At 35.9% G+C, this 68963-nt stretch overlaps 11 protein-coding genes, 1 long non-coding RNA gene and 1 pseudogene across 16 annotated transcripts; 9 read left to right on the top strand and 4 right to left on the bottom strand.

Moving 5' to 3' along the window:
• Positions 1 to 1407: 1407 nt before the first annotated feature.
• Positions 1408 to 4380, bottom strand: LOC125578127. The gene is made up of 2 exons (XM_048740423.1): positions 3764 to 4380; positions 1408 to 3680 (listed from the first exon to the last, which is right to left on the bottom strand). Exon 2 carries the CDS (start codon positions 3076 to 3078, stop codon positions 1408 to 1410), a length of 1671 nt encoding a protein of 556 aa, XP_048596380.1. The 5' UTR covers positions 3079 to 3680; positions 3764 to 4380.
• A 1236-nt stretch (positions 4381 to 5616) lies between these two features.
• On the top strand, positions 5617 to 7172 carry LOC111198388. Its single transcript, XM_022691936.2, has 2 exons — positions 5617 to 6477; positions 6566 to 7172. Exons 1-2 carry the CDS (start codon positions 5626 to 5628, stop codon positions 7058 to 7060), a joined length of 1347 nt encoding a protein of 448 aa, XP_022547657.2. The 5' UTR covers positions 5617 to 5625; the 3' UTR covers positions 7061 to 7172.
• Positions 7095 to 7665, top strand: LOC106393192. The gene is made up of 4 exons (XM_048740898.1): positions 7095 to 7208; positions 7294 to 7341; positions 7419 to 7487; positions 7576 to 7665. Exons 1-4 carry the CDS (start codon positions 7095 to 7097, stop codon positions 7663 to 7665), a joined length of 321 nt encoding a protein of 106 aa, XP_048596855.1.
• Positions 7666 to 7820: 155 nt separating this feature from the next.
• Positions 7821 to 13269, top strand: LOC125578374. The gene is made up of 10 exons (XM_048740896.1): positions 7821 to 8137; positions 8204 to 8338; positions 8437 to 8505; positions 8599 to 8685; positions 8763 to 9122; positions 9206 to 9634; positions 9770 to 10023; positions 10111 to 10192; positions 10316 to 10700; positions 10797 to 13269. The coding sequence occupies exons 2-10, from the start codon at positions 8261 to 8263 to the stop codon at positions 11060 to 11062; spliced, it is 2010 nt and encodes a 669-aa protein (XP_048596853.1). The 5' UTR covers positions 7821 to 8137; positions 8204 to 8260; the 3' UTR covers positions 11063 to 13269.
• LOC111200680 lies at positions 12122 to 13634 on the top strand. Its single transcript, XM_022691938.2, has 3 exons — positions 12122 to 12997; positions 13081 to 13494; positions 13596 to 13634. Exons 1-3 carry the CDS (start codon positions 12122 to 12124, stop codon positions 13632 to 13634), a joined length of 1329 nt encoding a protein of 442 aa, XP_022547659.2.
• On the top strand, positions 13504 to 17050 carry LOC106393190. The gene is made up of 10 exons (XM_048740897.1): positions 13504 to 13929; positions 14011 to 14109; positions 14191 to 14640; positions 14715 to 14771; positions 14842 to 14922; positions 14997 to 15053; positions 15145 to 15362; positions 15449 to 15530; positions 15663 to 16050; positions 16292 to 17050. The coding sequence occupies exons 1-10, from the start codon at positions 13840 to 13842 to the stop codon at positions 16567 to 16569; spliced, it is 1800 nt and encodes a 599-aa protein (XP_048596854.1). The 5' UTR covers positions 13504 to 13839; the 3' UTR covers positions 16570 to 17050.
• Positions 17051 to 19391: 2341 nt separating this feature from the next.
• Positions 19392 to 20885, bottom strand: LOC125578126. The gene has a single exon (XM_048740422.1). It carries the CDS (start codon positions 20883 to 20885, stop codon positions 19392 to 19394), a length of 1494 nt encoding a protein of 497 aa, XP_048596379.1.
• A 2247-nt stretch (positions 20886 to 23132) lies between these two features.
• Positions 23133 to 24506, top strand: LOC106422084 (serine/threonine-protein phosphatase 2A activator). Its single transcript, XM_013862911.3, is given in 5 exon segments — positions 23133 to 23377; positions 23379 to 23486; positions 23488 to 23767; positions 23769 to 23842; positions 23844 to 24506. Coding segments are annotated over 5 exon segments (1260 nt in total). The 5' UTR covers positions 23133 to 23147; the 3' UTR covers positions 24412 to 24506.
• A 5979-nt stretch (positions 24507 to 30485) lies between these two features.
• LOC106430504 (F-box protein FBW2) lies at positions 30486 to 35525 on the top strand. 4 transcript variants are annotated; one of them, XM_013871294.3, is made up of 5 exons: positions 30491 to 30751; positions 30936 to 31028; positions 31095 to 31133; positions 31386 to 31697; positions 31958 to 33968. In XM_013871294.3, exons 4-5 carry the CDS (start codon positions 31387 to 31389, stop codon positions 32598 to 32600), a joined length of 954 nt encoding a protein of 317 aa, XP_013726748.1. In that variant the 5' UTR covers positions 30491 to 30751; positions 30936 to 31028; positions 31095 to 31133; position 31386; the 3' UTR covers positions 32601 to 33968. The 4 variants fall into 4 exon arrangements, 3 of the variants coding, with proteins under 3 accessions (XP_022548329.1, XP_013726748.1, XP_022548330.1); XR_007316461.1 differs by lacking the exons at positions 30936 to 31028; positions 31095 to 31133 and adding an exon at positions 35389 to 35525 and having other exon boundaries at positions 30486 to 30751; positions 31958 to 32742; XM_022692609.2 differs by lacking the exon at positions 30491 to 30751 and having other exon boundaries at positions 30821 to 31028.
• A 3980-nt stretch (positions 35526 to 39505) lies between these two features.
• Positions 39506 to 41107, bottom strand: LOC125578373. The gene is made up of 2 exons (XR_007316462.1): positions 40116 to 41107; positions 39506 to 39988 (listed from the first exon to the last, which is right to left on the bottom strand). It is a non-coding gene; the product is annotated as an uncharacterized LOC125578373 (long non-coding RNA).
• A 251-nt stretch (positions 41108 to 41358) lies between these two features.
• On the top strand, positions 41359 to 43962 carry LOC125578372. Its single transcript, XM_048740895.1, is given in 2 exon segments — positions 41359 to 42542; positions 42630 to 43962. Coding segments are annotated over 2 exon segments (933 nt in total). The 5' UTR covers positions 41359 to 42346; the 3' UTR covers positions 43367 to 43962.
• LOC111208354 lies at positions 43890 to 45711 on the top strand (annotated as a pseudogene).
• A 15185-nt stretch (positions 45712 to 60896) lies between these two features.
• LOC111212569 (39S ribosomal protein L41-A, mitochondrial) lies at positions 60897 to 62079 on the bottom strand. Of its 2 annotated transcripts, none has more exons than XM_022714127.2 (4): positions 61954 to 62079; positions 61707 to 61872; positions 61340 to 61404; positions 60897 to 61129 (listed from the first exon to the last, which is right to left on the bottom strand). In XM_022714127.2, the coding sequence occupies exons 2-4, from the start codon at positions 61849 to 61851 to the stop codon at positions 61058 to 61060; spliced, it is 282 nt and encodes a 93-aa protein (XP_022569848.1). In that variant the 5' UTR covers positions 61852 to 61872; positions 61954 to 62079; the 3' UTR covers positions 60897 to 61057. The 2 variants fall into 2 exon arrangements, with proteins under 2 accessions (XP_022569848.1, XP_048596851.1); XM_048740894.1 differs by having other exon boundaries at positions 61707 to 61877; positions 61954 to 62068.
• Positions 62080 to 68963: the final 6884 nt, after the last annotated feature.

Below are 68963 nucleotides of genomic sequence, written 5' to 3'. Positions count from 1 at the left end.
ATGATGGAGCCAACTTTCGCCAAGTTTATCCCAATCAGGGACTTTGACCTTCACATCAGCAAGCATTCCTTCCGCTTCCGAGTGCTCTTCTTTGAGTTTCTCCAACTCAGCAGTTAAATCAAATTTTCCATCAGCTTTGATAATATCTTCAAGCAACTCGATTTGGACAGCAATTGAATTTGCTTTGCTGGATGCAAGATTCCAATCATTCTCAGATAGCCTGTATTCGTTGGACAAACGAAGAAGAGCCCTGTAATGTTCCACAGTTTCCTTCTTCCCCTTCTTGAAACCTTCGGCGGCATCACATCCGTAAACCTCCTCTATGGGACGCTTCATCATCTTCTTTGAACTTCCTTCCATTGAAACTTTGTCCTGCAACAAAATCGAAACTAAGATGTTACGATAAAATAGAAATAGAAAAAAGTTCATGAATTGAATGGAAAATGAGAAAAATCGAAAACTAACTTGTATTGCAAAAGGATATATCAAGCGAAATGAAGTGAGTGAATAAAAGGTCTGATATCGTCCCTTATATTTATAGAACAAAAAGGAACTCTTCGATTATTGAAGTCAGTTAAAATAAACTCTTGATTATTGTGGAACTCTTCGATTATTGAAGTCAGTTACTGAAATAACCAATCATATAACACCCAATCTTGACGAAAAGAAACTCTTCGGTTACTGAGTTACATGATGTCGTTTGGAAGAGACTCTTCGATTCCTGAGATATATGTTTGAACAAAAAAAAAAAATCACCCATTACTCGTAGGAGAGTCGAACCCGGGTCGAACAAATGTTTCGGTATCATAGGTTTCGTGGTTTAGCCGCTAGGCTGAGGAGAATCATCTGTTAGTTGCTTCCACATAATTGAATTTACCCATACAATTTATAGTATAATACATTGGAAAGATCTTTGATAGTTCAGGATGGGCTTCCGATTGCGACAAATGTGATTCCTGAGATATATGTTTGAACAAAAAAAAAAAATCACCCATTACTCGTAGGAGAGTCGAACCCGGGTCGATCAAATGTTTCGGTATCATAGGTTTCGTGGTTTAGCCGCTAGGCTGAGGAGAATCATCTGTTAGTTGCTTCCACATAATTGAATTTACCCATACAATTTATAGTATAATACATTGTATATTACAAAAGTTGGATGTTACAAAAGTTGGATGGGATTCCAGAATAGTTGAATATTACTGTGTTTTTTTCTAGCAAAGAAGTTTAAACTAAAAATTGAAATGAGATCAAAAGATAATGTTGTATATTACAAAAGTTGTAAGAAATCATACTTATTCAGGATAGGGTTCCAAAAGAAAAAATGTATATGGTCTTGTGCATATCATGTAACCATCAAATAGCCAAACATCCAAATAATAATCGATAAAAATGTAAAAATGTAGAACTTCATCCTATAGGCCTCTGGCATGTGATCTTGTTGTGCCCTCCTGTGCCACATCTGCTGCACTTGTGGGACTGAGATTTAGATCCAGGAACCCCAAACTCGCCAACGGATCTCTTTCTCTTTGTAGGAGGGCGTCCACTTTTCTTTTTGGTAGCTGGAGGTGGGCAAGACAGTTCATCAATATTCTCTGGATAGGTGGACGTTGACAACTCTCCACCAGGATGTATGCTTTCAGCATAAGCTTTAGCCCACGTTTCTGTCAAGTGAGAAGCATCAACAAAACGGTTTTCATCTCTCTTGATATGCTTAGCAGCAGCGATGGCATGGATGCAGGGGATCTTGTCAATGTCGAAAACATTACATGTGCAATGCCGCTTCTCCAAGTCAACAACAAACTTCATTGTTTCATTCTTCACCTCAAACTCGCTTCGATCAACTTGATACACATTCAACAACATTGCGGCCCCTAACCTAGATACCAATTTCTGAACAACTTTTGGAGTAACCAGGTGCTTATGTTTCGCAGCCGCTTCGCGTCGCTCAAAAAACCAAGTGGTCATCGTCAATCTGATAGTTTCAAGGAGAGAGATAATGGGCAACTCACGAGGCATCTTCAACATAGAATTGAGAGACTCTGCAATGTTGGTAGTCATGATATTATACCTGTTCGCAGGCGCATAGCTTCGTGCCCACTTCCTAAAATCAGACTCTTCCAGATACTTAGCCAATTCAGGACATTTATCCTTTATGTCCTTGAAGATTAACCAGAACTCGTGACACGTATAGGCATCAGCAGCGCTTTCCACCAGAGGTAGCAACCCAGTCTTCGCATATGTAGGAGTGATGTTGCGGAGCAGATGGATCCTGCAAATTCCATGGTGAGATAAGGGATATACATCCTCCAACGCTGAAGAAATGGAGTTAGCCCTGTCTGATACAAAAACAAGATCCGAAGCGTCCGGGATCTTCTGGCTCAAACCTCTAAAGAACCATTTCCAAGAGGCGCCGTTTTCTGCGTCAACCACTGCAAAGGCGAGAGGATATAGATGATAATTCCCATCTTGAGCACAAGCTGCCAATAAAGTCCCATTGAATTTTCCCTTCAGAAATGTACCATCTACTGCAATAACTCTCCTCATCAATGAAAATCCCCTTATCGATGGACCAAAAGCCACAAATGCATACTTGAACTTTCCTGCAGCATCAACATGTTGATAAGTCAAGGAACCAGGGTTTGTTTCTGTGATTTTATACAACCACCTAGACAAATTGTAATAGCTGTCTTCAGGAGTCCCTCTAACCAAAATCTGAGCTTCTTCTCTCACTCTCCAAGCTTGTTTGTAATTGATGTGAACACCATGCAGCATCCTGACCTGTTCAATGATCTGTTTCGGTTTGAGACCTTCCTTTTTTTCTCCATAATTGCTGGAAATCAAAGAACCCAACAACTTTGCAGATGCTTGTCTGTGGTTGGCTTTCCTGTGTGTTGTATCGCATGTATGCTCATGAACATACTTTTTAACAACGAAAAAATCTGAAACAGGTAGCTTGATAGCACGCATCCTCCACGTGCAATTTTCATCAACACAACTCAAAAGCACTCTTGACTTGTTAGAAGAGACAGTCTTGTACTCAAACTTCCACTCTAAAGCCCATTTCTTCATCCTCAACATCAACTCTCTCTTTGTCTTAAAATAGCTATTCACCTTAATATCGCCAGCTACTCTCGTGTTTGGTGAAAGTCCAATATGGACAGGGCTAAAATCCGGAAGAGCATTCAGAGGAACTGTAGAAACACCTTCATATAGAAAACTCTGCAAAAGTCAAGTAGTTCTGTAAGGCATAATACTTGATTATGAAGCATATCATGCAAACACAAACAGAAAAAGGGAATTAGGGACAATGTACCTGTTTTTCACTCTGCACAGTAGGAAGAATCACTGGATTGGCATTCAATGGAACAGTAGAAGCAAATGTATCAGAAGCTTGAATGTTACAGCTAGCTGAATCAGTACTAAAATCCGGAAGAGCATTCAGAGGAACTGTAGAAACACCTTCATATAGAAGACTCTGCAAAAGTCAAGTAGTTCTGTAAGGCATAGTACTTGATTATGAAGCATATCATGCAAACACAAACAGAAAAAGGGAATTAAGGACAATGTACCTGTTTTTCACTCTGCACAGTAGAAAGAATCGCTGGATTGGCATTCAATGGAACAGTAGAAGCAAATGTATCAGAAGCTTGAGTGTTACAGCTAACTGGATCAGTACTAACCTGCATAAGTCAAGTAGTTCTGTAAGGCATAATACTTGGTTATGAAGCATATCCTGAAAAGTCTAAGAAAAAATCATACAAACCTTAACACACAAACGACAGGTTCCATCAAATGCTCTAGTCTTGGAAATGAAAGTTCTGAGCTGACGAGTATTACCTATCGAGAGTGGGGGGAAACTTTCAATAATACATTTCATATCCAATGAAAAACCATAACTCAAACTGATTTCTTCCTCTTTAACACTAAAATCTTCAGAGACAATCTTCATCAAATCTTCATACAGTAGATCTTCTTCTATGGAAATGATTGATGCATTCCTCTTCAAATCAACAAGAAACTCCCACTGGAGAGATTCTTTTGAGATCCATTGTCCACAGATGCACAAAACTTCCATTGTTCTACAAAATCAACTTCAAATCATCAACAAATGAATAATATATAACAAAACCTAGATAATGTATAACAAAATGAAATGATTCAAACCTTAATCAAATCAGACACACGAGAGAGAGAATGAGATGAATAGACGTAGAAACGACAGATCAATTGAGAAACGACGACGACGATAAATAAACGGAGAGACGACGACGACGGATCAACGGAGAGGCGAAGACGACGACGGAGAGACGACGACGACGACGACGACGGAGAGACGACGACGACAAGGACGGGGAGACGACGACGGAGAGACGACGACGACGACGACGGAGAGACGAGAAGAAGAAGCGATGAAACGAGGACGGCGACAAATTGATTTCAAATTTGTTTTTTAAATTAGTTAAAGAAGGGGCATAAGGGTAAATTGCCCCTTTAATGAAACCTATTTTTGTGAATTCTGATCCTGAGTGCTAGTTTGGGGAGGAAAACTTCATTTAGTGTTCTTTGTGTCATTTTCTCTAAATACATACATAACTCCATTACAGGAAAACTAAAATAATCCATAAGATATCAAAAATAACAACAAAATTATTTAAATACATAAATAATCCATAATACATAATTTCAAGAATAAGTATGAAAATTCATAAGAACAACAAATAGAAGAATTCATTTATGATATTGCTATTACGTTGTATATCAAACCAAGTTAACAGAAAATTAAAAAGAAAAATAATGTATCAGAATAAGATAAGGGCAATTGTCAATAATAGCACCTTTTGAAGTTTATGTCCCAAAAATAGCACTCAGGATGAGAAGTCACAAAAATAGGTTTCATTAAAGGGGTAATTTACCCTTATACCCTTTGTTATAAGAATAAAAAAAAACATTTCATTTCCTTCGATCGCGAATCGTGTCGTCTCCTCTCGGGAATCTTCAAACCCTCACCGGCACTGTCGTCTCCGACTCGGGAATCGTCGTCTCCGGCTCGGGAATCATCTTCTCCGACTCGGGAATCGTCGTCTCCGGCTCGGGAATCATCTTCTCCGGATCGCTAGTCATCTTCTTCGGCTCGCTAATCATCTTCTCCGGCTCGCTAATCATCTTCTCCGGCTCGCTAATCATCTTCTCCGGCTCGCTAATCATCTTCTCCGGCTATCTAATCATCAGCGTCACACTCTCTACTCTCAAAATCGGTAACTTTTTAAAATTAGGGTTTTTGAATTAAAATTTGGGAAGCTTGCGTTTTGATTTTGATTTGTTTGTTACTCTTTCTTATTAACCAGCGAAGCAAATGAAAGACTTTTGAATTGTGGGAACACAAAGTTGTTGGAGCGTAATTCATCTCTTTGAGGTATGTTGCAGATTCAACCTTATGTGTGTTTTCTTTCTGAGAGATTGGTCTCCTGGTTTTTGCTTGTGTATAGACTTGCTCGTTTTAACGTAATATGATTGGTAGACTTCAGGAAGGATTTGTATAGACTTCAGGAAGGATTTGTATTGTTTCAGGAAACCCTTCCAGAAAATTGGATTTTTTTTTTCTTGTTTACGCAGGATAGAAACAAGATGGGAGATTCAGTACCTCTAAAACTAGCACTGCCAGAGCTGAAGTATCCTATTGGTTCACAGCCAAAGGAAAAGTCAGCAATCAACCAATACTCTGGTTCAGATTATATCTCTATTGTCAAAAGCATCCTAAAACCAGATGAGATGATAAGAGTCCGAGGATCATTTCTGGGACCTGTAATGAAGCTCAGTGAGAGAGGATTGAAGTTATCAGCAAAGATAGTCTACGCCATTCTCACTAGAAGCATCGTTTCTGTCAAGGAGAATGAAGCCTGGTTCCATTTCGGTGCGCAGCCAATGAGGTTCTCTATAAGAGAATTTCATATGATGACAGGCTTGAAATGTAGTGGTGCATTAGAAGGACCACGAAGGGAAACCGAGAGATTTAATTGGGAATTGCTAAAGGGGCGTAGTCATAAGTTAAGTGACGTGGTGGACCAGCTCAGAAACACAAGAGAAGATGCTTCTGAGGAGAGAGTATGCCTCGCAATGCTCATCCTGGTAGAGAGCATATTATTGCGGAAGAGCAAAGGAGGGAGTTTTCCTTTGGAATATGCGAAAAATGCACAGGATATGACATATCCATGGGGAAAAGAGGCTTACATTGTGCTCCTGAAGTCAATTCAAAACGCTGTCGCGAATCATTTGGAGAATAAATCCAAATTTGAGTTGCAAGGTTATCCTCTAGTATTCCTTCTTTGGATACTAGAGTCGATTCCTTTGCTAAGGAATAAGTTCAGTAAGTGTGTACCAACAGTTGAGGTTCCTGGGCCGACTTACTTGTGTGAAAAATACACTGAGGTAGAGAATCCATCACTTGATAGGGTTTTACAGGTTGAAGCTGATACAAAGGTAAGCTTTTCCAAGTATATGTTTCTCAGTTTATTTGGCTTCTTCTTTTTAATATGTTTCTCATTGGTCTTTTTTTAAATACTCTCAGCTGAAGGTCCATTGCATACTACCTTCTATTCCTCATGATCCAGAAGATGATATCTCCATTGAAGACAAATATAGTGACGAGCTGGAAACAGTGAAAGATGTAACAAAGAAAGGGTACAAGATTACAGCCGATGACTGGGAAAATAGGTGTGTAGACACATTTGACACATTGGATGCTCTTATTCAAATGATGGCAAATAAGGAGACTGGCCAAGCTTCTACTCCGATTGATGAGGATTCAGTAAATGAAAAAGTGAACAGGATCATCACGGTAATGGAGGAGAATCTGAAGAGCATGAAGGATCGAATGTCATTACTGGAAGAAGAAAACATACATCTTAGAGCTCGTGTGTCAGAGTTGGAAGGAAACAACAATGTTTTTCCCACTAACGTGACACAAAAGGTAAATTCTCAAAACATCTTCTTTTACATTTGCATTTTCAAGTATTTTTTGGAAGATCTTGTACATATTCTTGAATGCCTTCCTAATATTTGACAAACAGCGATCCAGTGGGACACCTTTATCTCCAATGTCTCACACGCAACCATCGAGTGAGACACCTTTATCTCCAATGTCTCACACGCAACCATCGAGTGAGACACCTTTATCTCCAATGTCTCAACAGCCTAATTTGACACATGAGGTATGTAACCAATAAATATTGTTGAGTTTTGAAGTAATATTTGGAAAGCTTTTGTACTTCTTGAATGCATTCCTGATTTTTGCAGGAGACAATGATTGAATCAGCTGCATCTCCAAAGTCTCAACAAAATGAGGTATATGCTCAAAAATTTTTAAGAAAATATTTGGAAATTCTTGTACAAAATCCTGAATGCCTTCCTGATTTTTGCAGGATTACACGCAACCATCGAGTGAGACGCCTTTATCTCCAATGTCTCAACAGCCTAATTTGACACATGAGGTATGTAACCAATAAAATATTGTTGAGTTTTGAAGTAATATTTGGAAGCTTTTGTACATATTCTTGAATGCATTCTTGATTTTTGCAGGAGACAATGAATGAATCAGATGATGAAACTCCTGCCCTTGATACTCAAGTATTCTCTCCTAATCTGACAAAAGAGGTATATGCTCAATGATATTGTTTTCACAGTTGGAGTTTACAAATTAGTTTTGGGTGATTTTTTTTTACATATAAAGGCTTTTCTGATTTTTGACAGAAAGAAACAGAAACGTCTACTCCAATAGCTCCAAAGAGTATTGAAACTCCCGTTTATACTCCAAGTCAGACTCAACAGGTACATGGTCAAAAAAAAATCTTGGATTTTTAAGTTAATGTTTGGAAGCTTTAGAACGTACTCTGGATTGACTTCGTGATAATTTTTACAGATTGAGAGAGAGCCATCGGATGACACGCCTGCCCTTGATACTCAAGTTTTTACTCCTAATCTGACAAAAGAGGTATATGCTCAATGACAGTTGGAGTTTACAATTAGTTTTGGGTGATTTACATATATAGACCTTTCTAATTTTTGGCAGAGGGAAACACAAACCTCTACTGATGAAACGCCACCCAAAACTAATCAAGAAGAAGGAAAACCAGATGATGAGGTAATATTTACTCTAGAAATTATAATTGAATGTATTCATGATGGCCTTTCCTGATATTTTTTGCAGATTGTGATTGAGTCACCTGCTGCTCAGACTCAAGTTTTGCAAAAAGAAACACTGGAAATGAATGAGACACCTTCTTCTCCAATATCTCCAAAGAGTATTGAGGCTCAAGTTTTTACTCCAATTCAGAAACAGCAGGTAAATGTTCAAAAAATCTTGGAGATTTCAAGTAATGTTTGAAAGCTTTTGTACGTGTTTTTGATCCCCTACCTGACTTTTTTTTGTTTTTTTTGCAGACGGTAACAGAGGAAACGTATGAGGCTACACAGCCATTGACTGAGATCATTTCAGCAAACAATAAAAAGGTAAGCATAGAAATGTCTTTCATAAGTACAACTTGAATTTTAAATTGTAGAAACTTCTTCATAACTACCTCTTTTATTTTACTGTTATTACAGGAGGATACACATGCTGTGCATCACACACCTTCCTCTCCATTGTCTTCACTAATTGCACTAGTTATTGAAGAAAATAAGAATGCTTTGGTAAGAAGAAATATTTAAAATGTTTATGTAATATTTTTCTATTCAACTAACTCTTACCATTTACTTTTGTCTTATAGAGTGAGACAGAAACTGCGACCCAATATTTTTCTACAAGTGAAGGAGAGCATACACAATCAAGCAGAAAGAATCAAGCAGAAGAATATCTCAAGGATACTACAGAACCTACTACTGAGCTAGTTTCCACAGATGTTTCGAAGACACAGCCTCTTACTCCGCAAACACAGCACCTTCAGACAAGTGAGGGAGATCAATCCGATGAGACACCATCAGAGCAGAATCAAGCAGAAGAAAATCTCAAGGATACTACAGAACCTACTACTGAGCTAGTTTCCACATATGTTTCGAAGATGCCGCCTATTACTCAGCAAACAGAGCATCTTCAGACAAGTGCTATAGATTTTTCAGAAACAAACGAGGTATGCATCGAGTATATTTGATCTTTAATTATTATTCTAACAATTTAAAACCGCTGATGTTACTGAATCTTCATTTTTAATAGGTTGAAGTAAGCAGGCTTCTAGCTCACTTTCAAATAGGCGCAGAGGTTGAGATTTTGTCTACTGATGACGAAATATGGTATCCAGGAAAGGTTGTTGATCTTAAACTGTGTGAAGGACTAGAGGAGCTGACAGTTGAGTACACGACACTCTTCACAGACCAACATAGACTTCAGAAACTTCAGGATACTATCACGGCTGACAAAATACGTCCTGCAACACCAACTAGTGACCAAAAATCCTTTGAGATGATGGATAAGGTAGAAGCCTTTTACAACAATGGCTGGAGCAGCGGACAAATTAGCATGGTACTTGGTGATAACACATACTCGGTGTGTCTCTATACTTCTATGGAAACTATTCTATTCAAACATTCAGATTTGCGAATTCATAGAGAATGGAAAGATGGAGTCTGGAAGATGGCAGATAAGGTAAATCATAACTAGAATTATACTTCACGTGAATTGTTTGATATACATACATTTTAGTTTCAGGAATGGTTTCCAGAAATTCCGATTGCAACAAATTTGATAATATTTTGCTTGGTGTCTATTGTTTGATTAAAGGTGAAGCCTGATAAGAAAAGGAAAGCTGCTGCCTCATCACAAAATTCAGGAATGGATAATGTTTTCCTAAGAAGGAGCGAGAGGGTGCCTAAACGATCTAGAGACACAAAAACTCCATTCAAGTCTGACAGAAATCCGGCTTTAACTGTAATACCTGAGATTATACCTGCAGTTGATCCGTTTTCAACTCCTGCGGAACATAAGCTTTCAAGGCTTCAAAATTGGATGACATTAAAGCCCGGCATGCATGAAACGTAAGCATGTTTCTGTCCTTGTCTATATATTCTTATATTTATGTATAAGAGGTTTGGTAATTCCTTTGAATCTTTAATCGACTGCAGGTCCCTATCAATCAATGATAATAAGATAAGGAAATCTTTCTTTCAAAGCATGGAAAATGCAAAAAAGGACCTTAAGAAAGAGGTAATTTGTTTACATATGTTCTTGCCTTGAGCTTTTTTTTTAAAAAAAAATTCAGGAAGGATTTGTTTAGTTTCAGGAATTATATAGTAACAAATTAGATAATGTTTGCCTTTTTTTTTGCAGCACATTGATGGAGCCTTTGCAATGCTAAATTGCAGAAGAAATGAGAATGCTGCTTGGTTCCACAACTACAAGATTCCAAAGGCGTGCTTCCTACCTATGGAGTTCTTGCATTGCTTGCTCTCTGATGATTTGGCTTACAAGAAAGAAAAGGTCAAAGGTAAAAAGATTTTCAACGATTTATTTAAAGATACTGTGAGAGGGAAGGTATATCCAGAGAAGACATGGGGAGAAGATGTTGATGTTGTGTATGGGATTACTCTTGGAAAAAAAAGCAATGTCTGGATTGGGATGGAAATTCATTTGAAGAAGAAAAGAATCACAGTATATGATTGTTTTCAAAAGGAAAGCAACAGCATTGATATTCCTCAAGTGAAAAAGTTGGCAGGTATGTATAAACAATTTGTATTTGATGTATTCAACTGTTTCTTGGTTTGAAATATTCAACTGATTCTATCTTGATATTGATTTTTAAATATGACAGTGTTGATTTCTAATCTGCTGGTGGAATCTTCTGGTGATGAGGTAGATAAAGTGAAGATGATTCCATTTGAGATTGAGCAGGCACAAGGTTTACCCAAGACAAAACATCCTTTCAACTGTGGGATATTTCTTGTCAAGATTCTGGAGTGCCAGTCATTGAAGATAGGAGACATGACAAAGATTAATGATGACAATGCATTGGAGCTAAGGAGAACCTTGTCTTGTGAGATCTTCAACCAATTTGTGGATGAGAGCTTTGGGAAATGAGAATGATGCATGAAAACATTTTTTGTTTTAGTTAAGACTCGGTTTTAGTTATGACTGTTTATTTTGTTATGTTGTTGGCGTCTGGTTACATAAGAAAGATTGGAAGGATATCAAGTATTTTTTTTGGGTATCATATATCTTGGAAGGTTAAAATAATGTTTCTGGATGGGTTTCCAGAAAAAAAGTTAAGTGTTTCAAATGTAAAAAAGAATGAAATGAGATTATATACTAAGGATTGGACATGTATATGGTAAGCTTAAAATTGTGATGTTTACAGACAACAAAAATTTAGAACCACAAAGGATCGAACCCAGAGGGAGAGAGTTTGCGTATTTGGATAGTGTGGGAGTTTAGCCACTAGGCCAAGAAGAATCATCTGTTAATGGATTACATTTAATTTTATTTAACTCCAAACTGTAACACAAAAAAAAATTAAAATTGATTTTGAATCCACCACATATCGAACCCGGGGATAGAGAGACTTTTGAGTTATGAAATGCCTTGGTTTAACCGCTGGTCTGAGGAGAATCATCTGTTAAAGAATATTACATAAGCATACTTAAACCAATTAATATAGGATAGGTTTCCAAAACAATACATTTCGATTGAAAAAAGACAAAACTCTTGCCGTCTCAACACTCTCGCCGTTTCAAACTTCTCGAATCTCACTCGTCTCCGCCTCTCGAATCTCTCTCTCATCTCCATATCTCTCGATCTCCGACGAAAACCCATCTCCAGAACTCTCTCTCTCTCGATCTTTTACGCGAGCTCTCTCTATTCTCCGAGAAAAACCATTTCTAGAGCTCTATCTCTTTAAGGTATGTTGCAGATTCAACCTTATGTGTGTTTTCTTTCTGAGAGATTGGTCTCCTGGTTTTTGCTTGTGTATAGACTTGCTCGTTTTAACCTAATATGATTGGTAGAATTCTAGTTCATGTGAAAGCATGTGTATAGACTTCAGGAAGGATTTGTATTGTTTCAGGAAACCCTTCCTGAAAATTGGATTTTAATTAATTTAGACAAATAAAATTTTTCTTGTTTACGCAGGATAGAAACAAGATGGGAGATCCATTACCATTAAGACTAGCACTGCCTGAGCTGAGGTATCCGATTGGATCAGAGCCAGAGAAGACGATATCGATAAACCAACACTCGATAGTTGCTTATATCAAAACTGTTAAGGAAATTCTAGGAAATGATGAGTTCAACAGAATAAGAGGGACGTTTTTGGGACCGGTGATCAAGCTTGGAGAGAGGTCTTTGAAATTATCAGCTAAGATAGTGCACGCAGTTCTCACCAAAAGCATCAAGACAGTGAAGAGACACGAAGCATGGTTCCATTTTGGTGCTCAGCCAATGAGGTTCTCTATAAGAGAATTCCACATGGTGACTGGTTTGAAATGTAGTGGTGAAGCAAGAGAACCACGAGAGGAAACCGAGAAATTTAAGTGGGACTTCCTAAAAGGGCGTACTCATACAGTAAAGGACGTGGAGAAGCAGCTCAGAAACACAAGAGAAGATGCTTCTGATGAGAGATTCTGCCTTGCAATGCTCCTCCTGATTGAGAGCATACTACTACAGAAGAGCCTTCTCGACGGTGGCACAACTTTTACTTTGGATTATGTGAAAATAGCGCAGGATATGGATGTCTTGATGACATACCCATGGGGGAGAACAGCTTATAATTTGCTGTTAAAATCACTTCAGAGAGCTGTCGACAAAAGCCTCGACAAAAACAATTATGATTTGCAAGGATTCCCTATGGCATTTCTTATATGGATACTTGAGTCAGTACCTTTGCTACAGTATGCATTCAGTCAAGTTGTTCCTATTCTGAGCGTTCAACCGTCTACCCCAATATTTTTGTGTGAGAAGTACCTTCAAATAGCTTCTCCACAGCTGATAGATGTTCTCCTAATTGAAATCAAAGATCATGTAAGTTTTTACATTATTTTTTTCTTGTTTCTGTTTTGCCTTATGATTCTCCATTTAAAAGCTAATTATTTTTATGGTTTCAGCTTAAGGTCACATGCATCCTACCTCCTATTTCTAATGATCCAGAAGCTGATGTTTGCATGGAAGACGAAGCTAATAAAGATCTGGATGACATGGCCGATTTATCCAAGAGAGGTTATAAGTTTAAAATTAGAGATTGGCGAAACATGTCAGTAGACCTATACGGTGCTAATGAACAAATAAGAAGAGCATCTTTACTGTTTGGGAATGGAGGGATGAGTCAAGCTTCTTCTTCGTATCAGGAGGAGTCTTTGGAATCAAAGATCAACAGAATCAGCGAGATGGTGGGAGATAATTTAAGGATCATGAACGATCGTTTGTGTTTGATTGAAAAAGACAGGAAACAGATTAAAGAACGTGTGACAAAACTAGAGAAACTACAAAGAGTTACTTCATATGAAACTCCAAACAATGAGGTAACTTTTTTTCGGAAATTAAAATTAATGTTTATCTAGTTCTTGATTCAGTTTTTTTTTTGAGTTGTCAAGTAATTTTGGAAGATGTTATACATATTTAGGATTGCCTTCCTAATTTTTGTTGTACTTGCACAGACTGACACAACTCCATTTCATGAGACGGCTTCCAGACAAGGTGAAGCCAATGCAGATCAAGCAGATGAACAACTTAACAATGAGGCAAGTATAATTTTGAAAACTGTTGGTATTTATAAAATTATGAATTTGGTTGTACTTAAATTAATTTTTGGAAGTTCTTGTACGTGTTCATAATCCCATTCCTGACTTCAGGATACACGAGAGCCTATGAATGAGATCACGAAAGAGACACCTGGTTCTCCAATAGCTCAACAGAATATTGAGACTCCAGTCCTTACTCCAATTCAGACGCAGCAGGTACCTTCTTTAAAAAATTGGACTTTTCAAGTAATTTTTGGAAGCCCTTGTACGTGTTCATTCAACCATTCCTGAATTCAGGAGACTCACGAGCTTATGAATGAGATCATTTCACCAAACATTTCCGACACACAGCCAAATACCCGAGCTCGCAGAAATCTTTTAACAGAGCAAAATAAGGTATTACTTTCATTAAAACCTTTAATAAATATACAGCAACTATCAAAATGACTGGATATCCTTGAATCTAAACCATCACAGGATGTAGAAAGCAGAGTTCAAAATCCCTTTGAGATCGGAGCAAATGTGGAGATTTCATCACAAGATGACAATACTTGTCATAAATGGTATCCAGGAAATGTGTTGGCAACATATTTGGTTGATGGGGTTGAGATGGTGAAAGTTGAGTACTCCGTCCCGTCTCTGGACGAAAAGAAGAGGAAAAGGAGTGTTGAGACACGTGTATCAATTGACAGAATACGTCCTCAACCACCACCTGAGAGATCTGGAGCGAAGAAAAGTTATGAGCTAATGCAGGACGTGGAGGCGTTCGACAATGGTGCCTGGTGCGCTGGAAAAGTTAAAGTCATTTTGTTTGATGGCTCGTGTTTTGTCTCTTTGAACAATTCTAAAGAACAAATTTACTTCCACCATTCTGAGATGCGAAAACCAAGAAAATGGGTAGATGGTGTTTGGGAGATGACAAAAAAGGTAAAACAAATGCCTTGGATCACTTGAATTGAAAAATAATGTCATTTGTTTAATATCTCGGTATTGATTTTCAGATGGAAGAAGAGCAGACGCAGAGTGTGAATCCAAGTGAAGGAGATGGTGATAAAAAGGTATGAAATATTTATACATCATACTAGGAATTAAGATATAAATGTATCTGAATTTTTGTCATTCAAAAAGGGGAAGGCGAAGGCTGTCGCTTGTAAGAAAAATGAAGCAGCTGGTCCATCAGAAGATGGTGTTGGGAAAATGGCAAAAGAGGTAATAAAAATGAATAAGATCCACTTGAATTGAAGTTCAGGTCAATAGTTTGATATATCGGTTTTGTTTCACAGATGGAAGTAAAGCAGGGTAAGAGTGTGAAACCAAGTCAAGACGATCATGCAAAAAAGGTATAAAAAATATTTTTACTTCATATTAGGAAGGCATTCAAGTATAAAGATAAAAACGATCCTGAATTTTTGTCTTTATTTTTAATTAAAGGGGAAGCCTGATGTTGGTAAGAAGAAGAAAGCAAATGCTCAGCCAGTAGATTTGCTTCCTTTTCTACAGCGAGAAGAGAAGAGGCCAATACGACCTAGAAACCCTCCTATACCTGTAACACCTGAGGTAATCCTTCCAATTGATCCATTTGTGACACCTGAATTTCCTCGGTTTTCAAGGCTTGCACACTGGATGGATCTACGGGGCATATATCGTGTGTAAGCAACTTTTTGTCCTCGCATAAATATTCCTAATTTATTTTGTAAAAGTTTCGATTGATACTAGTTAATTTTATCAACTACAGACCGTTTTATATCAATGGAAAAGAAATTGAAAAAGAGTTCTTTCAAAAAATGGACGATGCAGAAAACAATCTCAACAAAGAGGTAATCAACACTCTGTTCTGTCTTCTATTTGATTGTGTCATATGTTTAGGAAGAGGTTGAGTTGAGCTATGCTAGATGTCCATGTTATAGCAGTTCTATATGAAGTTTCTAACTATATTGTTACATTGGCAGCACATAAATGTTGCATTTGAAATGCTAAATTGTAAGAGGGTTGAGCAAGGTGCTTGGTTCCGCAACAACAATCTTCCAGCAGCATGCTTTGTACCAGTCAAATTCTTAGAAGTGGTTGGGTACGCTTATGAATCTGTCAGGAAGCCACATAAGAAAAAACAAACGTTATTGGAGGGCTGTGTAGGCGAACTTGTGAAAGGTTTAATACATCCAAAGAAGGTATGGCTGGAAGATGTTGATGTTATATATGGTGTCATTGAAGATAAGTTGAGCTATCACTATATTGGGGTGGAGATACAATTGATGGACAACACAATCACACTCTTCCATTGTGGTCTTCCAAAAGCAAATATCAAACGTGCTCTTAATCAAATCCAAGAACTGGCAGGTAAAAACTCTTGTGATTTATTAATTTTATCATTCAGTGTAGAAAAATCAGTTTAATTTATATTGTTACATTGATAATGGATAGGATTGTGAAAGTATGCGTATCCTGAAAAAAGAATTTTAGCTAATTTAGAAAATAAAAGTTTGTCACTTGCTGCTTGTGCTTGTGATGCATTTTTACATATTCATTTTGTTGTCTGTTGGTGATTGATTTATTGTATAATTTTGGGTATTTATGACAGTGTTGATTAGTGCCATAAAGATGGAACTTCTTGGTGAAGAGGTTAATTTCGAAGATATCAGTCCATTTGAAGTTAAGTTTGCAGAAGGGCTTCCAAAGACAAAATTTCCATACAACTGTGGTATTTTTGTTGTGAAGATGCTGGAATGCAGGTCACTGGGATTGAAGAGCATGGCTAATATAAATGATGAAACTGCGATGGACTTACGAAGCAAGCTATGTTGTGAGATCTTCGACCAGTTTATGGATAAAGATTTCCAGGAAGGTCAAAGGAAGTGAAAATGTCATATTTGTTCTGTTTTCTACTCTGTTTTTCTACTTTGATATTAATTATCCCTAACGTTTAAGTTTAAGTTTGTAATGAATTGTCCCTAACGTTTTTTTCATTTAGATTGTTATTGAAAATTTTTTAGGATGTATTGATGAATTGTCAAATGCTTATGGTACTTTTAGGATGAGTTTCCAGAAAAAGAGTGAGAAAGCAAAATGCACCAAAGCCTAGCAAATCCCTTTAAAGTTTACAAAAAAAAATGAAAAAGAATGTGATCCGAAGATTGAACTCGTGAACTCTCGAAAGATGAATCAAAGTGTGCAGCCGCTGTGCCAAGGGTGTTATACTTGCCAAAAGCTATAATAAAACGAAAATAACTTTTGAATATTTAATTAAAAACAGAAAAAAGTGTAAGTATACACAACGGGGATCGAACACGGCTTATTGTGTGATAAGGGTACACTAAGAGTAGAAGGGCTTGCCACTAGGCTACGGTGGATATTCTATAACAGAGTAAATGTGAACTTATTTATTCACAGACGATAGATTTATATAATCTGGATATCATTTTAGTATTCAGGATAGCTTTCCAAAAACAAATTCCTTTAAAGTTTACAAAAAAAAAATTAAAAAGAATGTGATCTGATGTTGATTGAACTCGTGAACTCTCGAAAGATGAATCAAAGTGTGCAGCCGTTGTACCAAGGGTGTTATACTTGCCAAAAGCTATAATAAAACGAAAATAACTTTTGAATATTTAATTAAAAACAGAAAAAAATGTGAGTATACACAACGGGGATCGAACACGGCTTATTGTGTGATAAGGGTACACTAAGAGTAGAAGGGCTTGCCACTAGGCTACGGTGGATATTCGATAACAGAGTAAATGTGAACTTATTTATTCACAGACGATAGATTTATATAATCTGGATATCATTTTATGTATTCAGGATGGCTTTCCAAAAACAAATAAGCAAATCAGATAACCAAGTTACAAGAACACTAGGCCAAACCATTACAAAATAGTGAAAAACATTGAACAAGTTTTTTATTTAGGTTGTTAATTGAAGAAACAACACAAGAGAAACAAAAGTACTTATTCATTTAAAATAAAAACTGAAAATCAAACATAATGTGGTCCTTAAAAACATAAAAAGAGAAGATGATAACATGAAATTACTCATGACACAGCCAACTTTCGCCAAGTTTATCCCAATCAGGGACTTTGACCTTCACATCAGCAAGCATTCCTTCCGCTTCCGAGTGCTCTTCTTTGAGTTTCTCCAACTCAGCAGTTAAATCAAATTTTCCATCAGCTTTGATAATATCTTCAAGCAACTCGATTTGGACAGCAATTGAATTTGCTTTGCTGGATGCCAGATTCCAATCATTCTCAGATAGCCTGTATTCGTTGGACAAACGAAGAAGAGCCCTGTAATGTACCACAGTTTCCTTCTTCCCCTTATTGAAACCTTCGGCGGCATCACATCCGTAAACCTCCTCTATGGGACGCTTCATCATCTTCTTTGAACTTCCTTCCATTGAAACTTTGTCCTGCAACAAAATCGAAACTAAGATGTTACGATAAAATAGAAATAGAAAAAAGTTCATGAATTGAATGGAAAATGAGAAAAATCGAAAACTAACTTGTATTGCAAAAGGATAAATCAGACGAAATGAAGTGAGTGAATAAAAGGTCTGATATCGTCCCTTATATTTATAGAACTAAAAGGAACTCTTCGATTATTGAAGTCAGTTAAAATAAACTCTTGATTATTGTGGAACTCTTTGATTATTGAAGTCAGTTACTGAAATAACCAATCATATAACAGCCAATCTTGACGAAAAGAAACTCTTCGGTTACTGAGTTACATGATGTCGTTTGGAAGAGACTCTTCGATTCCTGAGATATATGTTTGAACAAAAAAAAAAAATCAACCATTACTCGTAGGAGAGTCGAACTAGGGTCGAACAAATGTTTCGGTATCATAGGTTTCGTGGTTTAGCCGCTAGGCTGAGGAGAATCATCTGTTAGTTGCTTCCACATAATTGAATTTAGCCATACAATTTATAGTATAATACATTGGAAAGATCTTTGATAGTTCAGGATGGGCTTCCAGAGTATGCATGAATAATATACATGAATATTAGTGTGCTTCTTTCTTAAACTAGAAAAAAATGAAATGAGATCAAAACTAAGGATTAATATCTACACATTTGGAAAATTTGATAATGTGATTTGCAAATTTTGGAGGAAAAAAAAATATATATACACATCTCATAGGATTCGAACCTGAAGATGACTAGGAGGAAAGAGGGAGTTAAGGTGTAGTAGCCACTAGGCCAAGTTAATTTCAGTCATTACATGTTGTAAGTAAAGTAATATATTTCTTTTATTTTTATTCAACTTAAATTTTTTTTAAAAACTCTGATTAGTAGGGAAATCGAACCCGGGTCGAGTCAAGCGTTACAATTTCGACAGATAGGTGTTTTAGCCGCTAGACCGAGGAGAATCATCTGTGCCACTTTTCCACATAATTATTCTTAACAGAAAATGTTGTATTATAAACCTTGGAAAGGAACTCGGTATTTCTGGATGGGATTCCAGAATAGTTGAATATTACTGTGTTTTTTTCTAGCAAAGAAGTTTAAACTAAAAATTGAAATGAGATCAAAAGATAATGTTGTATATTACAAAAGTTGGAAGAAATCATACTTATTCAGGATAGGGTTCCAAAAGAAAAAATGTATATGGTCTTGTGCATATCATGTAACCATCAAATAGCCAACATCCAAATAATAATCGATAAAAATGTAAAAATGTAGAACTTCATCCTATAGGCCTCTGGCATGTGATCTTGTTGTGCCCTCCTGTGCCACATCTGCTGCACTTGTGGGACTGAGATTTAGATCCAGGAACCCCAAACTCGCCAACGGATCTCTTTCTCTTTGTAGGAGGGCGTCCACTTTTCTTTTTGGTAGCTGGAGGTGGGCAAGACAGTTCATCAATATTCTCTGGATAGGTGGACGTTGACAACTCTCCACCAGGATGTATGCTTTCAGCATAAGCTTTAGCCCACGTTTCTGTCAAGTGAGAAGCATCAACAAAACGGTTTTCATCTCTCTTGATATGCTTAGCAGCAGCGATGGCATGGATGCAGGGGATCTTGTCAATGTCGAAAACATTACATGTGCAATGCCGCTTCTCCAAGTCAACAACAAACTTCATTGTTTCATCCTTCACCTCAAACTCGCTTCGATCAACTTGATACACATTCAACAACATTGCGGCCCCTAACCTAGATACCAATTTCTGCACAACTTTTGGAGTAACCAGGTGCTTATGTTTCGCAGCCGCTTCGCGTCGCTCAAAAAACCAAGTGGTCATCGTCAATCTGATAGTTTCAAGGAGAGAGATAATGGGCAACTCACGAGGCATCTTCAACATAGAATTGAGAGACTCTGCAATGTTGGTAGTCATGATATTATACCTGTTCGCAGGCGCATAGCTTCGTGCCCACTTCCTAAAATCAGACTCTTCCAGATACTTAGCCAATTCAGGACATTTATCCTTTATGTCCTTGAAGATTAACCAGAACTCGTGACACGTATAGGCATCAGCAGCGCTTTCCACCAGAGGTAGCAACCCAGTCTTCGCATATGTAGGAGTGATGTTGCGGAGCAGATGGATCCTGCAAATTCCATGGTGAGATAAGGGATATACATCCTCCAACGCTGAAGAAATGGAGTTAGCCCTGTCTGATACAAAAACAAGATCCGAAGCGTCCGGGATCTTCTGGCTCAAACCTCTAAAGAACCATTTCCAAGAGGCGCCGTTTTCTGCGTCAACCACTGCAAAGGCGAGAGGATATAGATGATAATTCCCATCTTGAGCACAAGCTGCCAATAAAGTCCCATTGAATTTTCCCTTCAGAAATGTACCATCTACTGCAATAACTCTCCTCATCAATGAGAATCCCCTTATCGATGGACCAAAAGCCACAAATGCATACTTGAACTTTCCTGCAGCATCAACATGTTGATAAGTCAAGGAACCAGGGTTTGTTTCTGTGATTTTATACAACCACCTAGACAAATTGTAATAGCTGTCTTCAGGAGTCCCTCTAACCAAAATCTGAGCTTCTTCTCTCACTCTCCAAGCTTGTTTGTAATTGATGTGAACACCATGCAGCATCCTGACCTGTTCAATGATCTGTTTCGGTTTGAGACCTTCCTTTTTTCTCCATAATTGCTGGAAATCAAAGAACCCAACAACTTTGCAGATGCTTGTCTGTGGTTGGCTTTCCTGTGTGTTGTATCGCATGTATGCTCATGAACATACTTTTTAACAACGAAAAAATCTGAAACAGGTAGCTTGATAGCACGCATCCTCCACGTGCAATTTTCATCAACACAACTCAAAAGCACTCTTGACTTGTTAGAAGAGACAGTCTTGTACTCAAACTTCCACTCTAAAGCCTATTTCTTCATCCTCAACATCAACTCTCTCTTTGTCTTAAAATAGCTATTCACCTTAATATCGCCAGCTACTCTCGTGTTTGGTGAAAGTCCAATATGGACAGGGCTAAAATCCGGAAGAGCATTCAGAGGAACTGTAGAAACACCTTCATATAAAAGACTCTGCAAAAGTCAAGTAGTTCTGTAAGGCATAATACTTGATTATGAAGCATATCATGCAAACACAAACAGAAAAAGAGAATTAAGGACAATGTACCTGTTTTTCACTCTGCACAGTAGAAAGAATCACTGGATTGGCATTCAATGGAACAGTAGAAACAAATGTATCAGAAGCTTGAATGTTACAGCTAGCTGAATCAGTACTAAAATCCGGAAGAGCATTCAGAGGAACTGTAGAAACACCTTCATATAGAAGACTCTGCAAAAGTCAAGTAGTTCTGTAAGGCATAATACTTGATTATGAAGCATATCATGCAAACACAAACAGAAAAAAGGAATTAAGGACAATGTACCTGTTTTTCACTCTGCACAGTAGAAAGAAGCGCTGGATTGGCATTCAATGGAACAGTAGAAGCAAATGTATCAGAAGCTTGAGTGTTACAGCTAGCTGGATCAGTACTAACCTGCAAAAGTCAAGTAGTTCTGTAAGGCATAATACTTGGTTACGAAGCATATCCTGAAAAGTCTAAGTAAGAAAAAAATCATACAAACCTTAACACACAAACGACAGGTTCCATCAAATGCTCTAGTCTTGGAAATGAAAGTTCTGAGCTGACGAGTATTACCTATCGAGAGTGGGGGGAAACTTTCAATAATACATTTCATATCCAATGAAAAACCATAACTCAAACTGATTTCTTCCTCTTTAACACTAAAATCTTCAGAGACAATCTTCATCAAATCTTCATACAGTAGATCTTCTTCTATGGAAATGATTGATGCATTCCTCTTCAAATCAACAAGAAACTCCCACTGGAGAGATTCTTTTGAGATCCATTGTCCACAGATGCACAAAACTTCCATTGTTCTACAAAATCAACTTCAATTTATCAACAAATGAATAATATATAACAAAACCTAGATAATGTATAACAAAATGAAATGATTCAAACCTTAATCAAATCAGACACACGAGAGAGAGAATGAGATGAATAGACGTAGAAACGACAGATCAATTGAGAAACGACGACGACGACGATAAATAAACGGAGAGACGACGACGACGGATCAATGGAGAGGCGAAGACGACGACGGAGAGACGACGACGACGACGACGGAGAGACGACGACGACAACGACGGAGAGACGACGACGGAGAGACGACGACGGAGAGACGACGACGACAACGACGGAGAGACGACGACGAAAGACAGCGATGAGGAGAAGAAGAAGCGATGAAACGAGGACGGCGACAATTAATTTCAAATTTGTTTTTTAAATTAGTTAAAGAAGAGGGCATAAGGGTAAATTGCCCCTTTAATGAAACCTATTTTTGTGACTTCTGATCCTGAGTGCTAATTTGGGGAGGAAAACTTGGTTTAGTATTCTTTGTGTCATTTTCTCATAAGATAACGAGGTTGTATTTTTGTTAATCAAATAAACACAATTAATACTAATAAATTAGACCAAGTAAAATGAGAAAATATGAAAACATTTGGTTGGTAGAAATTTAAACAAACCACATTAATATAAAAACAATTGTTAAGCTGTAAAATTAAAAAAAAAGAAATAGATTATTGCATCCAAAGATATCACTAATACTAGATATAAAACTAGATAATGTAAATAAAATAAACATATCAAAATATCCACATTACCAAAATAAAAATAGCCCATTAAATTTTAACATTATGTTATGAAATATAGTTAATCGCGGCATAATGTAAGGTTGAATATTATACATCAAACAATTTTAACCATAATAATTGATATACATAAAATAATAATTTCTAAAATGAATTTTAAAATATATAGATAAAATAGTTGTAAAACAATTATGAACATGATATTTTCTATTAAAATAAATTAAAGATTTTAAATAAATTTGTATTATTATTTTGTTTATTCGCATGGTCGTAGGGGGGATTTGCCCTAGTCTTTCCATATTTATGGTGCAAATCGCTCCAAAACAGATATTTAGAGGTATTCCAGCCTATTCATTGTCTAGAGAAATCTCTTTATATTTATGGAAACACAATAGCTTTGCCTTTCTGACCAAATTTTCTCTCACCTTTGAGCCACCGAAGGACCAACACACGCCGGGAAAATCTCCCTCCGAACCACGGTCCTCCGCTTATCCTCACCCTGGTTCTTGTAATAACTGCGGCGGACCAACAATTACCCGATATGTCACCGCCACCAAACTACCGCCCGATCCGAGCTCCGACTATCAATCTCCCCCACAACTCTCAGGCGATCATCCTCTCTCCCATTCCTCAGGCCGAGCAAGTCTCCGCCGTATCAATTCCAATGTCCCGTCAAGAGAATCCACTCCCCAGATGATATTCGCCGCTTCCAGGAATCAGCCTCTTTCAAGAACTTGTTAGGATTCGTAGTCTCTCTATCGGAATCGATCCACGGACACAAAATCTCAGATCCTTGCCATGTTTCACCCACCGTCGCCACCACCATAGTCTCAATTCTCGAGACCTTGTTGCGATGGATCGACGAGATCCCTCCTGTTCAAATGTCCTCTTGATACAGTAACATCTCGTTTAGGTCATGGCACGTATCGCCTCGCTGAGAAAGGCGAATCACTTATCCATGAGTTTCTCCCCAATGAGTTCAAAGAATCCACGATCGAGCTTCGGAAACGCAAGCAGAATCGATTACGGAACAGGGCACGAGACGAACTTCGCTGCGTGGCTGTATTGCTTAGCGGAGATGGGGATCATCAAGGAAGAAGATTACCATGCTGTTGTGGCTAGGGTTTTTGTGAAGTATCTTGAATGGATGCGAAATTTGCAGATGGTTTATTGCTCAGAGCCTGCTGGTTCTCTTGGAGTATGGGGACTTGATGATTACCATTTCTTGCCCTTTATATTTGGGAGCTCTCAGTTGATTGATCATAAGTATATGAAGCCCAAATCCATTCATAACGATGATGATATCTTGGACAATTTCTCTAGTGAGTATATGTACTTGTCTTGTATTGGGTTTGTGAAGACGGTGAAGAAAGGGTTGTTTCCTGAGCACTCCCCGTTGCTTGATGATCTAAGCGGTGTACCCAACTGGAAGAAAGTGAATAGCGGCTTGCTTAAGATGTACAAAGTTGATGTGCTCGAGAAGGTTCCCATTATGCAGCATTTCCTCTTTGGCTGGCTTATCAAATGGTATGACTCTTCTTTCGTTTTATCTCGTCTTAAAGCATAGTAACCTCTGGCTGTGTAATGTGGTTTGTAGATTGGGTTTTGTATCACGGAACTGATTGATATATCTTGAACTAAAGGAGAGATAGTTTGGCCGTCTTTTGTATCAATATGTTTGATGGGAAGCAGTAAATTCTTGACAGTTACAAACCTGTTAGTTAGAGAAACTTGTAGTTTACAGATTATTAAGTTACATTATCTATTGACGCTTGACATTATCAGACATGAACTTAACTGAGACGGCTTGTTCTTTGCCACTCAGAGTCATACCTAACTTCTCTAATTGAGTCATTAGGTTCTTGGAATGTAATTAATTTAATTGATTAAAACAGGGAGGAGTGAATTACTTTAGCATAATACATTGGAGCAGGGACGTCGATTTCTACTTGGAGAGATAGCTTATAATGTAATAAAGAAACGTTTTTGCTTTTGCATGTATCGGATAGCTAGATGAGATAGATAGGAACCTTTAATAGCTTATACTATCTTTCGTATTGTGTATCCTTTGGGTTTGATACTTCAACTTGTTTTTTATTTGTTTTTTGGTGATTCCAGTCCCATCTGACTTTTACTTTGAAAGTCTCAGTAGCAGAGTAAATGACAAATACAAAATCCGTGACACAAGGTAGAGATTCTTCTTAAGCCTATTCACCGAAACCAAAGGACCTTAAACACACACAAATCACCGAGCTGAAGAAACATTAGTTTTAAACTTTAAAATTTTCTCCGCAGAATGCTCAATCTTTCAACAGCTACCATATTTGTGTGTTTTCCATTTATAAAAAGGAAAGTTCCAACTACCGCTAACAAACATTATACAGTGAAATATGCATGGGTTGCTACTTGGTAGCAGTTCTAGTCTCCTCAAAACGAGTGAGAAGTCGTATTCCCCTAAATTTGAATGATGTTTGTGGTTGCCAAATAAAAAAAGCTGTTTCACATTAAATCTTTGCCTGTCTTTTGTACAATCAATTTAACAAAACAAATATGATATGACTAATGAAATTGATAACATGACTTTCAAAAAAAACTGTAATTAACATAATTTCAGTGTATGAATAATAAGGCTACAAAAATTTTCAAATATCATCAATGAAATTTAACAAAACAAATATGACATGGATAATTTGAAAGTTTAATTTGAAATTATCCATGTCATAAATGAAATTAAATTAAATCAACATTAAATGACATGGCTTCAAAATCGATAACTGTATTTTTTAAATACTGTTACGTTCAACATACAAGTGTATACCATATATATTATTCATACGATAATGTTAATTAAATAATTAGTACTATGCCTTGACCCGCCCGACCGGACGGGTATTTTATTTTATGTTTTTAGTTTTTTTAGTTTATATTAATTGATGTATTTGTAGTATTTAAACATAAATTTATATTGAAAATTAATCTTTGCAGTTTTAATAAAAATTAAAACTAAAAATTTAACAAAATATTATGATATAAATTTTATCCTAATTAAAATAATATTGAGGTGGGTCATAATTTTTTCCATTTTCAAAATTTTAGCATCCCATAAAAACAAAGAAAATAAATTTATAAATACATAAAATATATAAACATATTTGAAACTATAATATCTACTAAAATAAATTTGTTAAATAAAAATAATCTTGCGCTGTTGTTGTTTATTTCTAGAGCTTGACCCGTGACCCTATAAATATTTGCTTTCACTTTAATTATTTTCTTTGTACTAATGGTATAATATATATATTTGTAAATTAAAATGTATTACATAATTGTTAATATAAAATTTTAAAGCATAATAATTTTATTTATTACTTTGAATAATTATATTTTGTAATTTTAATTGTCTATTATATCACAATGTGTCATATAAAAAACAAAATTAATAACTAATTGGACTTATATTATGAAAGCACTATACTAATAATATATGAATAAGTATTTTATATTTTACTTATATGTTATATAAATTGATTATGATGTGTAATTTTTTATTTTATTATTTATTACTAACAAATATTAAAAATATTTAATATGTTAATATAAAATATATTAGTAAATCTATTTTGGTTAACATTTGATTAAAGAAATATATTCTTTAAATTAGGAAAAAAACATTAAATGCTTAAATTTATTATTTAAATTAGAAAAATACAAGCATACTTAAATATATGTTCAATAAATAATTTAATGGCATTCTAATGTAAATAAATGGTAAAAGTAAGGGAAATTTTTATTTTGTACTTCTCTTTTAATAATATCGATAGTTTTATTAACAAGTGGACTATGAGCATGAGGATTGAGTGAGTTACCGTCACTGAAAAGTGAAAACCCATGAGAGGCTAAAGTACGACACCAACACGTCAATGGCGTTTTGTTGATTCACAAAGGTAGCGTTAATAATTGTTTATTTAAAATCATATTTAATTTTGACCCCCAAAAATTAATATTAACCATTATAATCCCACCATATATTTGGTCCAAAAACCACCTTATATATGCCAAGGTATTTAATCTATATTATTAAAAGAGAAGCAGTTTTTAAAAATCTAATTATAAAATGTTATTGAACCCTTTCATTAGAATATTTATATAACCTTAATTAATCAACTCCACATAATATGTTTAATATTTGTGCCAAACTAAAAAATTCTGCCACCAGATTTTGTGCTTATTAACAGAAAATAATTATAATAGCATTTATTTTCAAATACAAGAAAAATAATGTTTAGATATAGTTTATATTGTGAGCTATGATGATCATTTTCCACTCCACATAAAAGCTGATTTACAATATTTATTAACATATTATATGAACCAAATTTTTTTATATACAGAATGTAAAACTTTTATGTAAAACATAATGTATAGAAACATGACAATACTTTAAAGTTTTTTTATTATATTCAAAATTTTATGCGTATAGACAAAATATGTTTCTAAAAATCTAACATTTTATTTGAAATCTGAAACATTGACCGAAAACCGAATCTGAAACACAAAAGAATAATCGTGACACTGAAGACATATTTGAAACAGAAAAATATATTTAATATACACAATACATTTTAGATACTCAGGATACCGGTTCAGATCTCTGTAGAATCCAAACCTAAACCGACACAGCGAGTCTGAAATATACCCAATAGATACTTTGCCGTAGACTTGGATCTGAACCGATTCGGATCGGTTTTTATTCCAACCAAACAAAATGTTTGGACCTAAAAAAGAGTTACATAACAATATACATACAAAATTTTAAATAAATTAATTCATAAATCATATAATTTTATAAAATTCTATGTTTTGATATAATTCAATATTGCAACATAATAACATACAAAAATCATTAACATTATTAAACTTTTTATTGTAAGAAAACCCGCGCTTTTGAAGCGCGGATCAAGATCTAGTATCTACTTTATAAATATATAAGTATATGTATGGTTCTTGGTCTTTATAAATCTACATTTTTTGTTAACCATAAACACGTAGTTAACCAATATTGTTTAAAAGCATTTTTTCTTTAAAAAGAACACGTAGACTACGTGTTTAGGAAATCACACAATTTAAGCTAAGTGGTTATTCCATGCTCCCTGTCACACATATCACCGCTCACCTATCACTCACTTACCATATCTCACTTATATATAGATCATAATATTATTTACATCTTGCATATCCCTTCATATACAATTCTACATCTTGCAAAGTAAAATCAAAATGCTCTTGAAAGACGAACTATGGTAAACTTACGGCCGGATGTTATATCCTTAAAAAAACACGTCACAGTCTATATGTTTGACATACATCTTTTGTTTGGGTATGTCAATTCCAATGTTGTGTCCCTGAAATGCAGTAATCCTAAATAAGTTTGCTTTGTCTGCTAGTCTTTCCTTTATGTTCAGACATAAGACGTAGGGGAGAACCCAGACAGTAGCGGCCCTCAGCTCTGAGTCCCCCACGTCTTATGTCTAAACGTAAAGGAAACACTAGCAGACGGAACACACTTATTTGGGATTGCCGCATTTCAGGGACACAACATTGGAATTAACATACCCAAACAAAAGATGTATGTCAAATCTATAGACTCTGACGTGCTTTTGAAGGATATAAGGACAAGCTAAGCCATCCAAATCCATAAATTTGATGTTCTTGTTTCTACGAAGGCTAATTTCTTATGCTTTTCTTCATCGTATCATCTTATTGTAATCGTTCCTTGAGTGAAATACAACCAATGTCGTTTCTATGAAGGCTAATTTCTACGAAGGCTAATTTCTTATGTAAATTTGATGTTCTTGTTTCTACGAAGGCTAATTTCTTATGCTTTCCTTCTTTTTAGTATCATGTCATTTAATGTTGATTTAATTTAATTTCATTTATGATATGGATCATTTAATGTCGTATAAATCAACATTAAATAAAACAAAAAAATTCAAATATCATCAATGGAATTTAACAAAACAAAATTTAATGTCTTTTATGACATGGCTACTGAATTAATGGTTGATTTAATTCAATTTAACAGAACAAATATGACATGGATAATTTAATTTAATGTTGATTTATATTTTGGGTAAACTTATTAGAATATGGTAATAATTCATATATTACAGTCAATACTGATATTTCTTTTTGGTAATTGTTTTTTAAATATGGTAATAGTTCATACATCATCTACAAAATAAATATATTCATAATAACATTTCAAATTTCGTAATATTATTATTTTTGTATAATTGTACAATTTGTATTACTAAAGCTTTCAAAAAATTTCTTCAATTTTTTTTTAAAAAATAATATCTAATCGTAAGATCATTAGTTTCTTATATATCTATAAATTTTATAAATATTATTTAAGCTAAATTTTTGATAAGTATACAATTTTATATCATTTTTGTTAGTTTTATACAAATTGATTTAATATATATAAGTTAGATTAAAATAATTCTTACTGCACATGGCGCAAGAAAACACCTAGTAATTGTATTCATAGCCTAATGGTGATTGTTTTCCACATGAGTCCATTTATGTTCTCATAACTAATCAATTAGCCAGTTTACCCAACATTCAGTTCTTTAGGCTTTCTGAAAGTTCTCTATAGGCCCGTTTAAGACCGGTGTCATTGGTTCCATAGCCATTTGCTGATTCAAAAAGATCAGCAATAGAAGATTTATGGTTAGAAGGATTTAGGGATTGGGTTTATAATATTTTATCTCTTAAATTTATTATTTTAGTTATTAGATTTTAAAAATAAACATTTTGCTGCAATATTTTGGAGATTTTATTTTATTTACATAGATTAAATTGTTATTCAGATAAAAAATACTTCTTCCGTTTCAATTTAATTGTCGTTGTAGATAAAAAATTCCGTTTCAAAATAAGTATCGTATTAACTATTCTATTCATATTTTTCCTTATCTATTTAGAATTCATCATATTTTTGATATTCTAGAACATAATATAGCTCAAATAAATAGTGACTATTATTAAATAAATAATTTTAATGCAAAATTTATTAATAAAATTTTCAATTTTAGTTTTCTATTAGTTGAAATATGGTTAGGTGTATGTATAATTGTGTTTTTATTTTAAAAATATATAAAATCATATGTTTTCTTAATCTATGTACCTAGAACAACAACTAAAATGAAACAGAAAGAATATAAAATTTTCTAGATATCAAAACACTGAGTATCTGAATTGCTACGGATAAAATGATTTAAGTGATTAAATCAAATAGAACGGATCATGAATGCTTCCAAAAACTAGAACAATCAACTTTTTCCACCCTTTATCTAATAAAAACTTTGTTTTCATCTCTAGATGTTACATTCGCGGAAGCAGTCAACAAGTCAACATCGGCAGAGACCCAACGATAGCATCTATATACACGTGTCAGTATTTTTAACCGGAGTAACTCTCGGTTCGAGAAAGAAAAATAAGAGGATCGAACCATTTTTTCTGACTCCCGGTCAACTATACCGAATCTTTGATCTTTTTGTATCGATTTCTATTTGGGTGGATAGCGGGAATCGAACCCGCGTCTTCTCCTTGGCATTGCTGCCGTTTCTTTGATTCTTTTTTGTTCGTTATCCGGGGGTATACTCCTTCAGTAAACATAAACAAAAGTGTTCTCTGGATTGAAGTGCCACCCAATTTCCACGGCACCTATATACATCGTTATCAATTTTTTTAAAAAATCTTCTTTATTAGTTTAAATTAATAATTCTCTTGCGTTGTCCCCAGAGATGTAAGAATAAAAGCTTCTTTTCTTTTCTGTTGTTGGTTGGAGAGAATTACATAAAAGTTTTGGCAGATTCTCTGATCAGAGATTGGGTTCTAGTTATGAGGTACGGACTCATGTAAAAAGGTTTTCCCTTTTGCTTGCTTATTGAGGAGTTAAAAAGTGAAAAAGAAAAAACTGTTTCTTGAGGGACCCTTTTGTTGTCATAGAATTAACTCGCTGTTCTTTTACTGTTGTTGGTTTGTTCTTGTTGTTTGGTTGTAAAAATTGTCGATGCTTTCTTTGCTTAGGTGGGTCAGATCTCTCTCTCTCTCAACTTACCCAAGCTTCTGTGGCGGATAATCCAAACCTGGAAAAAATATTTGGAGCTATAGAGATTTGTGGTGAATAAAGTTTATATATATATGCTTCAGAATAACTGGTTTTTGAGCTCTTCTACTCTTTTTCAGATCTCTGTTATCTGATCTTTCTACAGTGGAAGCTACTGGGTAAGAGATGCTAGTAATGATTGTACACATGCTTATGCTCATAGACTCTTGTTGTCATTTTGTTGATTTGTTCAGTTCTTTATTCATCTTGGTTTGTTTGGGTCTTTGAGTGTTCTTTATTTATGTCTCATCTCTGCTGGATCTTGATAGAAAAGAAGAAATTTTGTGATTCTCAAATACAAGACTTTGAAGACTTGTGTTTATCTAAAGTATAAACGATCATTCATGTATTGTTTTTTTTTTTTTTTGTAGGATGGAAGAAGATTGCAAGTTGCGAAACTGGGATGAGCTTATCCCTGACGCTCTTGGCTTAATCTTTAGCCACTTACCTCTTCAAGAGGTCCTAACAGTTGTGCCTAGGGTTTGCAAAGCATGGAACAGAGCTGTAACTGGACCTTATTGCTGGCAAGAGATAGACATTGAGCTGTGGAGTAACCGTTGCCACCAGTCCGATCATCTCGATCGAATGCTTCAGATGTTGATCAATAGAAGCTCTGGCTCTTTGCGGAAACTCTCTGTCACTGGCCTTCAAAATGACTCTATCTTCTCCTTCATTGCACAACAGTGAGTTACAGTTTCCCATAAATCTCCGCTTTATTTTGCGTATTATGATCACAGTGGGAAGGCAGCTTGAAGCTGTTGTCATAAGAGATAATCTACATATGTGTTTATATATAGTCGGAAACTCTCTATCATCTGCCTTCAAAATGACTAGTTGGCATGTTAGAACCAGTCTGAGAAGCTTTCAAGTGGTTATAGCATAATACTCTAGTTCATTTCTCTCTGACTAATACTTTCCTTTGTTCCTTGTTTATTTTTGAAAGTGCTGGTTCACTTAAGACCTTGAAGGTGCCGAGAAGCTGTCTGAGCAATCCAGGGGTTGTAAACGTGGCCGAAAAGCTTTCATCTCTCACTTTCTTGGACTTGAGCTATTGCTGCAAAGTAGGCCCAGAGGCGATACAAGCCATAGGCAAACACTGTAAATCCCTCACAGAGTTCTCCAGAAACATGCATCCTTTGGACGTAGCGAGTGTCGTCTCTCACGACGATGAAGCTTATGCGATTGCCAGCACAATGCCGAAGCTGAAGCGGTTAGAAATTGCGTACCACCGAGTCAGCACAGAAGGAGTGCTCAAAATCTTATCCTCTTGCATTTTTCTTGAGTTCTTGGAACTTAGAGGCTGTTGGGACGTGCAACTCGACAACAAGTTCTTCAAAGAGAAATTTCCAGATATGAAGGTGTTGGGTCCACGCGTGATTGGATTCTATGATATGATAAACGATTGGGAGGATTGCTGTTCGGATTATTTCTCAGATGGATCTGATTACTTGGCATGGGAGTTTCTTGAGGATGGTGAAATGGGAGAGTTTTATGATGATGAGTTTGAGCATGGTTGGGACGATAACTTTTATGCGGATAGATTTAATATCGACTTGGAACCGCATATTTGGCCGCCATCTCCATGAACCTGGTCTTGTTATGGTCGAAGCTCTCTACCCAAAAGTTGCTTCTACCATTGGTTTTAGCCTCATATGCGTCTTTGCTCTCTGTATGGTGCAATCTTTAACCGGGCTGGTTCTTGGCTTTTATGTTTCTCTTTTACTTAGTGACTAGATAATAGTCTACGGGTGCGAAAGTGGCTTGGGTAGATATCTGTAAGTTGAGAAGTGAAGGAGGTCTGGAAATACGTAATCTTAAGGAGGTTAATCTGGTGTATGGTTTGAAATTAATCTGGAGAATGATCTCAGAGGATTCGCTTTGGGGTCGATGGATAAAAGATAATCTTTTGAAAGGGAAAAGCTTCTGGCAAGTGAAAGGAAATTCTCAGAATGGTTCTTGGATGTGGAGGAAAATGCTCAAATTAAGGGAGTTGGCAAAGACTTTTCACAGGAAAGATGTAGGGAATGGAAGGCATATCTCATACTGGTATGATCACTGGTCGAGTCATGGAGTCTTAATTGATAGACTGGGTGATAGAGGCATAATTGATATGGGAATTAGAAGAGAGGCTACATTGGAGGAAGCTGCAGTTACTACTCGTCGAAGGAGAAGGCATAGAAGTGTGGAGTTGAATGATATGGAGGTGGAGCTTGAGAATATAAAAGGAAAAATTAGTAGTAATAAGAAGGATGTGTCTCTTTGGAGAAGGAAGTCTGGGTTCAAACCGAAGTTCTCTACCCAGGAGACGTGGTTACTAACACGTGAATCCAAACCTGTTTGTGCTTGGGCTAAAGGTATTTGGTTCTCACATGCCAATCAAAAATTTGCTTTTATGAGCTGGCTTGCAATTCTGGATAGATTATCTACTCTGGACAGAGTCTCAAAATGGAGTCAAGGGATTGATACAACGTGTGTTCTGTGTAAAGGAGCTGCAGAAACTAGAAATCATTTGTTCTATGAGTGTTCATTCACAGAACAAATTTGGGAACATCTCACCAAAGGTATCTTGGGGATCTCTTACACAAGAGTCTGGTCTGAGATTGTCGCATTGATTTCAGAGGGTTCTCGAGAGAAGAATAGTTTGTTCTGTATTCGCTATGCTTTGCAGGCTAGTATTCATACTATATGGAGGGAAAGAAATAGGATCAGACATGGTGAGAAGCCACTACCATTATCGAAGTTGAAGAAGTTTATTGACAAAGGAGTGCGCAACAAGCTAAGTCTGATGAGATCTAAAGGAGTAAAGGGAAGAGAAACAATTCTTCAGTTTTGGTTTGAAACTAGAATGTAAATAACAATAGAAAGGATGGTGTAGTTTGTGTTATAGCAACTTAAGTTGTAACAAGGTTTTTTTTTATGAATAAAATTTAGCATTCATTCAAAAAAAAAAAAAAGTGACTAGATAATAACCCGCGCCTTGCGCGGGATGTGATTATTAGTTTTGTTATTTTTTAATAAAAAGATATTAAATCTGTTTAATCTGGATATTGGTTCGGTTTTAATTTTTTTTTGATGTTTAATGTTCTAAAATATAATTATTATTTTAAATTAATATTTATTTTAGTTTATTCGGTTAAAATGTTTGATTTTTTGGTTTTTTCCGGTAAAACCAAAAATTAATATTATTTATTTATTTTCATGTTATGAATTTTAAACAGTTGTCATGTCGAACCAATAGTTTCATATTATAGTTTCTAAACAGATAAATAGTTTAAAAAAAAATTATTAAGACAAATCATTTCACTACAATTTAGTCGGTAGTGAAAGAAGCATTAAAAAAAAATCAACTTTCAAAAAAATTAGATATTTCTACTTAGTTACAATATGCTCACATCAAGGTGCACATGTATGTGTATGTAAAAAGTATATAAAAATAGTTGACAAATATATATAAAAATATAGTTAATTAATATTAAATAACATTTTTGTCCAAAATAATACATGAAAGATAAAATTAAAATTAATTTAAAATAAAAAAGGCCTTGACATTAGTCAACGTTTTCATATAAATAAAATAAAATTGTATCTTTAAGTAGGGGTGTACACAGATCGAATATCTGGGTATTTGGAAGCATTCATGTCGATTCGATCTTTAGCCACCTAGATATTCGGTGACTCGGATATCCGAAATGTTTTAGAATTTTAAAGAATATCCGATTTGATCCGTAAATAAAATAAAATTTTAAAAATAATTGAAAAATTTAATAATAACAATTTATTACAAAAATAAAACATTATTTAAATTTTTAAATTCTAGTACCTAATATAATAAATTTAATTCAAAAAAAATATTGTAAAACTGATATAAAGTATAATATATATAATGTATATATATATATATAATTCTTTACATATATGTATATATATGCATATAACAGATCGAGTTAGATATATGTTCCTAAAAATATTGGTATTTGTGATTTACTTCTTTTTTGGATATTGTATTTTAGTATTTGATTTGTTTCGTAGAATTGTGGATATCCAGATTTTTTGGTTCAAATCAAAACGAATAACGAATCAAATCAAAATTTATGAATATTTTGCTCAACTTTATCCGTAAACAATAAAAATAATATATATATAGTTTGGTTTTTGATTCGTTATCTATTTTTATTTGAACCGAAAAATCCAGAGTTTTATTGGAACTATTATGTGAGTTTTATATTAAAAAAACACAAAATACATAGTGTGAACACATTTATGAATATAGTGTGAACGCGTTAGTATATTTATTATCAAATCATTGTGAAGCTGCCACGTGTCTATTATAGTGTGAATGCATTTATTACAATGCTTCTCTTTTAATATATAAGGGATGTTTAGATTCACATTATATATATAATATATAGATATTTATAGGTATGTTTGTATGTATATAATTGGAACGGGTCCTGCACATTAAAGCTTTTTTAGTTAGTCACCTCTTCGAAATGATGTTTCAGTTTACTTTATTTTGATTAGGTTCGTGTGTCTGCACTACGCGTGGATTGTATGGTTATATAATTTTTTTTTAAATTAGCACAAATATATGACACTCTATGATAACTTTATCCTAAAGATCTATAAATTTGAGTTCGAAAAGTAGCTAGATTGTATGGTTATATAATTTTTTTTTTAAATTAGCACAAATATATGACACTCTTTGGTAACTTTATCCTAAAGATCTATAAATTTGAGCTCGAAAAGTAGTTAGAGATTTTTTTTTAACCCACAACAGAATTCTACTTAATAAAGCAATTGTTGATGATTTTTTTTGGTCCTAATTGTTAGGGAATCTCTAATTCTACTTCATTTTATATTCCAAACATCAGTTTGGAGTAAAACTCTAATCCCATTTCATAAATGGAGTAACTTTAGTCATTACTCTACTTTGGAGTTGAACATGTTTTATTTATATAATAATACTTTAAATCTTAAATATTTTTTTTTCATACTTTGTCCTCATTTTTAAGTAATACTTAAATATTTAAATTTAAAAATAATACAATAACATGAAAATATGATTTCCATGAGAATATTTAATAATTTTAAAAAAAGATGCATAAACAAATAAAAATACCAAAAATAAACATAAAATATAAAATAAATAAAATAAGTAATTTAATAATCCGATAAATCATTTATAGAACTGACAAAATCAGCAAAGTATTGTCCAAATGATAAAATAATGACCGATTTTATAAAAAAGAATTCTTGATTTATTAAATTCAAAGATAAAAAAACTCATTATTCATTATAAAATACATTAGTTGAACCAAAATATGATATTTTATATATATTTTACGATTATTTACTTTTTAATAATAAATGTTTAATATAAATAAATTATATTTTTATGGAAATTTTGTAAACATAAAATAGTTGAGGTTAATTGGTAATTTTTTATAAGTTTAAAGTATTGTTAACAATTATTAATTAAATAAAATTAAAATTATTTTGGAATATTTTTTGGAATAAAAATCGAGAAATACATGGGAATAAAACACAACTCAATTTTGGTTTTGCACCATTTTGAACAAAAATTTAATGGCCAAATTATATTAAAATTTTAATTTATCTTTTATAATAATTAAGAATACTAAAATACAATTATTTATCATGAATTTTTTATCAGTATATATTTTAAATATGATGTATCATTTTCACACTTTTTATTAATAAAAGTAAACTCTTAAAATTAATTATTAGTAGCTATTTATTTAGTTGAGATTGTAAATGTATATAATATATTAATGCTGTTTACAAAATTATATTTTTAAATATTATATATTTATGCTTATAAGCTGGAGTACACAACTATAGTATTTTTATTACAACTATAGATAATAATAATTTGAATTTCGTTTTTGATTTTAAATCAGCTAATATTCATTTTGACTTTAAATGACATGGCAAGTTTGGAAGTTTTGATGCTATTTTTTACCAGATTGTTTTTTTTTGCTTCCGTGAGAACAAATAGTACCGTACAACTAAAGATCTAACTGAAAAGGAAAACAGCAATCGAAGAGAGGAAACATCCAAAAGTACAGAGAAGCGTACATCCTCATCTTCAACTCTTTTAACCTATTTCTTTGAGCTGACTTTGCTTATGTTCAACCTATTACATAAAATCACTGGGGAGGGTAGAGCCAAAGGAGATTTCAGTTGACACTCTTTGACTACCATCTTACTGTTATATGGTAATGGATGGTCATGAAAAATCCCATGTTCTTCTAGCCGACATGATTTGGGCTTTGTATGTCCATGTAAGACTGTATCAACTGGTCATGATTTTGCATAAATCCACTTTGCAGAAAATTTGAAACATGTCTTTTGTAGTTCAGACATCATACATAGTTTCACGTTGTGAAGTGTGGCCTCTACGACAGAAACATTAAAAAAATCTTGAGGAATGATGTAGCATCGCTTCCAATTGAGACCATTTCCGGATCAGAATAAATTCCAAGAAAGCTTTGGTCGCTCCTAGCAACACTTGACTCAGTAGCCTGTTCCCCCACTGTATTTCCCCAAATATCTTGCATAATCTAGTTTTAATATGTTTAATCGCCCTTGATCTCTTCTTACATCATATTTATCGTACCAACTTTTGATCTCAGAACACCTAGTACAATCTTCAGGAGTTTGCAGAAACTGTTCATATGATAAAGACTAAAGCTATGTGTTCTCACAGCAAGTAGCATCTTCGGGAAGCAATGCTGCCTGAAAAATGGAGTAGTGTGTCAGCTAGGGTTGAACTGTTTTGGTTAGCTGCATAGGGGAAAAATAGTCATCAAAATTGTGTTTTCGTAAACTATAGTATGCGCTTAGTTTGAGTAAGTAAATGTAATATAGACGCCAATTTTCTCTTTTAATTATGTGGTAAAATAGAGAAACCAATAAGAAATTAGAATATATCAGATATTGCCAACTCTAATTTTAAAAACATGTGTTCAAATTTAAAAACAACTTTATAAATATAGAGAGTGGCTTTTTTGCTAAACAAATAAATTATAAATTATATTAACAATTGGAATTAAAATGTAGCTAAATCATCTTGAGGTCCGGACAAAAATAATATAAATCCAACATAAGTATTAGGTACAAAACTAACAAACACCGAACCTAATTAAATACACTAAATATCTAATTAAAAGGTCCTTCAGAAACTGTGAGCTTCACTCTTCTCCCATGACTGAGATTTCATCTGATTTCAACTTCTTTCTCACATCTCCATTAACACAACCAATCAAAACCCATCTTGATTCACCTTTCAATTTCACAAAATCAACAATCCTTCTTTTTAATCCCTAAGAAAAATCAAACCCTTCGATGACTCTCGCAACTTCTACTTTCTAGGTTCTTTCCTTCTTCATCTTACCTCTCCTCTTCTCCTCGAAGCCGATGAACTGCTCCGACACTTCCCGTCTCTGCACTTCCTTCCTCACTTTCAAACCGAACAAAAACCAAACCTTCCCCATAATCCAAAGCATGTTCGATGCATTACCCTCTGACATAACCGCCGATATAACCTCCGGCGACGTCTACGTTCGAAAGAATTGTTCTTGTCTCACCACGACTCCTCATCAGTACGCAAGGAACACAACATTCACAATAAGACAGAACCGTAGATCCGTCTCCGAAGCTGTCGTCTCTGCTTACATATTTAAATAGGTTTCCAAGGTGAGGAGGAAGATAAAGGGTCGGCATGGTTTTTTTTTTAAATGAGATTTTTAATGCTTTCGTTGGGTTTTTGTAAATGGTTTTAATTTAGTCAGAACATAGCTTGTATTTTTGGAGAAGCAAAATAATCTATGAAATTTAAAATGACATGGTACATTGATTGGATGAGAATATTTATGCTGACGTGGCACCCCTTAGAAGCTCCAAAAATAGCTTCTTTTATATAGTAGTGATTATGTATCCCTCAGTCTACAGTTCTACTTATTTACTTGTATAAACTTGTGATCAGGATCAAAGCTCAGAAGTTCAGTGCTCAATCAGTAAAAATAGACCCTACCGTTCCTTTAACATAGTTTGCTAGGGTCTGAGGCCTTCTGTTAAAAACTCAATCCTACTTTTCTCGGATTGAGAATTCAAGTCACCCAAATTATTGGTGGTATACTTTGAATATGAAAACACTATTACATAGATATATTATCAAAGTATCTTATACAGTTTTTTTTAAAGGGGAGTAAGTATCTTATACAGTTGATGTAAGATCTATTTTACATCCTATATTTTATTACATGTCCAAATTAAGCCCTCGTGCTATATGTTTCTTAAATTAAAGTTTGAAGCCTAGATCTACTCAGAATGGAAAGTTCAAAATCTCCCTACAATTATAATTAGAAACCCAGTAACCCTTATCCTTTAGTTTATTGTTTACCAAACAACTATTGACCATCTAAATATAATACTAACTTCGATTAAACCAATTAACATACAATCAAAATTTCTAAGAAAAAGAAATATTTATTTTTGAGATCCAGATTCTTTTTTTTTTTTTTGACATCTGATATTATTAACAAAACTCAAAATAGAAAGTTTACAAGAAAACAAAGAAAGGCCCAAACAACTGGCCCACGATAAAAAAAGCCCAAAGGGAAAACTGTGAGAACCCTAACATGTTATCATCATGTGTAGCCGCTATAGAGATTATGGGCAAGTGGAAGATGAACAGGGACACACCAGTCTTCACCGGCATGCAAGTCGTCGCCGGAATTCTAACCGGAGTCTACCGGAACACACCGGAAACAGGACATAAGGAAAGTCACCGCCGCCAACAACTTGAGCAGAATTAAAGTATTGGGATTTCAACAGACCAATGCTTCAGCGAAGAAATCAGTCGCAAGCTTACCGGATAAATCATCAGATACTCCATTTTCACAACGAATCATCTTTAAAGATATAAGTAAGATCAAAGATGAAAACAACCCTAACAAATGGAAAGGAGAAGACAATCCGATGAGAAGGATAATAAGCAGACTGAAACTAAAAACTGAACAGGAAGGCAAATCAGAGAAGATACAAAACAAAAAATTTCTGAGAAACCCAGAATCCACCTAGCTAAAACAACATCTAGAAAGATGATGAGTAACTAGAAGATGAGCCGGCCAAGACGATGCTGTGAAATCCACCGCTTGCCAGAGTCAGAGCCCAACTATCGGGAATCAAAGGGCCAAAGAGTTTCCGGCCAAACACGAAAAGACTCCCTCTCTGAAAGATTTTGAGGAGAGAAGAGAGAGAGAGAGAGAGAGAGCTTTCGCTCTTTCAGTTGAGGATTTATGTCTTAGATCCGGATTCTCTATTTACATGAAAATGAAAAAAACAGTAAATAATATAAAATTCCACTTGGCGTTTTATTGATTGCGACAATAATAAAATTTACACAAAAAATCGTATAGAGATTCGTCATCAATAAAAAAAGAACACAGTGAAAAAACGTCTAAGTCTTAAGTTCGGTAGTCTAACCAAACATATACGGCTGCCTCTAAAAACAAGTACGCTCGGATCGCACATCGTCATGCATGACACGGACCTAAGCTTCAATCACGTCCCTCCGTGTTTCCACACTAATGAGGCCTTGAGTGATAATTGTGGTCCCATAAACAGAAAGGGACGGGAGAGAAAGTGACACCATTCACTTTATTTTTCTTGTTTTGTGTGTTTCTGAAATTAAAATAGTAAAAAAATAAGATAGCATAGCATGTGATGTTGTCAGATATTAACCGCACCCTATCCATCCAGTACCGCACTTTGCGTACAAAAGGAGTGATTTATGTGGTTTGTGACATTTTAATTTTTTTTTTTAATACAACAGAAAATAAAAAAACTCTAGTCTATAAATAAAAGAAGTACGTTATCAGTTTACACACACTTCACTTCAATTATCATACTTTCTATACAATCGCATTCTTTCCATTTCTGGTCCAAAAACGTTTTTTTTGTTTTCAAACAAGAACAAGGTATGTTTTTTTTTCTACCTGAAAAATATTAGTTTGTAATTTGTATTATGTAAGCTATTAAAAGCATATAAATTATTAAGTGAAACTATTAAAGATACCTAAACTAACTAAAGTACGTAAGTAAGTTAACTTTAATGTAACCATGTAAAATATTATTTTGTTAATTATAAGATGCAAAAAATAAAATTTAATAATGATTATGTGTTTGAATAATGTTTAAAAATATTTTTTTCTGTTCGAGGATCCCTTTTGAAGGAATAAATATATATTTTACTATTTAGTTAACCAAAATTTTTGTGAATGTACGTAAACTTTTTTTTCCATAAATTAGTTGGTTACCTGAAATAATAAAAGTACGTAAACTAATAATGATACGTAAGTTAGTTAACTGAAATTTTATTTCTGTATATAAATTATTTGTTATATATTAATGTAATTAATTTTATATCAACCAAAATAAGTTAAAGAGTTAATCATAAGCTGCATGTAATAAAATTGAATATTAGTATGTATTTGAAATATGTTTTAAATAAAAATTTTGTTCTGTTTGTGATTTAAAAAAAAAAACTTTTTCTGTTGCAAACTTAATAAATATATGTTTTGAATATTTTAATTATATATATACATTATATTTTCTTTTATTCTTTTTTTTAAATATGATTAATTATAAAACTCTAATATATTAATAATATTTGAATCATTTTTGAAATCCAGATATGTCAGTAAGACGTCATGGAAACACAAATCCTATGGGACAAAGAAATTCAAATGTTCATAATGAAACTTCTTCACGAGTAAGAAATCTAATTTTATTTTATTGCATATATTTTAATTATATAGTATTAGTCAAAATTATAAATATTTTTTTTTACTTTGTAGAACGCGTCGAGATTTAAGTGGACCTATGAACAAGAAAAAACATTGATTGAGTTGTATGATCAAGCAATTTCTATGAACGATTATACTCTTAAAGATCCTACGGTTCTTGGTAGAGAGCACATGGTCGACAATTTCAACCATGCATTTAATTTGAATATAAATTATGCATTTTTCAAAAACAAACTTGATGATTTCTAAAAAGCATATAAGAAGTGGAAGTTTCTCATGACTTCTACTGGAATAACGGTTAATTCGGAAACGTCGATGATTTATGCATCATATGAATGGTGGGAGGACCGTGAATCGGTAATAATATTTATGGTTGTATTAACTCAATAATATAACAAATATAACCAACACATTTATGATTATTATATATGTTAAAATTTTATTAGGGATGCAAAATAACATGATCTTTTAAAAGACAACCACTGCCGTTTTGGGATGTGATGGTTCGATGTTTTTTGCTACACGATGTTTATTCGCAACCTCAACAGTCGTCACGCCAACGAAGACAACAAATATTGACTGAAGGAATAGAGGAAGATGACTTATTTGATTTTTCAGACAATGATGGTGATGACATACCTCAACATAATGTTCCTCAAACCCAAGAAAATGAAGAAATATATCGTGTTAACCTCAGTGCCGATACACTTCCTTCACACGAATATACTCACGATTCAACTCGGCTTCCTTCTCGAAGAGGTGAGGAACGTACAAGACGTGGAGGTCGTTCAGAAAGAACTGGAGGACGTGGGAGCACTTCTCAAACGTCTGCTAGAAACTCAGGAACTAATGTTGGAAGTACTTCAAGAGGTCATCGAAGAAGACAATCATTCGAGACTACAATACAAGACACCATTAATGGATATAAAGAATTTCAATGACAAAGTCTACAACAGCTATGCCCAGGTGCTTTTGACAAGGTTGATTACGATGAATTCAAAAAAGCAGAACAAATATTTCTTGCTTTGGAACTTCCCAAATTCACTAAATTTTACTGGGCTTGCATTAACGCACTTAAAGAACTGGTTTTTTGGCGAAAGTATTTCATTGATATAGCTCGAAGCAATGACGAAGATAAATTGCAACTACTAGAAGCTATGATTGGTGTATCACGAAATAATGAAGATGTGCCAAAACAATTGGGCTCTGGATAGTTATTTGAGAGTCCACATTCTGGAAGTTTATCATCTGGCAGTCCATCTTCAGTGGGTAATTGTTCAAGAGGAAACAATTTTCAAAACTTGGGTGCACCACCGGGGTACACCTCCAAATGTACAACACTGGAGAACACCACCAAATATGCAACACTGGGGAACACCACCAAATGTTCAATATTGGGGAACATCACCAAACGCTCAACCATGGGGTGTACCTCCAAATGGTCCAAGTTGGAACACACCTCCAAATGCTCAACAATGGAGTACGCCACCATATCCTCAACAATGGAACATTCCACATAATTTTCATCATGGTCAGCAACCATCAAATGTTCAGCAAGCCGGCTCTTCTGGAACAACACCAACAAATGTTCACTACGGATTTACAGTTGGAAATCAAGGTGGAAGTCCACTGAATACTCAACGAAATTATTCGGAAGGTGCAAGTATAGATTCTTCACCAAAGGTCCACCAATCACCATGAACTAGTATCGGTTTCACTAATTATTTTGAACCAGGAAGCACATCACAAAGACCGAGACGTGGAGGTCTATTCAATATTTGGAGAACTACAGAAGAACCTAATGAAGAGAATCAAAGTGGTTCAGGAGACAAAGAGTAGCGATCTGATTGTCATGTTTATATATTATGATATAATGTTATTATTTTTATTGTGTGTTATAGGTTTTCATGTGTTTTAAAATACTTTTATATTACTTTCGTGTGTTAATGGATTGTCATATTCTAATGTTCTAAAATATTTATATATTATTTTGGTGTGTTAATGCATTATTACTATTTTTATCTATCTAATAAAATAAATTTTATGTTTATTAATTTGCAGGCATTTCGAATCTGTCAGTCGCGTTCACAAAACACCCAGACACTATCTTACGAAGAGAGAATTGAGTTGTGAAATTTAGAAAATGAGCAATTTGAGGAGTTAATAATTCAACCAACTTTCAGTTATTATGATCGATATTTTCATAGAGCACCTGCCCGGACATACGGAGGTTTAGGGTGGAGAAATATGTGGTCTCGACTTCAAGAAGATGATGCTGCTTGTCTTCAACTCCTACGAATGTCACTACCATGTTTCCGAACACTATGAACATGCTACAAACGAATTATGGTCTGAAACCAACTTCAAATGTAAGCATTGAAGAAAGTGTGGCTATATTTTGCGTATATGCGGGCACAATGAAGTTCAAAGAGATGTTGGGTTGAGATTTGGATGAAATCAAGAGACTGTGAAAAGAAAATTTAAAGAAGTTCTTAAAGCGACGGAATTACTTGCATGCGATTATATCAGAACTCCAACAAGACAAGAACTATACCGAATTCCTGAAAGACTTCAAGTACATCCAAAATATTATCCATTTTTTAGTGGATTTGTTGGAGCTATGGATGGGACTCATGTTTGCGTAAAAGTACCACCAGAATTACAAGGAATGTACTGGAATCGACACGATAATGCATCGTTGAATATTATGGCAATTTGTGATCTGAATATGCTATTCACATATATATGGAATGGAGCACCGGGATCTTGTCATGATACAGCCGTTCTCACAATGGCACAAGAAAGCGATCCTGAATTTCTTTTGCCTCCAATGGAAAACTATTATGTCGTTGACTCGGGTTATCCAAATAGGCAAGGATTTTCGGCTCCATATAAGTCATCACGAAACAACGTTGTCAGATATCATATGTTACAGTTCAACTATGGTCCTGCTCCACGGAATAAAGAAGAATTATTTAATCGATATCATGCGTCTCTACGTTCAGTTATCGAGAGAACTTTTGGAGTTTGGAAGAAAAAATGGAGGATTCTTTGTGATTTTCCAATATATAGTATCAACATACAGCAGAGAGTGGTCATGGCTACAATGGGATTGCATAATTTTATAAAGATTTCAAACTTTTCAGATGCAGATTTTGCTGAGGTTATGGCAGAAACATGAGGATTCAATACACAAGCAGATACTGATTTTCATACCGATTTAGATGATGTGGAAACAATTGAAGTGACAGATGGACATATGATGCAAATAAGAGATAATATTGCAAATATGCTATAGGAAAATCAATAAAATAAACGTATTTTCTTATTGTAATTTATTTGTACTTTATAAAAAATGTAAAATACTTTATTGTCAAATAGAATTTTATTTTATATATTCAGTACTATTTAGTTTATAAACACCATTCAAGCATTTTGATATAAACTTTTACGTTTTCTATTTTAAATAACAAATTTAATTAATTTTGTTAAGTTTCTCTTATACAAACCGCAGTTAAACACCATTCAAACATTTGTCCCGCACTTTTTATTATTTTGGTCACCATTCACATATTTCTTAAACCGCTTCTATTAGATGAACCGCACTTGTCCCGCAGTATGCGTTTTTCTAACACAAAACCGCTCTTAAACCACACCGCACTAATCAATCCGCTTGCCCCGCACCGCACTAATCAATCCGCTTGTCCCGCACCGCCCAACCCGCTGTTACCATTCGGAGCCTGAGTTGGGAAATGATCATAACAATACTTTCCGTACAGCACCTCATAATTCATAGTAATAGTATTATTTAATATCGAATAATAATATTCATGCATATCATAACCAACAATCAATCGTACATATCCATCACATCAATCAATATCATTCACGAAATTCATTATGGTAGTACTCTCTAATTTAATTAACAACTAGATTTCGATCCACACATACGTGCGGATATATGTTTATTTTATGTTTATTTTTAAAAATAATATTTGCCTATAAAATTAGTTAAAAGATATTTATATAATATCAATTTTAAGTATATAATATTTTGAAAGTTTTATATTTGTTGAAATTTGTCTCTGATAAAACTGTACTAATCATATATTAATCATTATTTTGTTTATTTATTTAAAAATGCAACATCATAATAATAGTTTAATTTTAAACATTAGTTTTATATATATTATAACAAATTTTATTAAATTGTTGTTTAAAAAATTTTATTCTGGAAATGTTTGTATGTGACCAAATTAAATTATTTAGTGTTATATTTTAAAAATATTATTTAATATATCATATTTCAGTTTGGTGTTTTTATTTTTATAACAAAAAGTCAAAACATAAAATGTTACAACCATTAAATTATTATTTATTTTTTTGATATAAAATTAATCTGATAATTTCAAAAATAATTGGGATATACTATTTACAATTTTAAAATTAATTACTAAAATATATATATATATATATATATATATATATATATATAATCTGGTATAGATTAAATATGTTAAACAATAAAAAATAATAGCATAAGGGAAATATATTTGGTTTTTCTTAGAAATGTTATTGTTTAGATGTAGATTGTTTATTTTCTGTTAGGTAAATATTATATATGAGTAAATTTAGGATATTTAGTTAAGTTTCTAATTATTGGTCTAACATAGAAAAATGGTGGTCCTAAATTACTAGACTAGATTTTACACATTTTATTCTGAAAATGCTTGTATGTGACCAAATTAAACTATTTAATATTATATGTTTAAAATATTATTTTATTTGATATATCATATTTCAGTTTGGTGTTTTTAGTTTTACAACAAAAATCAAACATAAAATGTTACAACCAATAAATGATTAATTATTTTGTTTTATAAAAAAAATCAATCTGATAATTTCAAAAGGAATTAGGATATACTATTTAATTTTAAAATTAATTACTGAAATATATATCTAATTTGGTCTAGATTAAATATGATAAACAATAAAGAATAATAGCATAATGGAAATATATTTGGTTTTTCTTAGAAATGCTATTGTTTAGATGTATATTGTTTAAAAAGTCAAATTTAAATTCTCTCTCTTCTTCGTTTTTCCTCTAACCTCTCTCTAGCGTCTTCAACAAAAGAATTAGCTTTCCGGTGGCCGGTGGCGTCGCCGCCGGTCACCAACCTCCAGTTTTTTTGTTTGTAAATGTTTTCGCTTGGCGAGTTACTTCTTCCGCTTGTCGGATTAACTTTTCGCATGGCGATTTTTGTTGTGTTTTCTCGGTTCGAGACATAGCTTTGCTTCATGTTTCTTTCTTATCTCTGTTTATTCGGATCGATTAATAAAAATCAAGTTTGTGTCTGGCTTTCCACTCTGCACTCAGTTTTATTCCGTTTAGATACTGAGCCAAGAACCGTTTTTACCGCTCACTCAGATCTCTTACTAGGAGCATCAGTCTTCGTTTTTATTGCAGCCGTCTATGACATGTTACGAAGCATCTCTGAAGCAAGAAAGATGAGTTTAAAAGGTGGCCTCGAATCGTGTAAGAAGAGATTCAGAAGCGCTGGCGTTTCCAAACGGTCCGGCAAAGGGTCTTGTTTCATCGAGATTCAAGCTTCCTCTGGTTTAACTACGGTGATTATGGTTTTCTTTGCTCATATATCTGCGGTTAAAGTGGAAGGTGTTCTATATTTGGTATCGGAATCCCCCTAAATGAAGCAACTTTACTATCTTTTGGCGGAATTAAGCGGCGGAGAGATAAAGATGGAGAGGCGTTTTCGAGAAGCTGGCGGTGGCGATGTTTGGCGGTGCAGTCGAGATTGCCGCTCCACTCACATGAAACATGCGTCCCAGAGACGTGGCTTCGGATTGATCACTCGTCAACACGTGGCAAAACTTCCGGAAGCTCTCTATTTGGGCTTTAATGTTTAATTAAGCTTTCTTCAGCTGTATAATTATCTGATACCAAATGTATAATGTCCAATGGGCCATATCAATGAAACTTCAGTTGACCAAAAAAAAAAAGATGTATATTGTTTATTTTTTTCTGTTAGGTTAATATCATATATGAGTAAATTTAGGATATTTTGTTAAGTTTCTAAGTAGTGGTCTAACTTAGACTTTTGTATGGTAGATAAATTAGGACCCTAAATTAATAGATTAGATGCTACATGTCATGTTCATTCACTTAACTAGCCACCTAGACCTAGTCATGCTACCAACAATATTCCAATCAAGCAAGAACAATCAATAAATAACAACCATGACATCAATCAACATCACCATATCTCATACTTTATTTACTGTAAAACAACAAGCATAACCACAACGCACCTTGGCATTTAGAACAAGATAAAGATATTTTATGGGTCACATCGGGTTTTCGGATCTCCTAAATAAAATATGGGTTCTAGGATAGACTGACAATAATCAGGAAAAATATAATTTCAGATTTGGATTTAGGACGCAAAACTAAGCCGGAGAGGAAAGGTTATGTAGCATCCCCGATCCTGGATAGGATCGTCCGGGACGAGTCATGGTGCGAGGAAACACACCAATCAGGTCACATAACCTAAAGACAAGCGTATCATGGTCCAAAACGTGGTTAAGGGAATCAGGTAGCTGGAACGTAACCAAAATAAGGCAGAGGCAAGCTCAAAGGAGCTGGACAAGTGAGCTGGTAGCTGGACGAGATCCGGGTGAAGCTCGATGAAGTGAGTGATCAGAAGGATCATGGGAAAACTAAGTCTAGGTCTTGAAATAGACCAAGGGACTTAGAAGGATTGAAGAAGATAAAGGAATCAAGCTGGACACAGTGTATAGCAGCTGAGCGAGGCAGTAAGCAAGCTCGACCAGCTAGGTGAAGTGTAGTACAGCTCGGTGTAGCTCACTGAAGTGTAGGTCAGCTCCCTGAGCTGGATTGTCTAGCCCACTCAGCTAAGTCAGCTTGGGATCAGCTCAACTCAGCTGGACTGAGTGTTCAGGTCTCGGGCAGTTGGGCCGGGTCTGGACAGTGGCCGGGCCATGTGGGCCACCCGTGTGTGCCGATGGGCTGGTTGGCTCTTGGGATTGAGCCAGGAGCATGGGAATCCCTGTGGGATTGCTTTGGACATTTCCAGGAGTGTTTTGACAGTTCTAGGACGTCTTGTAACTGCCAGAGGCGTAAGGGTATGATCTGGACCATTGATTAAATCAATGGCCAGAAATGATATCGAAGGGATGCAATGGTTAAGAAGTGACCACCCCTTCTCCTATATAAGGAAGTCAAGTCCGTGACTTTTCAGGCAGGCCAGGGCTTCCTCCTACACCCTGAAACACAAAGAAAAACATAGAAAAGACAGAGTTGGTCGGATTCAACATCCAACCCCAAGAGTGGTGTGAAGGCCACAAAGAGGCAGTTTTGGGAAAGATCAGAGGGGAAGTTATGAACGACCCTTTGATTGGTTTTGATTAATGTTGACATCACCCAAAGCATCCTCCAGGACTTGAGAACACACGCAAATAGTCAGGGAAAAAGAGGGATGGCTGGATTCCATTTCCTATGGCCAAGAGAGCCTTAAGGAGAGAGGTGTGTGGGAAGGCAGTTTCATGGGAGTTGGGAACGACCCTGTGATGGTGTTTGCTCATGGATGCTCACGTCCTAGGCTTCCTCTATGTCTAGGGAACACACGCAAATGGTCAGGAGAGAAGGTAGAAGGCCGGACTCCACTTCCAATGGCATGGACAACCTTGAAGGCGGATGCAGTGCAGAAATCGGTTTGATGGGAGATCAATGGAAGGGAACATTGGTGCGACCCATAGAGATATCCTATCAATACTGGAAGTATATGATAAGGTTTGATAGAGGCGTGCACTGGAGTTGCATGGCCGAACACAATAAGAGGAGGCACATGATCTAATCAGATCATGTATAAGGTAACCAATTTTATAATTATTTTCTAGTTTGTATTTCTGTATCTTGTGGTGCAGTTAAGGCGAAGTATGGCACGCCCCTTGGAGACCATATGTGCTGATGTAAACTAAGGATCTAGGACCCTGAGAGAAGGGCGGATCTTAGTTGATCTAACTCATCCATGTGGGATGGAAGTTAGAGGCCACTCATTGGATAGTGATCCATGATGGATCATGGTGTGTGTTGGATCTGATCATGGTGTGAATCAATGATCCGACTCATGGAGGAGACACATGGGGGTCCTAGTACATGAGGAACCATGTGGAGTGCAAGGTCCAATTCGTTTGGAACCAGCAGCAAGCCGTGGAGGTGAGTAAGGCCAGTACTAAGTGGCATAAACCACAAGTATGGGGTCGGGTGTGTTTATCCAAGGAATGCCGTGTGTTATCTGGTCTTGGGCAAGGATGGACGACCTGATCCATAGGTGATGGATCAAAGTGTCTGATCTGATTGATCAGAGGATGCACCGGTTGTAAGAGCAAGATTGATCGGGTTCATTGGGACATGGTTCCATGGCCGGTTAGGTAAGTGTGAAGACTCATCAGTTCTGAGTCATGTGGGGTGGTTGGTTGATAGAATTAGGATCTGATGGGCATTATTAGTCCATGAGAGGACTTGGCTCCAGGGGAGTATACGCTTAATACTTAATAGCACTGAATTTTAATTAATTTTTGGAGCACTTTTGGAAGTGGCCAGAAATGTAGCTGAAGACTTCCCAAAGGTACTTGGTCTGTGGGGATGGTTGGCTGAGTGACTAAGTACCAAAGGGAAGAGTTTATGCAGGTATAAGAGAGCTGTACGAGTAGACGGGGAGCTGGTCGAAGCTACCTCACAGCTCTATCAGCTGGACGAGAGTGATGGAACCTCAAGTGAAGTGGTTCAGTTCAGCTAGTTGGATGAGCTAGCTAAACAGCTAAGTCAGCTGGGAAAATGAGCTAACAAGCTCCGTGGATGTGGCAAAGGTATGATCTAGCAATGTTGCATAGATCTAGGTAGAATGGTTATGGGAATGGAACCTCTGATTTGTATGACTTAATTTGGAATCGGGATTGACCTTGGAGCTAGCTGGTAGTTGAGTATACTAACCATTAGCTGAGGTGATTCGACCAGACAAGTATTATATTGGTCTTAGACCAATGGTTAAGTAGATATTATTCCGCTGTGCATAAGTTGAAATGATCTAAGCTAGGAAATGACTAAGATAGTCTTAAGCTAAGATCTAAGTTAGCCCTCGCCTATGGGCGATAATATAGAGGGCAAAATTTTGAGAGGTTCGGTCAGTGTATGGACCGAGCGACGTGAGGTATCGACCGCGGCTTAGGCAGCCGGGTCGGGGCCTTACAAGTTGGTATCAGAGCATGCTTGATCCTGTTAAGGACAGTGCTCAAAGATGTTGAGTTCCAAACCGAAATTATTTCTGAAAACTGAGATGACTTGGAACCTTGGCTGTGGTGAGCCAAGAGAGAGTTGAGGTAAGATTGGGTTACATGCTTGAGTTGAGAAGAGTTTCCAGCAATTGTCTTATTTTCAACAACCATAAAAGAGTCCAAACTTTTTAAAAATGGGTGGACGTAAGACAATTGTTAAGTTTGAAATAGTAGAAATTCCAATCCAAACTCAACTTTGTTATTCAAGACAAACTTCGATTACAACCTTAGACAACAATTCAAGGAGTCTCTATCTCTTGATATCAATTCTTCTCTTACGAAACTCTGCTAGTGAATCGCCTCAAGACTATCGTCTCCACTATTATTTTCATATAACAAATCAGATAAAACTAAAATAAAAGAATACAAACACTTATATGAAATTTTAAGTTTATAACTGCCAAAAACTCTCTACGAGTCAGAGTCTTTCATTCCACTGCTTTTTTGAACTTGATTAGAAGTTCCCACCTGTTCCTCTTGGTTCTCTACTTCCTTTGACTCCAGCACTCTTTTCCCTTGTTTCTTCTTCGGGTAATACACATGTAAAGGTGTATCAACAATGCAACTCCAAAGCTTGCAGCAACAAGTGCCCCCATCTTTGGTTCATAAAATGTCTCTCAAAGAGATTGAAAACAAGAAAGCCAAGGGAATCTGTTATTGATGTGGTGCCAAAGATAATCATGGGCATCAATGTTCGGGCAAAGAGCTGAAAATAATGTTTATAGACATGGAATAGTGAAGACAACTTTGAGAATGGAGATCCAAAACTGTTTCAGATTACAAGTGTCCTTTAACATGATGATGTGCAATAACCAAAAGAAAAATCAACAACACCAAAGAAAGCAACAATCCCCAAAGGACCAAACAAGGGAATCACATGAGGCATTGTCGAAGCAAATTCCAGTCTCACCATGAGGACAAGATGAAAGTGTTGATAGACCCCAAACTCCTTGAAAAGTGAAAACATTTACTTGGAGAGGAACATTTAAAATTTGAAAAAGGTGTAGATAATCCCCTATATATTAATCTTGGAGCATTTTTGTAGCCAATTGTCATCACGAGAATGATACAAATGATCATATATCTTAGGGGTAGACGCTCGGATATACTTTTGGGTTCGTATCGGGTATTTCAGTATAAAGGTATAGAACCCATTCGGGTATTTTTACATTTCAAGTCGGGTTTGGATATTTTGGGTTGGGTTCATATATTTAAATTTTGAAGAAAAAAATAAATAAATTATTTATTGTTTAAGTTTTTCGTATTTAAAATATATTTTAACTTAACTGGTTTTCTAATTTTTAAAAGACTAAACTATTAATAGGTTAGAAAGACAGTAATTTAGTTGTTGTTTTGAAATTTTAGATGCAACTTTTGTTAATACAATAAACAAGAGCTTGATATGTATTTTAAGTGAGTAGCAAATGATTTTGTCCATAATTATATTTATATTATCTAATTTTGAGCAATAAGCATCATTAATATAAATATTTTGAATAAAATGAGAAAAATAAACTACAAATATAGGGATAAATATATTTATATTTGGCTATCTTCGGATATCCGTTCGGATTCAGATATTACCCGAACTAGTAAATAAGTAATTTTTTTATTGTTCTTGAATTAGATAATTTTAGCCCGAGCTGGTGAATATATACTAGACATGCATTTATATTTCGAGTATGTATTTATATTATATAACAGCTTGATATATTAGATTTGAACACTAACATGTTAATATAGTTTGCCGGTGATTTTTTTTTCAAAATTTTGATTCTTAGATATGTATCTGGAGTGAAACTAATTTTTACAGATGTCTATTTTTTTTAAATTGACACTTATGTAATTCACCGAATTCATAGAAGAAGTTAAAAAAAGAAACTTAACTCATATCAATGAAACAAAGACTGGAACGAAAGAATAATTTTATAGAGGTATAAAATGAAATCACTTATGAAGAGTCAATAGTAAAAAAAATCGAAAGCAGAAAACCTAATCCCCAGTTGTCATAATACAATCGATGTTGCCTATTTGGTTTTGGTGATTTGTGTCAGCCGCAAAACTTAATTTTTTTTTGTGCATATGAAGTCTTAAAATTTTTAAAATGAGATATAATATGTTAACTATTCAACAACGATGATATATTTAAAAGACCAACATTTGTATTCGTCATTTTATAATCGATAAAAATTTTAGTATTGCAAAATGTTAAAACTATTTAATAAATAAACACTATTATAAAAACTCACTGTCATCTGGTTTAGAATATTTAGAAATTTCACATATTTATTGTTAGTTTCTTTATGATTAAAATTTCCTTTATGTAATGCTTGTACCAGGGCTTATATATTAATATATAAGGGACTTTTGATTCTAATAAAATCATCCATTAGACATTAAAGAAAGCAGTTGTTGGTTCCTCTTATAAACAAAGAAGGAATGTTTCGGTTTCTCGAATTACTTTTGTTAATATTCTTAAATAAACAAACATCTTGGTAAATATCATTGGTGGTATATACCACAAAGCCAAGTACCAATGTTTTTGACCCCAAACTGTACAAGAAGTTATTATATCTTGACACTGACCGACAATAGTGTAGGGAATGGATTTAACCACCCCACAAGGCCTAAAGAATAGAAGGCCTGGCTCGGATTAGGTAAAGCGATGGCTCGATTTGTCGGCTCAAGAGTCAGGTCTCTCGGCTTGTCTCTAGAGTATTTTTAGTCGATCATCGTCGACTAAAGTGTATTCGGCTTGGTGGCTGCTCGGACGCATATGGGCCTTTCGGCCCAGCAGGGGAGGCTCATCAAGACGGCGTAAGCTAGGTCAAAGATGAAGCTTTAGGATGATTATATAAAGGAAAGGGGAAGCAACGAGAGAAGGATCCGAAACTCTTGACTGACACTTGGCGGCTAGATTAGAGTTTTCACCTCTACTTCATCACGCCGTTGTTTGTACTTTTCCGGTAGCTTTTCGAGCCACCGGTTTTCTTTCTGTCGCACTCTTCTCATTTTCTTTGTAACCGACTGAACGTTCTCAACGACCATTAATAAGACGTCTTTGTTAAACCCACATCTTCTTTATCACCGTTTTCCGATCAAACAGTTGGCGCCCACCGTGGGGCCTCTAGCAAAGTAACGTCCAAACGATGGTTGTTAGCAACGACAGTTTTTCGTCGGGCGAGGAGCGCGAAGCTCTCGAGGAGACGCCGGCTCCAGAAGCGACACCTACGCCGACGCCAGCAACTCCACTGCCCCCTCCTGCGTCCATGGAGACTATCCTGGCGCGCCTCGCCCAACAAGAGGCGGCGCAGAAGGCGGCGGTTGACCAGATCACGGCGATAGCAAAGATCCTCGCTCCTCTCGCCGCAAACGCCGAAGCTTCAACGGTGCAATATCGTTGACACTTGACCGAACAACCGACGTAGCACCTACTCGGGACAACGACCGCCAAAGCGCCGATAACGACATCAACGCACACACCGCAAGCGAACTCGCCGCGTTGAAACAATCGGTCCTCGATATCAACTCCAAGATCCACCAGGTGACGACGTCCGCACCCCAAATCGAGCATGTGCTCGCAGAGTCTCTTCGTACGCCCTTTACGCAAAAGGTTACCGGTGTGCGGCTCCAAAAGATGGAGAAGCTCCGTCTCCCCACCTTCAAAGGTCTCTCTGACCCTTCTAGCCACGTCACGTCTTTCGACATAGCGATGTGACACGCGAACCTAACCGACAAAGAAAAAGACGCCGGCTTTTGCCAACTCTTCATCGAAACCCTAGAAGGACCGGCCCTCACTTGGTTCACCGGCCTCAGAGAGAACTTCGTCGACTATTTTCACGACCTCCGACGGCCTTTCTCAAGAACTATATCATGTTCACTAACCAAGAGGCGACCGTGTCAGATTTGTGGAACCTCACCCACGCCAACGGCCAAAGCCTCCGCGACTTCATGGAGAAGTTTAAGGCTATTGTCTCGAAGATTGATATTCCGGATCATATCACCGTTAAGTCTTTGATGAACACCTTATACGTCAAATCCTCTTTCCGTCAGGATCTCTACCGATACCCGATAAAATCTGTCTCCGACGCCATTGCTCGCTCTCACAACTTTATCCGCATGGAAGAAGACACAAGAGCGAAATTCGCAAAAGAAGCGGCAGCGAAACAGCAACCCGCCCGAACAAACGACACCCGCCCCGAGCCCCGACAACACTCCTCCGGTGGAAAAACCACTCAAAAGCAAGGCTACGTCAGCTTGGTTGACGATGAGGAATCCCCAAAATCAGCAGCTGTCATGCGGGAAAAAGGCTGGAACCACTAGGATCGAGAGCCCGATCAGAAGCAGTTAAGCTCAGCCGAACCAGCGAGCTCAAACTCCGAGGAACCGAAAAAATAGTGCCTCTACCACAAAAGGGATTCCCATGATACGAAGGAATGCAAGGTCCTCATTGGGCAGTTTTTCGACGGAATCACCAACGGGACAATCCAGATGCCCGCTTCTCCTCAGACACCAAAAAACAGCAAAAGCTGGAGCAAGAATAAGGAGAAGAAGGCCCAGAAGTCTCAGAAAAACACGCCCCAGAGCAAGGAGAGAGCAAGCCCTGAGCGCGCCCCCATCAACAATGTCGGCCATGCCGACGATTCATCAGAAGATGAACATCTGCGTCACCGGCGACGAGTGGAAGTCATACTCTCTCGACCTTGTGACTCCTCCGAAGACGACGTCCCGACAGCGCAACCAGATCTGCGCGATAAACTGAACAGTCAGGACAAGCAACCTCTCGCTCCCTCGATAACGGGCGGAGACCTGCGCACTCTCCTCAAGCGAAAGAGCACAAAGAACGAAAACACAGGAACTGCCGATCTCCGTGCGACCATCTCAAAATGCAAAGCCCGGAGATTCGGTCAAATTGGCGACCTTCGTGACCACCTCAATTCGAAATCCGACGATCTGTGAGTATAACTCAACCGTTCAAAAGGGTCCGATCTGCGACGATGCCTCGAATCAAAGAAGAAACAGCCCACAAAAACTCCCGAGTTCGAGAACACAACTGACGATTTGAAGAAGCAACTCGAATCAATACGGGCTAACCGAGCCCCGCACATTAACGTCATAATGGGCGGATCACCACCTTGCGGAGACTCGGTTTGGGCCGTCAAAGATTACAAACGTCAAGCAACCACCTCTCAAAAGTGGCCCTCTCCAGTCGAACGCTTCGAACGAATGTTATAACACTTAGAGAGATAAGGGAAAGAGAGAGAAAGTACCTTTGATCGCGGAGAAAAACTTGAAGAAATGAGAGAGGGTCTGCATATTTATAAGGAAAAGAGAGGGGAAAACTCGAGGCGTCATCATTAGGTCTATTCGGGCCTAAATGGGCCTCGAAATTCTCCCTAAAAACCCAGCGGATCCTCGCGACGGTTCGGCTTCTCGGCGTATTTATTGGGAAAAAGGAAGGGGAAACTCGAGGTGTCATCATTAAGTCTAATCGGGCCTAAATGGGCCTCGAAACTCTCCCAGAAAACCCAGCGGACCCTCGCGACGGTTCAGCTTCTCGTCTTAATTAACCATCGGTCACCTTATATCGGATTAGATCAACGGTTAATCAAGACATGTCAGCTAGAACCAGGGTACCCGCGACTCAACGACCTCAAGCGAAAATGTCCCGGAACCCTTCTTCCGACACAACAACCAAAAGAAGCGATAAAACCTCCACTGCTATTTCCGAGAGAAACGACGCCGCGCAACTCACCGACCAACCGTTCTAACCTTCCGACAGGTCTTCTATTCCTTCAAACCCTCGAACTCCAAAATCTATCATGAGCTAGACAGCACTTCGCTCACTGATGGACTGGAGGGGGACTTACTGTAGGGGATGGATTTAACCACCCCACAAGGCCCAAATAATAGAAGGCCTGGCCCGGATTAGGTAAAGCGATGGCTCGATTAGTCGGCTCAAGAGTCAGGTCTCTCGGCTTGTCTCTAGAGTACTTTTAGTCGATCATCATCGACTAAAGTGTATTCGGCTCGGTGGCTGCTCGGACGCATATGAGCCTTTCGGCCAAGCAGGGGAGGCCCATCAAGACGGCGTAAGCTAGGTCAAGGATGAAGCATCAGGATGACTATATAAAGGAAAGGGGAAGCTACGAGAGAAGGATCCGAAACTCTTGACTGACACTTGGCGGCTAGATTAGGGTTTTCACCTCTGCTTCATCTCGCCGTTGTTTGTACTTTTCCGGTAGCTCTTCGAGCCACCGGCTTTCTTTCTGTCGCACTCTTCTCATTTCCTTTGTAACCGACTGAACGTTCTCACCGACCATTAATAAGACGTCTTTGTTAAACCCACATCTTCTTTATCACCGTTTTCCGATCAAACAGTTGGCGCCCACCGTGGGGCCTCTAGCAAAGTAACGTCCGCACGATGGTTGTTAGCAACGACAGTTCTTCGTCGGGCGAGGAGCGCGAAGCTCTCGAGGCGACGCCGGCTCCAGAAGCGACACCTACACCGACGCCAGCAACACCACTGCCCCCTCCTGCATCCATGGAGACTATCCTGGCGCGCCTCGCCCAACAAGAGGCGGCGCAGAAGGCGGTGGTTGACCAGATCACGGCGATAGCAAAGATCCTCGCTCCTCTCGCCGCAAACGCCGAAGCTTCAACGGTGCAATATCGTCGACACTTGACCGAACAACCGACGTAGCACCTACTCGGGACAACGACCGCCAAAGCGCCGATAACGACATCAACGCACACACTGCAAGCGAACTCGCCGCGTTGAAACAATCGGTCCTCGATATCAACTCGAAGATCCACCAGGTGACGACGTCTGCACCCCAAATCGAGCATGTGCTCGCAGAGTCTCTTCGTACGCCCTTTACGCAAAAGGTTACCGGTGTGCGGCTCCAGAAGATGGAGAAGCTCCGTCTCCCCACCTTCAAAGGTCTCTCTGACCCTTCTATCCACGTCACGTCTTTCAACATAGCGATGCGACACGCGAACCTAACCGACGAAGAAAAAGACGCTGGCTTTTGCCAACTCTTCGTCGAAACCCTAGAAGGACCGGCCCTCACTTGGTTCACCGGCCTCAGAGAGAACTTCGTCGACTGTTTTCACGACCTCTCGACGGCCTTTCTCAAGAACTATATCATGTTCACTAACCAAGAGGCGACCGTGTCAGATTTGTGGAACCTCACTCATGCCAACGGCCAAAGCCTCCGCGACTTCATAGAGAATCTTAAGGCTATTGTCTCGAAGATTGATATTCCGGATCATATCGCCGTTGAGTCTTTGATGAACAACTTACACGTCAAATCCTCTTTTCGTTAGTATCTCTACCGATACCCGATAAAATCTGTCTCCGACGCCATTGCTCGCTCTCACAACTTTATCCGCATGGAAGAAGACACAAGAGTAAAATTCGCAAAAGAAGCGGCAGCGAAACAGCAACCCGCCCGAACAAACGACACCCGCCCCGAGCCCCGACAGAACTCCTCCGGTGGAAAGACCACTCAAAAGCAAGGCTAAATCAGCTCGGTTGACGATGAGGAATCCCCAAAATCAGCAGCTGTCATGCGAGAAAAAGGCTGGAACCACTAGGATCGAGAGCCCGCTCAGAAGCAGTTAAGCTCAGCCGAACCAGCGAGCTCAAACTCCGAGGAACCGAAAAAATAGTGCCTCTACCACAAAAGGGATTCCCATGATACGAAGAAATGCAAGGTCCTCATCGGGCAGTTTTTCGACGGAATCACCAAAGGGACAATCCAGATGCCCGCTTCTCCTCAGTCACCAAAAAACAGCAAAAGCTGGAGCAAGAAGGCCCAGAAGTCTCAGAAAAACACGCCCCAGAGCGAGGAGAGAGCAAGCCCTGAGCGCGCCCCCATCAACAATGTCGGCCCTGCCGACGATTCATCAGAAGACGAACATCTGCGTCGCCGGCGAGGAGTGGAAGTCATACTCTCTCGACCTTGTGACTCCCCCGAAGACGACGTCCCGACAGCGCAACCAGATCTGCGCGATAAACTAAACAGTCAGGACAAGCAACCTCGCGCTCCCTCGGTAACGGGCGGAGACCTGCGCACTCTCCTCAAGCGAAAGAGCGCAACGAACGAAAACACAGGAACTGCCGATCTCCGTGCGACCATCTCAAAATGCAACGCCCGGACCCGGAGAGTTGGTCAAATTGGCGACCTTCGTGACCAGCTCAATTCGAAATCCGACGATCTGCGAGTACAGCTCAACCGTTCGAAAGGGTCCTATCTGCGACGACGCCTCGAATCAAAGAAGAAACAGCCCACAAAAACTCCCAAGTTCGAGAACACAACTGACGATTTGAGGAAGCAACCCGAATCAATACGGGCTAACCGAGCCCCGCACATTAACGTCATAATGGGCGGATCACCACCTTGTGGAGACTCGATTCGGGCCGTCAAAGATTACAAACTTCAAGCAACCACCTCTCAAAAGTGGCCCTCTCCAGTCGAACGCTTCGAACGAATGTTATAACACTTAGAGATATAAGGGAAAGAGAGAGAAAGTACCTTTGATCGCGGAGAAAAACTTGAAGAAATGAGAGAGAGTCTGCATATTTATAAGGAAAAGAGAGGGGGAAACTCGAGGCGTCATCATTAGGTCTATTCGGGCCTAAATGGGCCTCGAAATTCTCCCTAAAAACCCAGCGGATCCTCGCGACGGTTCGGCTTCTCGGCGTATTTATTGGAAAAAAGGAAGGGGAAACTCGAGGCGTCATCATTAAGTCTAATCGGGCCTAAATGGGCCTCGAACTCTCCCAAAAAACTCAGCGGACCCTCGCGACGGTTCAGCTTCTCGTCTTAATTAACCATCGGTCACCTTATATCGGATTAGACCAACAGTTAATCAAGACACGTCAGGTAGAACCCGGGTATCCGCGACTCAACGACCTCAAGCGAGAATGTCCCGGAACCATTCCTGCGACACAACAACCAAAAGAAGCGATAAAACCTCCACTGCTATTTCCGAGAGAAACGACGCCGTGCGACTCACCGACCAACCGTTCTACCCTTCCGACAGGTCTTCTATTTCTTCAAACCCTCGAACTCCAAAATCTATCATGAGCTAGACAGCACTTCGCTCACTGATGGACTGGAGGGGGACTTACTGTAGGAGATGGATTTAACCACCCCACAAGGCCCAAAGAATAGAAGGCCTGGCCCGGATTAGGTAAAGCGATGGCTCGATCAGTCGGCTCAAGAGTCAGGCCTCTCGGCCTGTCTCTAGAGTACTTTTAGTCAATCATCGTCGACTAAAATGTATTCGGCTCGATGGCTGCTCGGACGCATATGGGCCTTTCAGCCCAGCAGGGGAAGCCCATCAACACAGCGTAAGCTAGGTTAAAGATGAAGCATCAGGACGACTATATAAAGGAAAGGGGAAGCAACGAGAGAAGGATCCGAAACTCTTGACTGATACTTGGCAGCTAGATTAGGATTTTCACCTCTGCTTCATCTCACCGTTGTTTGTACTTTTCCGGTAGCTTCTATCGCACTCTTCTCATTTTCTTTGTAACCGACTGAGCGTTCTCACCGACCATTAATAAGACGTTTTGTTTAAACCCACAACTTCTTTATCACCGTTTTCCGATCAAACAAATGGGCTGTTTTTTTTTTAATACATCCATCGATCTTGGAAAACACTCGATGGCTCTAAAGCAATCCTTATATGTATCATAACCTAAAAGTTGTGACAACTTGCATGAAGTCCTTGAAAAAAAAAGGATTAAAGACTAGAGAATACGAATTTCTCAGAACACATTGCTTATTAAACTTATGAAGACTCGGAACATATTTCTTCTGACTTCTTCACTTGGAAGCTTCAGTTGACCCAGTTGTTTTGTTGACCTCTACAGGACACTGAGATACATATGGTTTCAGCTGTAAAATAAAAAAATTGTTCCATCAGCAAAACTAAAGCACATGACCACCTTAAAGCATGTAGTAAGCATTTCATTGCAGATTCGTAATAGACAAAAATTGCAATAAACAAGATCATCATCAGGATCACAAACCTAAGACTTGTAAAAGGGATTCACTATTCGATATTGATGAATCAAAGAAAAAGGAAACATAGGGTGAAATAAAAACCTTAAAGCCGGTCAGATCAGGGATCACGTAGTTTGGCAATTTATCTGGCTGCACAACATATCCTCCTGCAAAACAATGTCACAACACTTAGACAGAAGTAAAAGTAAAGCCTGAAAACAAATGAAAATCGTTTATATTACAAATATTATGATTCTACAATGATGAATTTGAGAAAACATTAATCAGTCATAAGCTACTAAACAATAGCTCACCGAAACAGATCAATTCTCAAATTCCAATCATCAAATGATGTAATATTATACATCTACTATTATCATTTTTTGACAAAAGAATCTGAATTAACTTAGCTAATGATATATAAATTCAAAGAACTGAAAGAAGGAATGAGATTTGAAAGAAAAGAAACCTTTTTTGGTGTGGAAACCAGTAGATTTGCAGTTTTTGCCCTTGTAAAAGTCTCTTGGAGCTCGCTTGGGGGAGAGAATATCAAGTGAGGACGCTCTCTTCCGTCGGAAAGATCTTCCAATCGCCGATAACAACCCTAGCGTCATCCTCGCTAATCTTATATCAATCTGGAGTGAAAAAGTTATAAAGATCGATGAATATCAAAGATCATAAATGTTGATACAAACAAATCAAAGTTGAACATCAACTGATATAGGAAAGAGAAAGTGATAGCGTCGCCCGTCGGAGAATTTGGAGAAGATCGGTGTGGACTGTGGAGAGAGAGAGTGTGAATGGGTTTAGGGTTTTTCTGATAAGGCATGGGTGGGGGAATATATTTGGAATAGGCCCAAACTTGAATTAAGCCCATCAACTGAAATGTGTGTGTTTGTGTTTTCATAATGGTAAGTCTTATATGTAACTTTTGTCTACCATGTTTATTACGAGAAATATAATTGAGAACTAAATTTTTGCAACGGAGCTCTCACGTTAAAAGTTAGAGCGGTTAATATCATTTATACTCTTAATGAATAAACTATCTAAATTAATTAAAAAATAAAATGAATTTCAAATCTATCTAATCAAAAAATGATTAAAATTAATAATAAATTGTTTATACTCTTAATAAATATACTAAATAAATTAGTCAAAAATAAAAACAAATGATCTGATTAAATAAGTGATTAAAATTAATAACAATAAGAATTACCTAAAATATAAGAGAAATTACCACAAATAACATATTTATAGTACCACTTTTCATGTTTACACTAACCATTTTTACCCTCATTTTTAATGAAAGGTAAAAGACAATTATACCCTTAGGGTTAACAAATCTAGATTTAGGGTTTAGAGTTGAGGGGTGGAGTAGGATTTTTAGAATGTGAAATTTAGGATTCTAATAAGTATATAAATAAATACTTAAAAAATATATAAAAATATTAGTTAACCCCTTAGGGTTAACTATTCTAGATTTAGGGTTTAGAGTTGAGAGATGGAGTAGAATTTTTAGAATGTGAAATTTAGGATTCTAATAAGTATATAAATAAATACTTAAAAATATATATAAATTTTTTTTTAAAAAAAATAGTTTCAAACATAATTTTCGTTTTTCAAAAAGATAATTCTTAGATATATTATGTTGTTATCTGAAAATAATATTTTATTATAAAATTTATAGTTAGATATAAAAAAATTTATAATTAAATGCTAATGATTTTCTAAAATAATTCTAATATGTGAATGTTTTTAAAATTTAACACAACAATAACCATTTATATATTTTGATAAAAACTAAAGAATATATATTAATAATATTTTATTTATATGTTATATTAGATAATTGACTATAAGTAAATATACTAAAATTCTCAAAAATAAATATAGTTTTTAAACAAAAGATAATTCCTAAATATATTGTGTTTTTATCTGAAAATATTTATTTTTATTATTAAATATAAATTTTAGTGTTTGATTTATCTTGTTAAAAACATAAATAATAATTTCTAATGTTGGTTTTGATTTAATAATTATAAATATATAAATATTTATAAGAACACTATGCCCGCATATGCGGACATAACACCTAGTTAAGTTTAAACTGCAGACCTACTGGTTTATTGCTCTATTTCGATCTGATTACCTAGATAACCTCAAATTTGAATAATAAAATAACATTAGAAATATATTATTAAAGATGTCATATTAATTTAAAATCTCTTATATATTAAAAGAGAAACATTACAACATTTGAGTTATCCATGTGTCATCACCACAATGATTCTTAGAATCTCTAGAAAAATAGGTTGGTTCATCTATAATAAGCTTTTATTAAACTAACCTTCAATTAATTATTAATGTTTTTCATTCTTCCCATAAAAAATGTTGGAATTGTCTAATCTGGTTAAAGTATATATGACAATTAATGATTTTGAATAATAAAGATTTGATAAAAATTAGTGTATCCTCTATCATTTTTTTTTCATTTTAACTTATTGATATAAATTAAACATCCACATTAACCATATAATCTAGATTTAGATTTTTTCGTATATTTTATATTTTGAATTCTGAAAAACGAATATAAATTACTAAAACTGTTAAAAGTCTTACATCATATTTTTTTGAACCATAGTTCAAAAATTTTTGTTATGAAAAAATACAAATGACTACAAAATCATATAAGTATGAAGACTCATTTAATAAATATTAAGATTAAATATATATATATAAAAATACAAATGCACTCATTTAACTACATATCATATAAAATACCTTAAAAAATTAATTTTGAAAATTTCTTTGAACATTTTTTTTGATAAAATCTTTGAACAAATATTGAAAATTTAATAGTTAAATTTTAAACTTTGCATTAATTTTTTTTAAAAAAATTATAAATTACAAAAACTATTAAATATCGGACAATAAATATTTTTGTTATCAGTGACTTAAAGTTTATGTTATAACAAGATACAAATGATTAAAAATTAATATGAGTAGAAAAAATTATTTAATAAATATCATTATTAAAAAATATACTATATATCTAGGGGTTTTTGCAAAGTTGACCCAAAACTTAAAGTCAACCACAAAAGTAACCTATGAATTTTTTGAAAATTACATTTTACCTATTCACCCCACAAGTTCAAATTATTCACGAAAATGCCATTAATTTTTTTTCCGAAAATGGGCTTTTTGCTCTCTCAACCTCATCATCTTCAAGTATTTACAAGATTATCATTGCCATCAATACACCAACCACCATGAACAACCAATTTGAAGCTTATAATGCACCTAAAATTGATTTACACTTCCTCTTTTCTGAATTCTTATGAATTTAAAACAACATCTCTTTACTTTCTCTCCATATTCATCGAAAGAAACCCAAGATTTTGATTTTAATTTTTTTATGGTTCATACATGTATTGAAGGTTACGATTCTTGGTGGATCACTTTCGTTTGAGCTTTCGTGTGCTTGGAGAAGACTTTTGTGTGCTAAGGAAGCTATCTCACTAATTTAAGGTATGAAATTGAGTTTTTATCCGGATCTGTTCGCGAAGAAGACTTCTGGGTAAGTCTTCTTCGCATAGACGACTTACCTGGAAGTCGTCTGGTCAAAGGAGAGGTTAATTTTGCAATTCACTTTTAAATTTGTTTCTAGAGACGACTTATATTGAAGTTGTCCACTTTTGTTTGGTTTAAAAATTCCCGAGAAAACCAGAGACGACTTCCATGTAAGTCGTTTGGGATAAAAAGGTTAGTTTTGCAATTGACCGGATTGTATTAGAAATTTGACTTTCCTAGACGACTTCCATGTAAGTCGTCTAGTAGAAAACCAAAAATTCGATATTTTATCATAACGAGACGACTTCCATGTAAGTCGTCTCAGGTTAGTTTTACAATTGGAAAATAAAATTAAAATATTTAATTTACTCTAGATGACTTCCATGTATATATGTATATACTAGGGGTTGACCCGTCCAACGGGCGGGTGAGTTTATAATACAATTATTCTAAGTTTTTTATAATTTTATTGGACACTTGAAAATGTGTGTTTAAATGTTTGTTCTGAAGTAGTTTAATTGTTGTGTATTGACCATTGTGTGTGTTGTTGTTTCATTTTTTTACCTGATACTGTATATATTATGGTGGAGCTCGGTTGTTTGTTCCATAGTGAAGCAATGTGTGAGTTTGTTTGTGTTTTTGTGCGGTGATGATGTTTTCAGTTAATAGGTTTAACGCATGGTGTGATGAAGAGGAATGTTTTATTTAATTTTGTATATGATTTGGTATTTACATTTTAGCAAGGTACTTGTCGATATCGTGTTGTGAAACTTGGTTATGTGAGAGTGATTCTGTATATTTTGTTGCGTAGTTATGGGGTTCTGGTTGGGTAACTACTGAGTTGCGTGAGAGTTTGTGGGATGTAACCGGCGTGTTTAACCATGGCTATCTTCCATCAACACATGTGTTGTGATATTTGTTAGGGTGGAAAGTTTTAGTTATGATCTAAGTTGCTTGCTTAGCAAGATAGCTCACCTTGGGACGGTTGGGGATTGATGGTAGCTAGACATCCTCTCAAAGCTCGAGCATTGAGTCCAGCATAAGGCACTGTTTTCCTGACATCACTTTGTCGAGGTTTCTTCTTTACCATTAGGTAATGATTAGAGGAGCTCCTATGCAGCAAAAGTAGAGAGCCAAGTATTTGTGTAAATTTTAACGCTCAGGAGCTTCAATCATTCAGTTTTGAGAGAGTAAGTTTTGAGAGAGTAGGTGTTCAGCATATTTTCAAGCCTCTGTTGTTATTTGAAACCTTTTTGTCCAATGGGTTAACATGTTCTAATCAATGGTGGATCAAGAAAATATTTTGACTGGGGGCAAAATTAATTAGTTAAATAGTGATATTATAATATATAAATATTTTATATCTTTTAAAAAAATTAGAAGAAAACTAAACCAGTAAAATAATACAAATATTTTTTTTAAATAAAAGAACTATAATACTAGAACTGTTTGTTATGAAAACAAAAATATTCAAAAGACAATCGAATCTGAATGATGAATAATTAATGAACAAAAAAATTAAGAAAAGGCAGGTGAGAAAAAAGAAAAAAAAAAGAGGTGAGAAATAGGAAGGAGAACGACAGGTGAAGCCGTGGAGGAAAGAGGAATCAGAAAAAGTAAGAAAAATAAAGGGGGCAGATGGGCTTTGAACTGTGGTCCAGTGGGAGCATCGTAGTAGATTTAACCATATGAACTGTAAAATCCTGGATATTTCTAATACATATAAAATTTTGTATAGTTTTAGTGGGAGCAGCTGCCCCCTCCTTGGACACTGTAGATCCGCCCCTGGTTCTAATCATATGTAACGTCTGGCGCAATTATTAGAGGATGTGTTTATGAGCAATAACATGCATGCAGTTTTTGTTTGTATATAGTTACTTGAACAAAACACCGGCGAACAATTTTTTTTTTAATAATGGATGAATATATAAGAGTGATGGAATAATTTTGTTAGAGGACTAGAGTATTTATTAACCGGCTGTATGTGGAGATTCTTTTCCTTGCAAACACTGCAAGAGTTCCATAAATATTTTTTTCTGAAAATGTTAAAGACTTTTCTTGACCAATCCATTTGCATGTGACGACCAGCCATATATCAAAGAATGCCTCAAGAATTCTGTGAGTATCTATCTTTCACTATATCAGTTATTTATAATTATATATTTTCAATACTTTTATCATTTGCTCATAATCATATATTATTGTTTGGCATGAGAAACTATGCGTATGAGTTGTTTAACAGATTGTCGCTAATAGCTTCGTCTTCTGAAACAGTTGCAGATTTTGACCTCACTGCAACTCTTCATCATAAAAAAGATTACCGCAAGCATGAAGTCCAATATCTAATCGTGCAACAACCATTGAAGAATCAGTTTCATTTACTACAAGAAACAGTCCTTAGGTGACTCGATCTCTTTCCTTTTCTCACTTCATCGCTATGCACAAAAAGAATCTCACTTCTTACTGCATAAAAATCCCCACCAAAAAAGGGGTTTTTGACAATAAAAATCTTAGGAATACTCTTTTGCAGTGTTTGCAAGGAACGAGAAGTATCTGTTGGGAAAGAAAAGGGGAAGCCTTTTGTGTATTCGTAAGATTTTTATTGTTCAAAAACCCCTTTTTTGGTGGGGTCCGTTGTCGGCCACCAAATGTTCTATCTCTTGACGTAACGATGATATTTGCTTTGTTACGTAGAGACCTTTAATCTTTTGGTGTTATGAAATCCTTTTATTATTTGCCAGAAATCTCTTAGTTTATTACAACTGAACATAAAAAAAGTAATTAATGTACTTAGTCGGTCAGTCCTAATGGAAGCCATTATATAACTAATAACAAAATTGAGTCAACTACGAGGACTTCGTAGAGGTTGTGGAAGCAAACATCAATTTCATCATACTAAGAAGATACATAATAAGGAAGAAATCTATCAAGTATCAAACTGAGTAGTTGCAGAAGGTATAAAATTTGGAAGAAATTTATCAAATATTAAACTGAGTAATAGCAGAAGGTACAAAATTTGGAAGATATTTATCAAATACCAAACTGAGTGATTGCTTTGACGAATCTGAATCACAAAAACCATTAAAAATTTTACACAATGATGAAAGCTTTGAGAGCATTATTGCTATTCACTTAAGGTCCAAACTTAAAAATTTAAACTCTTTCTTGGTGAAAATATTAGTTAGGAATTAAAACTCATTCACAATATGACCCTTACGAAAAAGAGAATTAAAATCTTCTCATAGGAAAAAAATGTAAATACTTTCCATATTAGGTTGATTTTTCCAGTGAACTAATACAAGAATACTTCACTTCTTCCGGAAAATTTAGTTTTGGAGCAGCATTCAAGACTGATTCAGTTAGATTGGACTTTTTTTTACAGCATTCAAGAGTAATCCAGTTAGGTTTGTATAAAATAGAATTTAATGAAAAAAGCCTCTACAATTAAAATTAATTTATGAATACAAATCTTTGCTTCACATGTCATGTAAGAATGACTTTAATAGTCTTTGATTATCTATTAATAATATTTGTCGTCGATGTAAGAGTTATTTTAATAATCTTTAAAACTGTCCGAATGGACTAGGGAGGAGACAATGCCGATGATGACGACAATCCAAATGGTATTCCAGTTCCTGTTCAGGTTGAAACTGGAGAGGGCAGCAGTGATGCAGTTAAGGATGCTGATGAGAAGGCAGATGATCATGCGCCTAAGAAGAGGATCCACTCATCTACCAATGCGGCTAAGATAGTGCATGTTTGAAATGAAATTCCAGTAGTTATGGTTTCATATGTTGGGTCTAAATAATGTTTCTTATTACTCTGCAGTCAGTCTTTGATTATCTTTGTTTCAGTTTCGTTATGTTTTGGTTACGAGTTATTTGATAGTTAGTTTCATTATGATAAAAAAAACTATTTCTATTTGTTTCAACTCATATATAGTATTTAGGTTTTTGCTGTATACGTAGATGAATTCTGTATATTCAGTAAATTTTGAGAGGAAAATAATCATTATAATTATGATCATATTAGATTGAGCAGTGATAAATTAATTCCATCCACTTTGACATTAAGATTGGTGGTTCTATGATTTTTTGTGGTGTGGTGAAAGAGTGTACTATTAAAATGTTTGGTAGTTTCAAACTTTCCAAGATAA

The sequence above is a fragment of the Brassica napus genome, chromosome A9 (genome assembly GCF_020379485.1).
Source record: "Brassica napus cultivar Da-Ae chromosome A9, Da-Ae, whole genome shotgun sequence".
Taxonomy (NCBI): domain Eukaryota; kingdom Viridiplantae; phylum Streptophyta; class Magnoliopsida; order Brassicales; family Brassicaceae; genus Brassica; species Brassica napus.
The sequence above is the reverse complement of the archived record's forward strand: the minus strand, read 5'-3'. Positions and strand labels throughout refer to the sequence as shown.

Excerpts from the sequence above, each read along its gene's own strand:
- LOC125578127 (XM_048740423.1), bottom strand. The coding sequence starts at position 3,078 with ATGTTGAGGATGAAGAAATGGGCTTTAGAGTGGAAGTTTGAGTACAAG.
- LOC111198388 (XM_022691936.2), top strand. The coding sequence starts at position 5,626 with ATGGGAGATTCAGTACCTCTAAAACTAGCACTGCCAGAGCTGAAGTAT. Across the intron at positions 6,478-6,565 it reads AGGTTGAAGCTGATACAAAG|CTGAAGGTCCATTGCATACT; the intron begins GTAAGCTTTTCC and ends AAATACTCTCAG.
- LOC106393192 (XM_048740898.1), top strand. The coding sequence starts at position 7,095 with ATGTCTCACACGCAACCATCGAGTGAGACACCTTTATCTCCAATGTCT. Across the intron at positions 7,209-7,293 it reads AGCCTAATTTGACACATGAG|GAGACAATGATTGAATCAGC; the intron begins GTATGTAACCAA and ends TGATTTTTGCAG. Across the intron at positions 7,342-7,418 it reads CAAAGTCTCAACAAAATGAG|GATTACACGCAACCATCGAG; the intron begins GTATATGCTCAA and ends TGATTTTTGCAG.
- LOC125578374 (XM_048740896.1), top strand. The coding sequence starts at position 8,261 with ATGAATGAGACACCTTCTTCTCCAATATCTCCAAAGAGTATTGAGGCT. Across the intron at positions 8,339-8,436 it reads CTCCAATTCAGAAACAGCAG|ACGGTAACAGAGGAAACGTA; the intron begins GTAAATGTTCAA and ends TTTTTTTTGCAG. Across the intron at positions 8,506-8,598 it reads TTTCAGCAAACAATAAAAAG|GAGGATACACATGCTGTGCA; the intron begins GTAAGCATAGAA and ends CTGTTATTACAG.
- LOC111200680 (XM_022691938.2), top strand. The coding sequence starts at position 12,122 with ATGGGAGATCCATTACCATTAAGACTAGCACTGCCTGAGCTGAGGTAT. Across the intron at positions 12,998-13,080 it reads TAATTGAAATCAAAGATCAT|CTTAAGGTCACATGCATCCT; the intron begins GTAAGTTTTTAC and ends TTATGGTTTCAG. Across the intron at positions 13,495-13,595 it reads ATGAAACTCCAAACAATGAG|GATTGCCTTCCTAATTTTTG; the intron begins GTAACTTTTTTT and ends ATACATATTTAG.
- LOC106393190 (XM_048740897.1), top strand. The coding sequence starts at position 13,840 with ATGAATGAGATCACGAAAGAGACACCTGGTTCTCCAATAGCTCAACAG. Across the intron at positions 13,930-14,010 it reads CTCCAATTCAGACGCAGCAG|GAGACTCACGAGCTTATGAA; the intron begins GTACCTTCTTTA and ends TCCTGAATTCAG. Across the intron at positions 15,363-15,448 it reads CTACGGGGCATATATCGTGT|ACCGTTTTATATCAATGGAA; the intron begins GTAAGCAACTTT and ends TATCAACTACAG.
- LOC125578126 (XM_048740422.1), bottom strand. The coding sequence starts at position 20,885 with ATGCGATACAACACACAGGAAAGCCAACCACAGACAAGCATCTGCAAA.
- LOC106430504 (XM_022692608.2), top strand. Across the intron at positions 31,698-31,957 it reads TTCTCCTTCATTGCACAACA|TGCTGGTTCACTTAAGACCT; the intron begins GTGAGTTACAGT and ends TATTTTTGAAAG.
- LOC111212569 (XM_022714127.2), bottom strand. The coding sequence starts at position 61,851 with ATGACGCTAGGGTTGTTATCGGCGATTGGAAGATCTTTCCGACGGAAG. Across the intron at positions 61,405-61,706 it reads TGGTTTCCACACCAAAAAAG|GAGGATATGTTGTGCAGCCA; the intron begins GTTTCTTTTCTT and ends ATTGTTTTGCAG. Across the intron at positions 61,130-61,339 it reads CTGATCTGACCGGCTTTAAG|CTGAAACCATATGTATCTCA; the intron begins GTTTTTATTTCA and ends TTTATTTTACAG.